Source organism: Haemaphysalis longicornis, unplaced genomic scaffold, assembly GCF_048455015.1.
Source record: "Haemaphysalis longicornis isolate Haplotype H1 unplaced genomic scaffold, Haemaphysalis longicornis Haplotype H1 scaffold_9, whole genome shotgun sequence".
Taxonomy (NCBI): domain Eukaryota; kingdom Metazoa; phylum Arthropoda; class Arachnida; order Ixodida; family Ixodidae; genus Haemaphysalis; species Haemaphysalis longicornis.
In genome coordinates, this window is record NW_027526460.1 from 55,310,988 (window position 1) to 55,381,744 (window position 70,757).

Below are 70,757 nucleotides of genomic sequence, written 5' to 3' on the forward strand. Positions count from 1 at the left end.
ACCTTAGAAGAAGCGTTTTCTGTAATGTGGTCTGGCTGTTTAAATATGAGGTTAGTGTCTTGCTGCAACTAGACCTCCATGCAGCGAAGTTGCTTGGCGAACTTGGCGCGGCGGACGCCGCGGTTTAACGCGCCGCTCAGTTTTCGTCCACCCCAACTGCCCCAACCTCCATGCAACGTGATGCGGCGAACGCCGCCGATGGAAGACAGGACAGGAAGTACAAGGCTGTGATTGGCTGCATCTTCAAAATGCAGTTTGCCGCTTCCGGTCGCGTTCGCCGCCGCGCGTTCGGCATGTAGCTCACATAGATCGCCGGCGAACAGCCGTATTTTCGACACCGGCGGTGGAGCGGCCGCCGCCAGGCGACGTTCGCCGCCTTTTCGTCGACATTTCGCTGCATGGAGGTCGGCCTTTATTGGCAAGTCTGGCAGGGGAAAAACTGCATCATTAGGGAACCAGTGAGGAATCTTATGCACCAACCCCCATTAAGAACGTTTAGCCTGTAAGCCTGGAAGTTTCTGCTTCAGGAAGCACCACCATGCAGAGATTGTTGCATGTTGAATGGTGGGAAAAATGGCAGACACCCCACCTCACATTTCAACTCCTGAGGGTTACCCTTCTGTCTCAACTTAGAATTTCTTGCAAGCCTGGCGAATGTGAGCGAACATTTGTATATAGTACTTTTTTTTATGATTCAGCTCTAAAATTTCTCACTGATGAACTCACCTTGAACAAAATGCATAGCACTGTCCACACATGAGCTTCTTCATTCTTCATGCTGAAGTATAAAGCTTCTTTTTTAGGGGGTGTAATTAAAGTCCCGCAGCGTTTGCGACTTAATTCAGGCTGTATGTTATGCTGCACAGTCCGCAGCCTTGACCCTTTGATGCCCAAAACTTTACTATTTTGGTTAAGCGTGTGAGACTTTTTTTATGATCTAAAAGACTTCCAACATCACAAATATGAAGTCAGCAAAAAATTTGGTTCATTAGGACGGGCACTGGGAAATACTGGACATTGGCTGCCCATATATCACTTGAACAAGAGCGCTACCTTGATCACCATGATTTATGGCTCAAGTGAAGGCAATAACGTAAAGTTTGTATGGCTATCATTTTTAATAGCGACAAAATAGCACAACTTCGGTTACCTGTCACTATCCCATTGAGCCACCCGGGCTTGATGTGAGTGGACACGCGTAAACAATATTTTTTTCTAGCGCACGGAAGTACGTTCTGAACTGTCTTCTTTAATTTTTGAAGGTCCGGGGCCCTTTGTTTGTCAATAGATGGTGTTAATGTAAAAAAAACCACAAAGTGCGAAAGAAAAAAAAGTATTGTTTGATTCGTTTCTCCCGAGCAACACTGGGCATTAAAGGGTTAACTGGAGCAATGCTTTACCCACTTATCGTCTCCTCCTGCTTTGGTGTGAGGGAATTTAGTCACAACTGCTGCATTTCTTTCAAGTTTAAGGGGCACTTCAGTCTTCCAATTTGTTTGAACAGTTTTTCGTTGGAATTTTTTAATTATTCCACGCTAAAGTCAAATTTGATGTTTTGGCTAAGCCTGTACAGGTCTGTACTCACGGCATTTCATTCAAATGAACCAAAAATGGTTTGCGAATGTGTCCACCCTTTACCACCGCATTCGAATGGGCCCCGCAGTTCACCACTTCTTCCTCCTTACGTTGTCCAGTTGGTCGCCTGAAGGTGCTCAAGGAAGCACCCTCGTTCGAGACGATGGAGAAGGAGTTCCCGCTGATAATGCCAGGCGGCCGGTTCAAGCCCAAGGACTGCACGGCCCGGCACCGGGTGGCCATCCTGATTCCGTATCGGGACCGCGAGGAGCACTTGCGCGTGTTCCTCTACAACATGCACCAGATGCTGCCCCGGCAGCAGGTCGACTACACCATCTTCGTCATTGAGCAGGCAGGTGCACGATATGCTTGCCTGGGAAGCATTGGTTTTCAGGTTGGGGCTTGTTCAGCTGCACAAGCACTGGCAGTGAAACACTGGGGCTCTTCGATTATCAGTCCCAGGCTTGCCACAAACTTTGCGAGAGGGAATACGGCGTTTTTGAAGTTCTGCCCGCAAATTTTTTTATACAGTGGACTATACTCGGGAACAAGTTAAGAACGGTAATGGCTGATGTATGGTATCACTCCGCCAAAGCGACGGACCCGGATGTTAACAAGCGTGCACGTTTGCTGTGAATGCGTGATATCGCCTGCCTTTTCTCGCGTAGTTTATTTGTCGTCACTGCAGTGGCTTATAAGCATTTCAATCCATAAAATGAAGGAAACGGCTCGTACCATGTTCAAAATACTCACAGTAACGCTCTACTTGCACCGTGCGGAGTAACATCCGGCTGCGGTAATGAGGCACAGCGGCAACTTCCGTTGCCGGTCTTAAGTTGTAACCAAGTATATTCAAAGGACGGACCAAAGCTACTACTCAAGCAACATTACGCATTTGTTTAGGCAAAAGAACTTGCTTAGCTGACTGTGTAACTAGATGACTTGCTGCATACATTTTTTTCAGGTTGGTATACTGTTGAGCTGTGTGTGTAAAATAAGCACTGTCAATGTGATTGCAGTGGCTTGGTCGCTATTACTGCTGTAGGGGCATCATGGCCCAATGTGCGTTGTGGCAAAGCTGCACCAAAGGAAATACCTCATATAATCCGCACCACTACTTCACCCCTAAAATCGTTGCATTTTTGGTGCGGGTTATACATGTGAAAATACGGTATCTGCAGTGCGTCTGAGGTTGTAAATTGGAGAACTCCACTGAAGCGAAGAAGTTTATTGGAAACAAAAAAAAAAATAGAGTGCATGGTTAACTCTTATGTGCTTTGTGCCAGGTTCCTCAGTGGCAGTGTAGTGGAACTTTTCGGTGCTTTCTTTAGAGGTTTGAAAAGAAAGTACATGTACGCGGGTTGGTAAAACGTATGGCTCAAACTCAGCGGAAATCACGATGGGATTGAACTGCCGACATGCAGCCAGCAGAAGGACAAAATGAGAGGCATTCTAATGGAGTTTTTCGTTGTGCAGGTTGAGTAGTGGGGAGATTTGCAAGGAGCACATATCACAGATAAGTTATGGGTGCTCAACATGTTCCCATTGCAGGGCTGTTCCTCTATGTTTCTCCTGGTGCTGTCGGAATTATGGAAGTTCTTGTTTTGTTTGGGCACGCGTACTGATAAGTGCGCAGTTAAACATCACTGTAACACAGCAAGTTATAACGAAGTAATTGCCGTAACCAAGAAGCTTTTATTTTCCTTTGCAGTGTTGGGGATGGACAACAGTTGTAATAGTAATCGCAGGTCCATTTTAACTTCGTTACAACAAAGTTTCTCTTTGTTATGATGTGAGGACAGTGGCGTTAACAACACACCTAAGTAACTTACGTTAGTTTACGGAGTAAATGTGCTTTTCTTCTTGTGTGTGTGTGTTGTTTTTTTCTTTCTTTCCGTGGCTGTTTTGACACGAACGCATTTTGTTCCCAGGAAAAGATGTCACCTGCTCTGAGAATTTCTTATACGTATTGAACCGAAACTATTACATTAGGCAATTGTCCAGAAAGACTGACTGAAATGTATCTGGCTATGCTCCGGAAAGATCAACACGTGATGAAGAGGTTGACCAAAGGACGAGTGAACTTAAAAGGAGGTAGACAACGAAGATGCACAGTGACGATGCTTGCTCTCAATTGTGCTAGCCTGAGCCACCGGAAGGACATCTGGCCACTTTCCCTGCGTTGCAAATATCATGTAAATATGCACCTATTTTCAAAGCAGTATTGTTGCCTTTGCTTTTTCTCTGACGTGCGGGGGGGGCGATGTAATTGCCTGCAGGCGGGGCAGGGAAAGTTCAATCGGGCCAAGCTGTTCAACGTGGGCTACCTAGAGGCACTGGCACTGTACGACTACCAGTGCTTCATCTTCCATGATGTGGACCTCATCCCGGAGGACGACCGGAACCTGTACACGTGCCCGGAGCAGCCGCGACACATGTCCGTCGCCATCGACACCATGAAGTACAGGTGAGGGGAGGCGGCGCTAGAGCTTTTCCAAGCGTGGCTCAAAATTGTGAGATGCTGCTTTTCCAACTACACCCTCCCCCCACCCCCTTTTTACAGCAAATCTGTATATGGCTGCCCCGGCAAATGTTCTGCTTTTGTGCGTGTACACCATTGCATCGACAAAAAAAAAAAAGCAAAAGTGTTTACTCGCTCGTTCGTTCCTGCGGGAGACTTTTAGAAGGGGGGTGTGGTGCAGAGAAGAGGATAGGGGAAATAGTAGGGGCGTGTTCCACCAGAAAATGTGCATGTTCACTGTGCATTCTTGGCAAAAAAAAAAAAAAAAGCTATCACTAGACACGCTTTGGCTTCACTCAGCACTTAGCGCGTTCACTGCTCAATCGAGCCGGTGGCGCCAAGCAGCGTCTGTGTGTTGCCTATGTTGCAATTGTGGGTGCAGTAGTTGCTGCTATGGCCCAAGCTCATTAACGATTGGCTTTAGCAGATTCGTGCCGATGGCGCGCCCATGCTTGGTATGGCTATGCATATATATAGTTTCGTCATTTACAGCATAACAGCTTCGCTGGTCGTCCTTCACAAAGTTGAAGGGCCAATAAATGTGGTTTTTTTTTTCTTTTCTTTTTCCAAATCTCACTTTCACCTCTGCTGTACTCTTGGGTAGGACTATTAATGCAGCCTCTCCCCCAAACCACAACCCAGAGAGTAAACGTCCATGATCATGACAATGACATTTTGTAATTGAAATGATCTGCTCACGGTGATAGGTCACTGGTGTCTTTTCCCACACTGCATTAGCGGTGATGGGGTGCGGGTGTGGCTCACTATCCCTGGTTTTCTGCCTCCACTTAGCGAACAAGGATTCTCATATCCTGTTTTTCCCATCAGTGTACTCTTGACCTGGCTCTAAAAGCAGGCATTGCAGGTGAGAGCTGAATAAACGAGATGGGCAACACGTTTTCCTATCCCTTACCTGTTCGTGGTGGAAATGTAGATGTGGTCGAGCTAGTGGGCGTTTTCTTGTGCTTGATAAATACGTGTGCCCTTGTGTTACCTGCCTATTCTTGTTACGTCCTTGCTGTTTGTGCTGTACTTATTGAGAGTTGTGTAAAGCACGCACTGTTAAGGAAAGGTCACTGTCGGTGTGGGAACAGCCCTTGCATTATAAGTTCTGCTTTCCTGCTCTTGAAAGCACAGCACAAATGACCCTGAAGCTGAAATTACATACAGTTAAGGGGTGTCTGCTGATTGCGAGCAGTTTTAACTCTTATCTGGGCAAACAAACATTTCGCGATATCACTTGCAAACACAGCATCTGCTATCTTGCCACCTGTGACAGGGCACTACTTGACCTTTAAACGGCAAGAGTGCTTGCTTGCTTTGATCGAAGGCACATAACTCTGCAAATGTGAAAATTTGGCGTTGTAGTAAAAAAACTCTATTGCCTTTTTTTTTTTTTTTCCGCTTTGGTTTTAATGTGCAACTTGTAACGAACTCTGTAGTTGTGACAGGTTTACGTCTAATGGGGCACTTTCTGTGGCTAGGTTGGGCTCTGGTGGCAGCAATACAGTGTAGTCCATTTATAACAATATTCAAACGCCAAGGAAATTCGATCGTTACACCAATAATTGCTATAAGCAGATTGCGAAAAAAAAAAGACAAAACAGAGATGAAAACATTTTATTCCCATGCAAGCAAGTTCGTACTACTACTTATTTGCAGAAAAGATGCCACAGTCGGTGGGCTTTGTTTGCTTCACGCGAAGCTGGCGCACATCTTTTCGAAGAGCATCTATAAGTGCTTCACCTAGCTGAGCGAAAGGTCCTTGGCGGAAACGAAGTCCCTGAGGGACTGTATCATGCGTTCGGCCTCCTGCAAAGACACTACCCAAGTAGTGTAACAAGACACTACCCAGGCTCAACCGTGTCTTCAGAGTATCGCTGTCACTGTTGTGCACAGCACGTATCCGCGCAATGATCGCCTTTTCAGTGAGGCACTCGGACGTGTCCGAAACATCTGCCCTGATGTTCCTTTCACGGAAAAATGGAGGCAGTTGAAGAGGCACCCAGTCAGATTCAAAGCGGTGCGCACGTGACACAACAGGCAAACGTAGGTGAATGCGCGAATGAGCGGCGCGAGTTTGCGAGTGGGCGCGGGAATGATGCGAAAGCAGTGGCACCGGGAGGGGGGTTCGGAAGTGAAACTGCCCGGAAGTAAAACTACAGAAGCTTGTAGGCTTGTTTCACATGTAATGCCTGCATAGCCTCAATTATGGCGTTTTTAGATAGGAGGCACTTGATGGGTCAGCACAGTCTTCCTCTGTTGAAACAAAAAGGCGCTTTTCGGGAAAAGTTTTAAGTGCAATCATTGTGTGTAGAAAAAGCATTTTTGGGGTCCCATGCATGGTGTGATCATCATGTGAGTGTGATTGTTACACGAGCAAATATGATGTACACAAAAAATTTAAGTGGGTATTTTTACTCTTTAGTATTAAAGGGTTTGACGACACCCTCCGATCACAAAGGCCGAGGGTTTGTTGTCCGTGCTTTATTTCGGTCGCACGAAGATGTGCAGTACTGTGCAGATCAGTGTAATGATCCTTTCGTCTTGTCTTGCTCCCTTTTTAGGCTTCCATACGCCCTGATCTTTGGTGGTGTCAGCGCTCTCCGAAAAGAGCACATGCAACTCGTCAATGGTTTCTCAAACGAGTACTGGGGATGGGGTGGCGAAGATGACGACATGTCGTATAGGTGAGTGCCTCACGTCTTCCACTGCTCGTAGCAGCGGTGTTGATCTTAGGGTTCCAGCACTTGTTCTGTGGTGGAAAGGTTTTGTCTGGCTAGTCGTTTTTTGTGTATTTTGATAGATGCCTCTGGAATGACTAAACATTATGTGTCTTTAACAGTTTAGTGACGTCCCGTGTAGACTACGGAAATGTAGTATATGGGTCTGCCTCAAAAACTGCTTTAAACATTCTAGACCCAATGTTGTATCTAGGGCGCTCCCCCTTGCGTCTGGGGCTTTCTGGATAAGCCCCATTGAAAGCCTGTATGTTGAAACTGATCAGTGGTGCTTAGATCCACTGTTTCTAAGCTGTCCGTCACTTTCTCCGCCTTATTCTCTCCTAGTGAGAGCGGAGGTGGAGGAACTTGGGATAATCTCATCTGAATCCGACAAAACTGACCTTACAGAGTTCATTCCACGTTGGCATCTGCTACCTGGTTTTTGCTACAGGTATTTCAAGGAAATTGACAAAAGACGTGCACTCAGGAAACTCATTCGACAGCACTTCCTACACTTACAGCACTTGCATACACTGCTTTTTACACGGATAACTCCAAGTCTGCCACTACTGTGGCATGTCCTGCACAGGGTCTCCGCTTTGCCTGCACCAGGACACTAAACAGAAACACAAGTATATTTACAATTGAGGCATATGCTATAATAATTACAGTAGAACACATAAAGCAAACAAATGCACAACAACCCATGATATTCATAGACTCCTTGAGTGTTGTGACAGCGTTACGTCCAGGAAAATCAAGTAGGAACATTGTGTTGAACAAGTTAGAGATAATGGCAGCCTATGCTATAAAGCAGACCATAGTTTTTTTATGTGTTCATTCTTGGCAACAAGCTCGCTGATTAGAGTGCCGCTGCGGCAGCACTCCACTGTGGCGCCACTCTTCCATAGCTGCCCTATTTTAGTTTGAAACCATTCACATGAATGGCACTCTGACAACGCTGGCAGCTGAAAGTGGGACATAGACACACAATAAACTCCACATTATAAAGCCCCAATCAGGCAGCTATTACACAGAAAAACACAACGGAATAGCGGAAGTATACATGTGCTGATTACAAATAGGCCATGCATATGCTTTCCACTGGAACCTTTTAAATGGAGCTCGCCACCTCCATGATGCAACAGATGCGGACACTGCATTTGTCACGCATATTGTGGTTGAGTGTGGGTACTTTCACAAAGCAAGAAAGAAGCACTTTCGGGAACTCGCACGATACCGCTTCACCCCTTGTTTTTAGGGGATCAACCTTTAATTGCAAGTACATGTGTTTTGGCATACCTGGGAGACATTGGGTTTTCTAAACCACATTTCATACCGCCTATGATCCCAGGGCCCCTCAGAGAGGGTGGAAAGCTCTGAGTGTCTCTTCATTCCTTATACTTTAACACCCCCATCACCGTTTGTCTAATTTCCATGTTCGTGTTTTAAAGGGGCTCTACACACCCCCACACTAACCAGTTTTAAACCCATCGCATCCATAACACCATTTTGCTAAAAACACCATTCACCATTCAAAATGACTAAACCATTGTGTTGGCGCTCTTTGGCTTTCGTTTCCCCTTGCGCCACAAAGAAAACACATGCATATGTAGTACGACTGAGCACCTTGCAGCCCACTCAGTGTTGGTACGCCAAATTTTTATGCTGAAAGTCAAAAACGAATGGCGGGTTGTTGAAGGTTGAATTTCAAACGACCGCACCCAGTGCGATGGCCGAGTAGCTAAGGTGTTTTCATCCACAAATGGGAACAGTGGACTGAAGAAGCTAAAGCACCTTCCGTTAAGTCCTGCCTTTTAAGACGAAAAGCTGCTGGAGAAATTCCACGCATAATCTGTGCTGCAGGATTTCGTGCAGTGATTCGCATTGCAACGTCGCCGATGCAGTGCCATTAGATGAGCACTAAATGGGAACCCCGGGCCAGTCTGTGTACACCATGAGCAGCAGCACAGTGTGCACTGCTGTGTATTGTTATTCATTGTTCATTTCTGTTTCTGTATTGTCAGTAATGTGCTGGCAAGGCCTCCATTAAAACCCGGTCGCATTCATTTCTGCAGGCTGCAGCACTATCACTTAAAAATTTCGAGGTATCCTGCCAGCATTGCGAGGTACACCATGCTGAGGCACGCCAAGGACACACCGAGCCCAGATAGGTGAGCACTGCTTTTGTGCACTCCTCCTCCTCTTCCTCCTCCTTATCATCTTTATCATCATCATCATCCACTTCACGTGGTCTGCTGTAATGTAATGGCCTTTCCCCATATTGTTGCGGTGTTTTTGTTGAGAAGTTGGTACCATGCAAGGCTGATGTGCAGTTTTCGAATTGACCAAGTGACCAGGAACTGGCCGGAGCTGCACACCATGTGCAAAGAATGCTGGCTTGCCGGCTTACTTCACATCACATCAGCCGGCAAGCCTGTCTCACGAGGCAAAAAACTTGTGTGCCTAGAACAATGAGCAATCCTCCGGCTTTTACACAGACCGGTGGCATTGAAATGCTTATCAGTCACTCTGGGTTTCAATGAGGTATTTTTTTGTTAAGTCAGCGCACTTGCAAAAAGCACAGCCGTGCTGTTCCTAAAAGTATTCCGTTTTTTTCTCTCTCTCTTTTCCAGGTACAAGCTTCTATACAAAGGGAAGCTACGATACCGGAAGGACGGCATCAACAGTGTAAATTACGAGCGGTTGGACATAGTGTTTAAGAAACTCTACACGTGGATTCTAGTGGACCTGAAGGGCAAGAAATGACCCCGCCGAGTGTCAGCATAGGCCTTTCAAAAGACTCCTTCCACGCCCCACACCTGTTCCGCAATCACTCTCTCCAAGCTTGCCACCACGCCCCTTGTGCAAACCACGACGAGTGTAACGTCGTGCTTGGTTACGGTTTCTACCAGTGCTGTGATCGTCACACAGAAAAGCGCTGCTCCAAGCATCACCAGATGGTTCAAGCAAGAGGGTGAAACGCTCCGGAGCGCTCACTGGAATGAACAATGCAGCGAGCCCATAACGCAGACAGTGTGTGTGTGTGCGTGTGAATGTGCGGGTGCGTTGTGTTTTCGTTTATTCTTTTCGCGCCAGAAACTGCGTACACCTGCGTGTGCGTGCGCGAGACTCCAGTGGCCGATATGCAAACACATAGGACTGTTTTTCACAATCCGCGATACGGTGTCCATCCATGCAAACTCTTTTTTTTTTTTTTTTTTTTGTTTTGCGTAGGTCATCTTGTTTTACGGAGAACACAAATCAGAGTGCTGCCTTTGTTGTCACATGCGTCACAAAGCGCTTACTTGCTTCGCTTTCGTCCAGCTTTTTAGTTTCTTAGAATGATGCTGCGTATTTTTAGAATTTTCGTCTCTCGTCGCGTTGCGCGGGGGACGACGGTAGTGCCGTTTTGCCCCGCACAAGTTTTCGTAGCACTTGCGACAACTGTGTGCTGTCCTCACAGAAGTGGTCGCTTGCGCCCGTGCCATCTGAACAAGAGATAGTAACTTTTATTTTATTTCAACCGCTTGTTTTGTTGTTGCCACCGCAATCGTTTGTTTCCGGTTAATTGTGCATACTTACACAAGTTCGCGAGGGCTTCTGCTGGATGTTTCTTGCAACTTTTTATGGATGTCTCGTTTAGTATATGTTGAACGAAACTGCGGAACAGTGTTAAGAAATGCGGCAGAGACACGGAGTGGCAAGTATTGTATACCGTTCGTTGTGCCGCTTGTCAGCTTTGTATTGTTTCTGCCTTGTTTTTTAACCGTAGTCCCGCCATTTTGAGTGAAGTGTTACAGTCGTTACGTCGTGTGCTTATTTACCGAGCCGCCGCGAACAGCGCAGCAAGTTTTTAATTTTTCCTGCCCCGCAAAGTTGATGTCGCTGTTTTCCTTTCGCTCCGAACAATGAAGGAATCTAAGGAAGGAAAGCCTCGCGTGCTGTGATTTTTGTTCCTCGTGGTCCCAAGATCACCTCGTTGGCACGATTCCAATGTTAGTGCCAGTATCGCTTTTTTTTTTTCTTTTCATTTTCGAAAATATGCAAAAGTTACGATCCGCACCAGATAGACTATATTTTGTTCTCTGCCTTGTACAAGGTCCCTGCGAGTTCGAGCCACTTTCCAGAAGAAACAAAGACGTTGTACGTGCGAGCTTGTTGTTGAGCCTGCCTATTGACTAGCTCCGTTAGCTGCCGTGTTTTGCCGTCGTATATGTTTGTGGGGTGAAAGTGTGGCCCACTGCCCCACTTATTCTAGTATTGTTTCTGTCTTGCCTTGTTGTTGTTCGTTGTCAGCGACATTCTCTCGGCAACGCCATTTGTTTGAGTGTCTGTTACGTCGCCCCCTTTTTTTTTTTTGCAAGACTTTTTTTTGAGTTGGGAAAATCTTTTCTTTTTTACGCGAATTTCGTTGTTCCATTCGCGCCATTGCCGCTGTCACATGTGCACACTTTGTGCGTGTTCTCTCCAGGCATTTTTTTAGATATTTTACATTTCCAGATGATGTGACAAGCAAGTATTTTGATTGCTGCTGTGTATTTATTGCTTTCGTGGAACGAGGAAAACAAATTATTTGCATGATGAGCCTGTTTTCATGCTGGCCAATCGTTACCACATTTCACAAATAAAGTGAGCCTGGAATAAGGTCTACGTGCATCACTCTTCTGGACGAAAGAGTGGGTTAACTACCGTATTTGTTTGATTATAAGGCGGTCACCATTATTAGGTGAGGGTGCAGTTTAGAGTAAAAAAATTGCCACGCACACTAGCACGCATGCACATATACAGTAGAATCTCGATAAACGGAAATCGCTTAAACGGAATTGCCACTTAAACGGAACAGATGCCTGTAAGTTGGTTGGTTTTCTATTGAAATAATGTAAAAAAAAAACTGTAATCTAGACTCAAATTTCCGCGTTGCTGTGTAAACGGAACCAGAAATGGAACTTCTCGTGAAACCCATTGGCATGAGAATCAGCTTTTTACGGTTCCGGCTGTTTCGTTTTTTTTTCTTCATACATATTTTTTTAGCCTCGTTGGCCTCGTCAGCCTTGCCTCATTAGTGGTCAGCCATGTTAGCATAATGAATGCAACGTCGCTCTTCTTGTTTCAGTCGTCCAGTCGCGATTCAAGACGCTGAGGTTACAGGGCTCAGCTCCTGCCGCCTCGTTCATGCCATAAGGTACTATTCGTGCTTCATTACTGCGTTGCCGTCTTCTAAATTCGGTGGCTCGTAAGAATTCGCGAAGTTGAGGCCTCTAGCCTCCATGAATATGCAGTTGCAAGGACTCAAACATAATTGATGCATTTTGTAGTGCACAGCGAGTCATTGTTGCCGAATCAACTTTGTGAATGCTGTGCCTAAACCTCTTGTAGTTTTTTTTTTGCTGTCTGAAAAACTATCAGCTGCATTCGCCTTCTAGTGCTTAGGGTTCCATGAAATGGTGTTAAGAGTGTGTACGCACATAAATTTGCACCTCCACACATCTATCCCAGTAGACGGAACTCCTGTTCAACAGAACTAATTTTTTCGGTCTTTTGAAGTTCCGTTTATCGAGAGTCTACTGTACTGAGCTTAGAATATAAGGCGGGTATGACTTTGAGACTACGGATTTTGGGAAAAGAAATCTCGCTTTATATTCGAATAAATACGGTACTTTTTTATAAGTCGACCGCATATCTGCTTCACATGCCTCAAACGATGCCACCGATACACTCCAGGTGGCGCACTCGTAATTCATATATCGTAGGGCCAGTGACATTTTGTGCCATCTAGGGCCATGTTTGACCACTGAAACTTATCTGAAGCTGATAAATACTTCAACAGAAATAACAGGAAAAACCGACTGAAAATGGACAAAACAGCCCCAATAAAAAAACAATCTCACACATAGGCTTACCACAGCAGGCCTTTGCTGAGCTAGCCACAGCTCATCCAGAACCAATCTAAAGAAGGCAAAACCACCCAATTGGTCGCAGCGGCCGCTTTTCTGATGGAGGCGAAAAGCAAAAACGCCCGTGTGTACGAGATTTCGGCGCACGTTAAAGACCCCCAGGTGGTCAAAATTAATCCGGAGCTCTCCACTACACCGTGCCTCATAGCCTGCGTTGCGTCGGCACGTTAGACCCTACAATCAATCAAAACCACCGAATTAAAATGAAATTTCTCAGTCTAACTGATGTAAGAGACCAAACCACTAACGCGTAATAAACTAGCTAAATCTAATCTAAACGGAACAAAACTACTGGAAATTTAATTTAGAATGCAGAAAAGTGTCAGAAACTGACAAAACGTGTGATAAGAAGAAATTTTCCGGGTAAAATTTGACAATTAACCACACCAATAGGATTTCAACCTGGCTTTAGAAAATGACTACCTACACAGAAGTGGAACTTTTATGCCACGAGATCAGCCATAAAAGCTTGAATGGGAGTATAAAAAGCGCATGGATGTATGTTCTAACGTGCTTCCATATGGTGCAAAATGTCACTGGCCCCTGATAACGGAATGCAAATGTGCTGCCAGGTGACCCTTTATCACCATTAGGGCTGGTGATTCGAACAGTGCAAGAAGTGAAATTGATCGCTGATGCCACATACCTTGCTGTGCGTCTGCAAATATTCTGGATCCAAAAGCTGACGCTATACCCTCCAAGCTAGCCAATGAAGACAATTGCCTGTGAATAAAAGAAGCCGACTTTTTTTTAAAGTGAAGCCGCGAGGGTAAATTACTGTGTTTGTTGTAAAGAATCATTTTGATGCTCTTTGATCTTGAGAGATTGCATGTCAATGAAACAGGCATACCAAACTGTGAAACATGGTTAAGTAGCGCGGTAAGGACGGGACAAAAGTAGAGACCACACAGGACTAGCGCTAGGCATCAACTGGTTGATGTCTTAGTGCTAGTCCTGTGTGGTCTCTACTTCTGTCCCATCCTTACCGCGCTACTTAACCATGTTTCACAGTTCGAACCAACTAGCCCACATTTACGCGTTGACAGGCATACCAAAGTTGCGAAGGCAGTTTAGTCACAAGCCAGAAGTGGCAAGGTTGTTAATTAGTAGTGGAGCTCTTCACAGCGGAGCTGTTTAAGACTGAGCTTTGTCCATTCAGATCGCTGCCAGAAAACTCTGCTCGGCGAAGTGGAGAGGGGGCAATGTTAGGCCAAGTAGTATGAGGGAAAGTGGCCGGGAGGCAGGAACTCTCAAGCAGGTGTAGGAAGTGCACGCCTCAAGAAGAATATCCCGGGCCATCTCCACTAACGTGAAACCTGCGGAGAGGCGAAGCATGCCATGTATAAGTGTATTCTTGACGCTTTGGCGTTTTTGCCAATGGAGATGAAACCGTTTCGGTGTAGAGGTATACAGCTTTGCTGTAAAAGTTTGTCTTTGAAGCACGAAGCTCTGTGGCGCGAGGCGTAAACCACTGTCCTGGTGTTTTCTAGTACATGTTACGAAGCACTCCAGCGCAAGACGTAGACGAGTGTCCCGGTGTTTTTTCTGGTACGCGTTGTGTCCTACCACGAGGTGTAAATGAGTTTCCCGGTGTTTTAGTACCGTGACTAGATGAAACGATGATTACAATGACGACCGACGGCAGGAGATTCCAACAGCCCCAGCCCCTAAAAAGCTTCGCCCCTAAAAAATTTCTCCCATGGTCTGAATCGTACCCGGGTCATTCACATTATGAAACCAGCATCTATCCGATTGCACTATCATCGCATTCGGGGCACACAGAATTTGGGTTTGTAGCGTGGCTTTCGACTTTGGCTGTGGACTTTGGCAGTTTGACTTCAGGAAGGGGGATTGTGGAATTCGATTTTACTCAGTTTGCATGGAGAAAGCTTCACTTTTTTGACCATCTTTCTCTTAAGAAAGCGGCAAATCTAAGAAAAGCCAAGTAAAAGCTAGTGAAGACCAGTCATGGGCATGTTACCAGTAAAAAGTAACAGTGTTACAGCTAGTTACCAAATCCAAAAAAGTAACTCTGTTACAGTTACTGTGAAAAAGTAACGCCGTTACTTTTCTGTCATTGTGTGAAACTTAGTAATAGATGACAAACCAAATTATAGAGTTTATTTAATAGGGACGAATGAAGGTATGCAGGTAGTTGTAAGAGCACATGGTAAAATCCTAAACGAAGGGAACCTAAAAGGGGCCACACTCAATAGCAAACAAGAGAGCATCAACTTTTTTGTTAATGCTCCCCTGGTGCCCCCCACCCCCTTCTCGGTGGGTCCCTCTGCGGTGGTCTTTCTTTACAAGGGTAGCCCAGCTTCCTCCTCGACAGATGTATAATTGCCAGTTTCTGTCTCTTTTTTTGTTGTTGTTTCCACTCGACTCAAGACAAAGGCAAATTTTTAAGAAATAACCTTAAAGACCAATGTCCAACCTCAGTCTTCTGTAGGTAAGATACTCCTATTAGCGATCGCCCACCTTGTTCTTTTTCATGGTCCATCTGGGATGCTCCTACCGATAATCAGTAGGCCACCCTGTGTGCCAACCAAGGGTTATGGAATGCGATACTTTGTTATAACGAGGCTTGACAGTACTAATTTTATCACAAACTTCAAACAAATAATGAAGATATTAAAGAAAACAGATGAAGCGGTGCTGACTTCTCAGCAACTTTCCACTTAATAAGTCTCTGCAACACAGAAACTTGTTTTGCAATTAATGGCCGCCAACCAAAGCCACTGCCAAGAAACGACCGGGTGATTGCAGTGGGGCCTCTAGTTCCATTTGATCATATCACCAGAATGCTAACATAAAGTTAATGTTAGAAAACTGTTGTTAGTTGTTGTTAGTTCTCGCCTCTACTACACCATTGTACATAATGTGTCACTGTAAGGCAAGACTTGAAAGCTTTTTAATATTTCTTGCGTTTTTTCAGTTAAAAAACATTTGATTGATTGATTGATTGATTGATTGATTGTGGGGTTTAACGCGCCGACGCAACGCAGGCGATGAGGCGCGCCGTAGTGGAGTGCTCCGGATTAATTTTGACCACCTGGGGATCTTTAACGTGCGCCGAAATCTCGTACACACGGGCGTTTTTGCTTGTTAAAAAACATTTCATGGCTTGAATGGAGCTAAACGAGTTACCAAGACTCGTTCTTTCAAACTGAACAGAGTTGAATTAACTTGTAACACTTTACAGCCCAAGTGTAGCTCCCGAATTTCAACTTTTGATTACGGCTCAGTGCGTAGGAACTACAGCGTAGAGCCTGCTGTGGTGATCCAGTGCATTGTGGATCCAGTGGTGATCCACAGCATTGCTAAACTGTAGAAGCTGTCTTGACACCTTGGAGTACCACAAGGTGTGCTTTCATTTCAACCTTCCGGTTTAGCCTGTAAAGAATGTAAGAGCGAACTTCTGGCTCATCACAGCAGCACTGCAACGTTTCGAATTGGAGCATTTATTGCAGCACCAACACTCTACGCCCCAAGATAACAAGCACATACACGTAAAGCACATTCCACCCACCAGTACCGAGACATTCACAGTGATGAAAGCCCTGAAACTGAACATTCTTCAGAGGAGGCTGAGAGGCGGAACAACCAAAGAAAGACGCGGCCCATTGAGGTAACTTCGCACAACTGAAACCAAGTACAAAATGTTGACAATGAGTTGGCTCACTTCTAAACCAGCGCAGCAAAGAGTTGGATGTGCGTGAAGAGGCACGTGATTTATGACGAGCAAAGAACATTTTGGAAATGGTATTTTCGAGCAACCGATTCTTTAATGCCTTCAAACACTTCACTAAATTTGAATATCTGCCATGAGATAGATTTCTGCATAAAATTATCCAATGTAGGTGCACTAAGTGTATCCATTTTTCCGTTTTCTTTTTAAGAAAAAATATTTTAATGTTTTAAGATGTAAATTTGACTTTCCACTACAAAATATAAATTCTTATAAGTGGCGAGAGTAGACACACAGCAAGTGCTTTTATTTTTCCCGCAAACATTGTTGATATCTCCGGCAGAATTCAACATCAATGAATCACGTTATTTTATTACAAGTTTCATAATTTTGAGGAGTACTCTAGTAGCGCACTACAAAGCTGCACTCAGTATGAACGACACAATGGCTTACACCTCAGATGCATCCGTCAAGCAAGACTGCAAATCTGCCACCCACTACAGCGCAACCATAGTCGATCTAATTACTCAACATCGGTACACGGACGCAGCCACTCCGTACGACATTCTTTTCGATTCAGCTACCAGAGTTGGAAAATGTTAAAGTTTTCTAAGTCACAAGTTTCTGGAGGTTCCGCACCATACAGAGGAAGCACCCATCTCTGGCAAAGCGCCATTACTACGCTCCAAGATTTACAAATCCATCCCAGGTATCGGCAGGCCTTTCCCTTAAAGGTACAACAGACAATTTGTTAACCTTACGCCACAGCACCACCTTGCTCAAAAAGCATGAGCAAGGGAGATGTTCTCAACCTTGCTGATGGCAACTGCCACCAGTGACGCTGGGAGTGTCGTTTTTGTTTGTCACAAGAATAAAAAAATTCCAAGCAGTGTTATCTGTTATCAGGAGTGCTGAACAACCCGCTGCAAGGAATCGGCTAGCAGCACACCAGGCACTCTTACACCACCTCAAAAACTGAAGTCACTGATTGGCACAGCCCGCTAAGAAAAACAGGAGCATCATATCCGGGCACTCAAAATCGACACAAATGAATCCTAAAGTTGAGCTCCAAACGTGGCACTTTCAGACAGCTTAATTACAACAAGCAGAGAGTGAAGCAGAAATTAAGAGGTGGTGCGCTGACATCTTTTGTGCCACTTGGGCTGTCAAAATAGCCATGTCTCTCTACACCTGTATTCTGGTAGAAACAGGTGCGGGTGCTTCCTCAGTATTTTAAGGTCCATGATTTCACACCACTGCGAATAGTATAACGGTTCAGAATGAAAGCACCTGCATTCAGCAACAAAAACATGCAGAACGCCTTGGAACAGAACAGCATGCCACATCTCGCAAGGCCCAAGCACTGTACTTAAGTATAAGTTTGACTAGCAAACTTGCTGCAGACAAAGCTCACAGCCAAAGACCACAACAGCATTGATCCGCCCTCCTACTCATGCACTGCTCAAAAACACGGCAAACCAAAGTTGCAGCTTGCTGATGGCAAGAGGAGTATTACATAAGGTAAAAAAATCAATGCAGGAGCTCCAAATTGCCCTTTGTACACACAGCTATCACTCCAGTTTCGGACACAGTCTTTAAAATATTGCTATTCATTGTGCGCATTAAATTGCAGGCTGGTTGACCTACTCAGCCAGTCTTTAACACTTCAAAAATAAATGCAGCGATTGAAGAGCAGCGCTCAGTACGCGGCAGCATGCATACACACTCGTCAACAATACAACAAGAACAATATTCATGTCTCGTCTCTCACACTGCAATGATTTCCCACCACACAAACAAAAGGAGAGGCCAGTGATGGCTACCGTAAAAAACGCATTACACTGAAATAATTCCTCGAGATCTAACATAATAGAGTTGAATAAAATAGTAATAAGCTCTTGAATTTTCCGAGACACCATGAGCTAAGCACTGTCCTGGCTTGTTTCGCCCTAAAAAAATTAATTAAACCACTTAAGTAACGTGTCCACTCGCACATTACATTCCAAAGCCACCAATGAAAGAAGTACGCCAATCTTTGGTATCGTTTTCTACGCCACCACCACGCCCCCAAACCAAAGTCAGCGAGGAGAGACAGAAACATGTAGCTACCCGCATTCCCAAAGTTGCACTCAGATCGCCTGCACAGCAAAACCCTCAGAGATCATCGCTGTCGCCACGTTGACATCCTCCCTGTTGTTAGTGTCGACCAGCTCCACAGAGTACTTGAATCCCGGAAATCCATCCTCCCTCGGGGTCTTGCTAACAACTTTTGCCATCATGACCCTCCACTGGGCAGCATGGGTGAGGTCGTCGAAACGGTCGCAAGCGGCCTCTGTCCACTCGCCATCGCGTGGCCGAACACCGGCCAGCGAGCACTCCATGGCCTGCAGCGGCAGGTAGTTGTACTCCTCGCGAAGGCTGCACAGTTCGGACAGCTTGAAGGTGCCAGTCTCACCAAAGTCGACATAGTGGACCCGGTACAAGGTCTCGCTGTCCGAGTAGTCACTCTCGACGACAGCGTGCACACGGGCGCGGTACCAACTGTCGTCCTGGTGAAAGCGGGCAGCGACCAGGTCACCGACGGCGGCCGAGGTGAGAGCGTGGGCCTTCTGGTTGGGCGGGTGCGAGTAGTAGTTTGTCATGTCGGCGACGAGCTTGTCTAGGGTCACAGAGTGCGTTCCGATCATTTGCACATGGAAGGTGGAGGGGTCGTCCATTGACGAGATGTACACCTCGATGAAGCCGTCAGCCGAGGTGGCAACCAGCTCTTCCTGGATGTAGTCCACGGCTGCTGTGCCATCCTGAAAGGATGACAGAAGAAAGGTTGGTGCACTGGCAACAAATCAAGACGTAACAAACGGGTGTCGCCTTGACATAGAAGCCCATACGTTGCCTCTAGCAGACATCAAACCCGTTCTTTGGCACGCCCCAACCGTATTGTACGGAAGCTTAGTATTCGGCAAATGTGTGCTACAAAATGAGCAAATGGGTGTGTAAGAAACTAATGAACAGACAAACAACAAACAAACAACGGGTAAATCGAAGCAAAGAAGGAAGATAGAGTTTACAGGTGTAACATGTGCTCGATTGAATCATTCGCCCCCTTTTTTTTTATTCTGAGCACATGCCTGGTTTCTTCTGTGCTGCTACAAAGCGGCGAGAAGAAGCCACCTACGACGCACATGTCTCATGAAAAATTGAGAGATTACGGACATCGGTGGAGGGGCTGCCCTCTGAGATGACTGGGAACCTCGCATGCTTGGGATGCCCCTTCACCGACTTTAAAGCGACGTCGAAGGCGGCTGTGAAGATTTTTAATCAGCTTAGCAGCTATATGGGGCCATGAAAGGTTCAGTTCATTACAAAAACTGCAATCGTACCAATTTTACTGTAAACTTCACACAAATAATGGAGACATTTAGAAAACTGACAAAGTAGAAGGCCTCTATATGTCGCGGAATCTTGTTTGTGCAGTTGACCAAAGCCCCCGCCAAAAAATATGACTGGGAAATTGTAGTGGGACCACGGGTTCTGCTTCATCGCATCACCTGAATGCTAATGGGCAGTTAATACACCGGTAACTATGGTTCCAGTGCTGTCCCTTGTTACGTCAACCCTGCCCATATCAAGTTTATGTAGCACGAAATTGGGAAGCTTTAAAAATTGATTGCGTTTGTTCGATTAAAACAAACGCCTTTCATGGCTGGCATGAAGCAGAGTTATTTACCGAAGGCTAGTCCTTTCAAATCGAACAGTTGTATTTGTCTAAGTGGCCCCCTTAAAGGGGCCATGCAGACAAAAACACGTTTGGTTCATTCAAAATATGGCCTCGTTAGAATCATACTGACACCACTTTTAACACACACCTCGCTCAAATAAGCTATACAATTAGGAAAAAAAAGGGAATGGCCATGTGACCCACTAGCTCATTTCCTGCAACAGAACCTATGATTCATATGCCCAGCTGTGCGATTGGCTGACGCCAGCAAAGGCAAGCGCAAATTTAGGCAGGCCTTATAAGCTTGCCGAACAAGCTATACGCATTGAAACGTGATGCATATTCATTTTACAGCAGTAAGAATGGTGGAGCAAACAACAAAAGCTACAAAAATACACGGAAACATAGAAGTCCTGATGCGCACTGCTGTTGGTACTGGGCGCACTACGCTTGTTTTAGCTGCACAGCAGTCTGCCGCTTTGGAGTTGTCTTACACGACACTGGCCGATTGGCGTAAGCAACATTGTCTTACGTGACCCTATTTGTCGAGCATACCCTTAGTTTCACGAAACGATTACTTTCTACAGTAACAAAAACAAGCCAGGTGCAAATACGGTCAAAAACAAAGCAACGGCGGACAACGGTCCGCGGCTCAGTATGGTAGTGCCACCTGGGGGGAGTGACGGTAAGCAAGGCTGCAGAGCTTAATGACGCACTGGAAGTTCGTTTGAATACCCCCTTGCGACTTCATGGCAGACGTCACGAAAACACATAATTTGGCAAGATCAAAATTGATTAATTTCTCAGTGAACAAAGCATCATTTGCCACTGGACAAGCACTATAAAACAAAATCTTTTGAATAAAACAAACTAATTTTGTCTGCATGGCCCCTTTAAAGTTTGAATATCTGACCATTTTGCGGAATGTTCATATTTTTGCAAAGAAAGTGTAAAAAATGCTCCTTTGCTAGCATTATCCCCTTAGTGAAGCCGGCTGTAACGGCTGTTACTACCTTGTCAAGCTGCTCGGGCCCACCCTTGATGGCCATGGGGCGGGTGCGATAGAGAGCCGCCTTGCCAGCCGAAGCCGCGGCCATTTTCTCCTGGAAGGCCTGTTCCTCAGCCAGCTTCTCATCGATCATCGAGATGGCCATCTTGATCTGCTCCTTGGTGCCCGTGATGCTGACCGACTTGAGGTTGGTATTGTCGCGCTCATTACCGATCCGGTCGACAAGGATCTTGGCGCCCGAGACGCGACACATGCCCCTGAAAAATTGGAAAAGAAATGAAGAGAGGACAACAAACTAATTACGGCATCAGAACGAATGGATGCTGTGTAAAGGAAAAGCTTCTGTTGCACAACAGTGATGTTTGATGGAGTGTACGAAAGGCAGGGTTTGCAATGATGAAAGCTGGGCGAACTAATGGCCAACTGCACTCAAATTTCCTCTCAGCCAAATTTAGAGTAAGTGTACAGTACGTACTGCTAAACCAGCTGGGACGTTACTGGTAGCCCCGTGAAATGTGTTGTTAAGAAGTTATAAACGTTCAAAACAGCTCCATCGCAGTAGATGCTGCGCCTTCTGGTGAAATGCGCTAACAGCCATTAAGCGGAAGTGACAATGCAGCCAGCTGGGTGTTTTTTCCTTTGGCCAGCGAGGAGAACCGGTTGAGCTCCGATGGGCGCTTTTCTCCAAAGGCCTGCTGCTGCGAGGGGGAAGCGTTGCGCACAGGTTTCCTACAGCAGGCCGGCCGCTCTCAGTCGCCGGCTGGGCCGGCCGCAACGTCACTTCAGCTTGGCCGTAATGGCTGTGCTCTTTTCAGTTTCTGTTTCAAATCGCCGATTTATGATGGCCGTTTGCGCTGTAGATACGTGTATTTCAGCTTTCATATTTTGTATCCTGGAGTCTTTATAGGCAGACTATACAAAAATAAGGTTTTCAGGAGGTCGAAATTTTCTGTGCAGTTGGCCTTTAATAGCATGACATAATGTAACGTGCAGTGTTGAATTACATGAGAAGAGGTAACAGCAATCAAAAAAGATTGCACGTGAAGATTGCTTGAGGCTTTCATGAGTGCTTACTATTTAATAACACGCATCAGCCCTTCCCTTTCAGTATGATGGGCAGTGACTAACATATGGGCAGTGGAGGAACTTGAGAGAAAACAAAAATCTAGCAGCACGACAATGACAGTTGGGGTTTCTGCCGCGCATTCATGCTGTGACTTGATAGTCCTCCTTGCAGAGGTGGCCGGCATAATTCAAAAATGTTCCTTCCGGACCCAGGGATTGCATGCATTTTCATATAATTCATGCTCTTGCTGGCTAATCTCTGAAGTGAGTGATCACAAAATGCTTATTAAAGGTGTCAAATGAACTTTCTTGCCAAAGTAAGTATGTAATCAGGGCGTTAGAGCATAAATTTGAAGACATAATCCCTTCTGCAGCAAAATTAACGAAGAAATCCAAAAGGAAGGCGTTAGGTGCTGCTGGCTTTTACATTTCTTTCTCTCGCGCGCGAACGCAGGCCGAGTACAAGCGACCATGTTGACGCTGCAAGCGCGGAATGCTTCGCAACTTACCGAATCGTATCTCCATTCCTTCCGATGATTCGACCGCACGCTTTACCAGGTACGAACACAGTCTCGGTAATAACGCTCATCTGCTCTTCTATGCACTGCTTCATGAGCTCTTCGGCCACCTTCACGTCACTCGGCGTCCCACGAATCGTGCATACCCTGTCGCACTCCTCGGCGGTGGCTGCGAGTGAGGGAAAGGTCGCCAGTTCATACGTGAGCGAAAGTAACGGGTTCTTCACGCGTGACAAATAATTCTATCGAATAATGAGGCTGACAAACTACCCGACGAAACAAGCGGCGCTTGTCATTTGAGACGCACCACGTGTTTCACCGCGACACGGAAAAGCAGATTCAATAAAACAGGCCATTGCGAATGCAATTGCTTTGTCAGCGGCCCGTAACATCAGTAAAAAATGAGGTGAATAGGACACAAGCTTGCGAACCGACTTAGTTTTTACCTGGCCGGTCAAAGTTGATCTTGGTGCTGGTTTTTTCTTGAAGTTGCTTGATGTTGCCGCCCTGTCGCCCGATAACGCCGCCAACTGCCGCTCTGGGGACTGTGACTTTAATTACGACGTGGTCAGTCGTTTCTGTCTTCCGCCGTTTTACTTCGTACTCTTCCTCTTGCCGTAGCAGCAAGTAAAACAGGATCGAGGACACTGTCACGCCGGCCCCCAACCCGGCCCATAACGCAATTGTCTTCAGTTTAGAGTCCATGTCGTTGAGATGCTTAAGTAAATGATGATTACACGTTAAATAATCCTTTCATTATCGCTACCAGCTACCTTTTTCTCGCCTCGTGCCCCGTGACCGCCGTGACCACCGTGGTAACCGCGTCGGCCGCGTTTCCCGACTGAAACTAAAGCTGACGCTGATGATGATGCTGGCCGTTTAAAAATCACCGTGGTTGTGAAATGACGAAAATGCGCCAATTTTCTTGCTAACGCCAAACAAATGTTTAAAGGATTTAATAAGCCAATAATTACCAACGTGATGCTTTACATGGTGTACAAAAACTTCGCCGTTGTCCTGGTTTTTCAAGCTACTTCTTTGGCGGCAAGTATAAAAAAATGGTCCTTTGCTCGTGCGGAAATATTAGCCATATATCACATTAAAAGCAGTCATAGCACAAGCTGTACAGATACAGCATTTCTCGTTTACGTAGGGAGGTGGTGTGTCACTCACGTAGTCGCCTTTATCCTTTTTGTATGGTCCCTAGAAATATTCTTTTTGGTTCTTCATCGCTGAAGTAAAGTGCGCGGAGCACTGGCGTTAGTTCGTTTTGCAGGAGTTGATGTGCAGAACCGTTCACTATCTCAAATAAAATAGGGATGTGGTCTCTACAAGAGGCGTGGTTCATTTTAGATCACAAAAAGGTAATTACTATGTTAGAAAAAGTTATTTCCAGAACTGAAATAGCCTGCCAACGAAAAAAGAATGTAGCGCCAGCCGCAACACTGTCTGTCACAGAAATCTGTGTGGAGACCCCTCGAGATATGGTGTGGATTGATTTAAATGGCAGATGAGATTTATGGAAAAATATGAGGCGATACCATATATGAAAATGCTCCTCAGGAATTTAGTTGTTCAATCTAAGAGGGATATTCGATAATGGTCACCCCGGAGCTAGCCAAGTGTTTCCTCTGGCAAAATCATCTGACATACTTGTAAGTAAGGCAGGGATTTCTACACCCCCCCCCCCCCCCAACACCCCTTTAACACACCCCCAGAAGAATTTCTACACCCCGCCTCCCAAAAAAACAGAATGATTCCACAACCATGAGAACCCAGTCCAAGAATTTATACTCCCCCCCCCCCCCCCCCCCCCCCATCGAAATTCTGGATAAACCCTAAATTGAGGTTTGTAAGGAATGAAAATACAGAACGACAATTCAATTCTAAGACCCGCAGATACATTTAGGGGAAGTAATCGTCGCTACCACCGTCCCCAAATATCGTTTTGTGTGCGTGCGCGCGCGTGAGTGCGTGCGTGCGTGAACGGCTTGGCTTTTGTCTTGGACAAGAATTCGGTGAAACCACAATCGAACTATTGAGCTTGTAATGTCTTGGATGATAGGCACATTGCTTCGCAGGGAGTTTCATTCGTATAGATGTGCAGCTTGGAAGGCCCAGGCAAATGCGTAGAATTTGAGCCTGTGCACTCTCTAGCATTCTGAAGTTCGTCTTGGACAAACTAATCAGGGCCGGGGAAATGTACCGCGGAAGACCTAGAAGAGGTGCGTTATAAAGCCGCAGGCGTTCTTTGAGGCAACGTATATAAGTGGCCCAAGAAACGGATCTATCTAACGTCAGTGCAAGAAATTTATGGTTGTGAACGTGCGGAATTTACGTGTGATTTACGACTAGAGGACAACGGGATACATCACGCCTGGTAAAAGTCACTGCGGCACACTTGGCGGTATTGTAGCAACCCGAAGATGCTGAGGTACTTTTGAATTGCAAAAAAAAAAAAGTGTTCTTTATATTGGATTGTATACTTCTGCGGTTTTTGCCCAGATACATATGTCATCGGCATATATAGATATGTTGGCACAGTTGGGGCAGCACTGTGACGCGGATGAGGCAGATGCTTAACGGACAGGACTTAATACGCCGCCTATATAGGGACGCCCTGTGTGATCTCATGCCGCCTCGTGTCGCCTCCATTGGTGGTCATGTAGACATGACGATTCTGTAAGTATAGTCACGGAGTCAAGTGTGCATGCGCGCTCGCAGCCCTACAAACGTTATTTCCCTTTTGAATAGCTCTACAAGCAACGCTGTCAAAAGTCGTCTTGATGTCAAGGAAAACAGCTACTGTGGTACTTTTTGCGGCCTTTCGCCGATGAATGGTCCCGCACCAAAGTTATTACGTTGTCGATGCTATACGTTGTCCTTCTCTGAAACCTGACATCTCTGGGGAATACACTTCACGGCCCTCGAGATCCCAGACGAGTCGCTGCAGCACCATTTTCTCCATTACCTTTCCTATATACATGCAGCTTGGAAAAGCGATAGGGCAGTAGGAGTTAATTTCCTTTGGCGATTTTCCGGGTTTGAGGACCGCTATTATAGGCGAGCAACTTTCCAGTTATAGCTTCAACGCGGCCTGTCCGCCACGACTTGTGGTAAACAGTTTCCGGAGGGCGTTACTGTCGAAATGCCGCAAAGCTGAATACGTAACATCATCGGTGCCCGGCGAAGAAAGCGGGTTTACGGACTGTAACGCTGTGATCAGTTCATGGACCGTGAATAATTCATCCATGAGTATAGCGTTTGTAGTGGAGGGCCAATCAGTCAGGACTTCTGAAATCACTTCAGAGCTCCGGGGAGCTTAATCTTGGCGCGAAATTCGTCAGCTACGTCCACTTCACTGACGCCTCGCTGGAGAGCTATCGAGAAGAACGGACGAGCCAAACTTGCCAAATGGGAGTCACGGGTTGGCGGGCACCAAGTTTGCAACAAAATTGGCTCCAACGCTGCCTTGCGAGCTTATTCGTGTGCTTCTGAATGTGGTTCTGCGCATGCCTGAAAGCTCGAATGTTATCTGGTAATAACGTTTTTCTCGCATAGCGCCATGCTCCTGCGAATCGCGCGAAGGCGTTCATATTCCCCGTCCACTGGTGACCACCCTTTTGTAACCAAACTACGCCGTGTTGACTATGACTCGGCCCTGGCAAGAGCATCCGCCGGCTCTTCATTCGTAGACAGTGCATCACCGTTATCCTCCAGCATGTCTCTGAAAGCCGTCCAGTTTACAGTCGACGGTGGCCGCTTGATGGTACCGCCGCGGACTCGTAGTGTATGTCGGGATGTGGTCGCTGCTGAAGCTTTCAATATCCGGACACCAGGATGCGGCAGGCAGCAGAGAGGTGGACGCCATAGCCACATCTAATACACTTGAAGTCCTGCCCCCCAAAAACTTGGGGCACCCACTTTTGAGCACTGTTAGTCCTGCTTGGCTGCCATGGAGCTGGCGGCTTCCCCTTGGTGTCGTCTTAACACTGCCTCAAGCTTGATGGTGCGCGCTAAAGTCCCCTGCAAGCAAGTGCGGCGGTAGTGTCGTGGCCAAAAGGGCTTGCAGGCGCTTAACTTTGACCTTCGCTTAGGTGCACCAGTAATTACAGTGAAAGTTACCTGATGGTGCTTCACCGTTGCAGCAACATACCCATTCGAGTCATCTGGCTCCACATTCTGCGCTAGAAGTCATTACGAATTGCAAGGAGCACTCTGCTGCTGTCTGAGCTCGTCAAAGACCGATGCAGGGAGCATCCCGAAATACGGACGAAATACGAACGACGCACTCTCGTTTCTGAAATGGTGATGACTGGGAACCTGTGCTTATTGATGAGTTGCCTGAAGTCGGACGAACGGGATGATAGCCCGCAAGCGCTCCTCTGGAATACCGTTGCCTGATTCCGAAGAGTTTGCATCGACATTGTCGAAGCGCCACTCCCAGGAGAGGTTACAGCCAGTTTCGAAAGAAGGGCGAAATGGTGTCAAGTAAGAATAGCACGAGCCACAGGAGTCGGGAAAGATGCGAGAGCTGATCGTGCGGCGTCAATGAGTAAGAATAATGATGAGCCGGAATTCATGGATGGTTGCACGTTCTGCCGACTCATGCGGTCTTGGTTGGCACGTGTCCAGGCACGCTACCGTGGGGCAGCAGGCGCAGGCACAGTGGCACGAACCTGAGGAAGTTGATCACGTGTCTGCGGTGGTAGCGCCGGGAACTCGGCAAAGTCAGTTTCGATGTCCTGACTTTGCCTCTTTGTGTGTGTGTGTGTGGGGGGGGGGGGGGGGGGTCGCGATGCGTGGAACGTATCCTGGTCGAGACCGCCGCCTTCGCAGCCTTGTAATCCATTTTGTTTTGGCTCTTGTACGTGTAGATGCTTCTCTCGTCGAAACGTTAGACAATAGTTGAAGTCAGCCTCATGAGTCCTTCCACAGTTTGAACAGCGCTTCTCAGTTGACTTACAGGCCTTCAGCTATGGGTCGTCTCCACAGCGCTGGCAGCGAAACTTGCGTTTGCACGTTCCATCGATATGACCGAAACGCTGACATCGGGTGCACTGCGCCGGTTTTTCTTCGTAGACGTACACGTGTATCCCAGTATGACACATTCAGATCTCACTCCAGTCCGGGACTGGGACTACTGAGACAATGGATGTACACGCAGATTGCTTGGTGAGTGCTAGCTGAACGCTCGAAGGTCAGCAGACAGGAGGCCGCAGAGACAAACTGTATGGGAGATTGAGCGAGAATTGAGCGAGAAGTGATCCAACTGGCGGTTTCAGCCAGTTGGATCGCTTTGAACAGCTGCACAATTAGCAACGCAGGCACAGGCTCCACAATGGCTGTTCGATATTTGTCAAAAGCTCAGTCATGACATACATATAAGTCCATAATTTTAGTCTGGCTTATTTGAATGGCAGGGGTGATGACTAGAGGCTGGAACATTAGGCAAAATTCCGATTTTTCCCTTGAGTTCGTATCAAGCCTATCTGAGATATATAAGCATGAACTAAAGGAAATGAAACACGTTAAGCAATACTTTATTGTGCCTATAAGTGCCTATTTCGAGTTCCGTGCCTATATGGGCTTTTTAGCTCCTAAAAATGCCTTTTTGAGGTTTATGTGTTTTTTTGGGGGTTTTCACGCCTATGATGCGCTAAAACTGTCCTCGCTTCAGAAGCCCGCAACTCGGTGCTTGTCCCACGCTGTTTGCGAGGAGAATCCACTCGCTGCACCACGCACGGCGAGACACGGAAACCGAGACGCGGAAACCCATGCTCGAGCCGCTGTCACTTCGCCCTGAGTTTACCCCGAACAACTAAACTCGGCCGCAGCCACAGGCCCGAAGGCGGCGATACAGCAATCAACGTCGCCGCCGGGTGTCAGCATGAATTGACTTTTTGTTCTATGTTATTATGTCGCACTGTGTCCGGATACCAATGGCGAAAACTATTGCCGACATGACCTGTGCACGGCTAACACAATACAAAACACGCAAAGAAGGGAATGAACGTGACACAACCGCGCATGTGCCGCTCAAGGTCGAAGCTGCCGACCAAGAAAAACTACGTGAACGACTGGCACACGAAAGTTGCAAGGTGACGTCGCAAACAAATGCACAACCAGCAGACGATCACGGGGACATCGCCAGCCGTCAAGACGCAGCACGTACAGCAAAAAAGGAGGAACGGGAGAAAGAGGTTGCAGAACGACAATCTCACCACATCTTTGTCGCAACAGCCGTCATCTGCCGGGCCGGTTAACTTTCAAGGGCGTTTGCAATCTAGCTCTAACGGATAGTTGAAGATAATTTTGCGTGCTGTTTAATGTTGTTAATCGGTATAAAGAGCATAGCTTCTGAGTGGCATTATACTCCAAGCAGCTTCGCTATAGGCATCCAATTCTGGAGGATAGAATGACTAAATTTTTTATTCGAAGTTATTGTGTTATCCATGGGATTCATCGGTGTTGTCGTCAAGAAGTTACCGGTTGTGCCTCTTCCACCAGAGCCTGTTGTTTGCCCCTGGGAACGCGGCTAAGGTTGCAAGACTTTTACAACAAACACTTCTGGGTTATTTGCAGCTTTCCAGCAGACAAGAGCGTCTCAGCCTAAACAATTTTATACCACGCTTCACTTGAGCGTGACTTGGCACATTCGTGTGCTTATTTTACATTCGGAGCATAAAGCATTTACTAGCGGAATCCTTGGACACGTACCACTCTAAATCAGATGATGCTGAGCTCACATCGAAGGTATACGGACGGGAGAGGTCCGCCATCCCCGAAGGACTGGTTACTGACAGAGCCATCCTGAATCTTAAATCTGTCTCGGACCTCACATTAGGTTCCTGGATGCTCTGTGCTGTGACAACTTCCAAAGGTTCTGAGCGGGAAACATTGATATTCCAGATGGAATTCAAACATGGAGCGTTCCAAAGTACATGCATGCTCCGCCAACTTGAGTGGAGGTTAATTTTTTTTCTTTTTTCTTTTGCCCACAAATGTCGACTGAAAGGAAATACAACATCAGTCGTAAAACAATGTCGCGGCTGGATTTGTATTTAAGCCGTTTTTCTTTAGTGCCGAATCACCCAAATTTCACGTAAATCTCTCAAAATGGCGTCCCTTGTAGGGCGCATTTTCATGAAGAAAATGAGATTACTTTGCCATAGCACAAGATTTGTCCGCTATTTCTGTTCCTAGTGAAGTGAAGAATTGTTCTAATTGATTGATTGATAGGGTTTAACGCACCGACGCAGCGCAGGCGATGAGGCGCGCAGTAGTGGAGGGCTCCGGATTAATTTTGACCACCTGGGGATCTTTAACGTGCGCCGAAATCTCGTACACACGGGCATTTTTGCTTTTCGCCTCCATCAGAAAAGCGGCCGCCTGAAGAATTGTTCTAAAATACGCTGCTGAAGTAAATAAGAATTGTGGCGCATATGCCTAAACTGGAGTTTTTGACGCCTATACCTAAATAACACTTTTCAGTGTCTATTATAGGCGCCTAAAATCTTGATTTTTCGTGCCTAAAGTTCTGGTCTCTAGATGGCAGTAGCAAGATATGTACGCACAGAAGAGTAGCCACGGGCAAATACTGAGTCGTCACCACCCTGTTGTTGTTGTTGTTGTTGCGCCTTTAGGTATACACGGCCGGACTGTAGGAGCGGCGAACGCGCAGTGCGCGCCCGCCGCTCCTCCAGCCCGGCCGTGAGGTATGGCACATACCCAAACAGGGGATTTGCCAATCAACAGAAGACCGTGAAGACAGAACTAGCCTGATTACTATCATCTCATCGTAATCAGTTCCGTCATGACCGTCGTCACTAGGCCAACCCCGCCACTAGTAGCATTATCATCATCATCGTCGTCGTCGTCGATGTCGCCCATCGTCGTCAATCGGCAGTGCCCGGCCCGCCCTTCTCGTGCGATTCGGAGAACTCCATTCTGCTGACAGAAATGTTCACCATCTGCTTGGCCCTTGGAACCATCGTTGCTGCCTTTTTGGAGCCTATGGTCTCATCCCTCCCGCATCCCGAAGGCATCAGGTGAGAGAGAATTGGCGAACCACCTGGAAAACCTACGTGCATATATTATAGGTGGGACATACACAGTCAGTCTATTTTTACGCATCGCTGCAGAAAGATCAGGTGGCCTTTATAGTCCATTATACTGCTAGCGCTTTTTCAAAACAGCCTTCTCCACTGAATCACAACATAAAAAAAGGTTTACAGGTCGTCGGCACTCCTTTTTGCCATTGTTTATATGCCGCTGAAGTCATTTAGATGCCGATGATGTCATTAGATGCCGCTGATGCCGCTGATGTTTAGATGTCATTTGAAACTAGCTTCTTTTATAAAGCACAGTCTAACGCAATTGTCTAGAAGAGAGCTCAAATATAGTAAAAAAAGAAGTTGGACTGAGCACATAATGCGGAGTACCAACAGATGGTCAGACCTGGTAATGGAATGAGGACCAAGGTACCGTGCAAGAAGTGGTTGAAGCACTGGCGTACAAGGGGGGGGGGGGGGCGAAATTTTCGATCCAAGGGAGGGGAATGAAGCAGATGATATCACAAACTCTGCTTATCATCATATAATTTCGATAATTATTTTGACGTCGCAAGCTCTACGCACCAACCTTCCGCCTCTGCTTGCGCCGCCACGATTGGCCATTTTCACTTCTTGTGGCCTGTGGCATATTGAAGATGAACAGTTCTAACGGAAACAGGACCTCTTGAGAAGACAGGAGTCCCACTCCCCCCCCCCCCCCCCGAGAAGAGTTATTCTGCCCAAACAAAGCTCTCTATCTCTCTCTCTGCACGATGCGTGCTATTTTTGGGCCAAACGTCAGGGAAGTTTTAAAAGGAAGCAAATGGGGATGGGATAAGACGTGGGATTCGGCAAGCGCTTTGGCTGTTTCTTCGGCATTAGATGACTTTACCGGATGACTGGTGCAAGCCGGAGTAAATATCACATCAACTCTCGCCAGATTCACAGCTTGAATCTGGCGAGAGACGCCGTGGCGAGAGGTGGCGAGAGGTCCCCGTTATACCATGCAGGCTTCGCAAAGCAGTTCTTCAGTGTTTCCAAACCTCCTCAATCAGCTGAATCTAAATCTCCAAGTCCGGTGTCAGTGTTCGTACTTGTCAACATTGTTAAACAAGAACAACGCATTACGCAAATGCAAGGCAGGAAATCAATAAAGAAGTGATATTTACCGTGTTTCTTTATTAAAAAAATTTACGGATGCTTGGTTTTTGCAATAGCAAATGAAATAATACAACTGCAGAAAAAAATTCACTCCGTAGCCTGCTGATCACCCGCGCCACTATATCTTCTGACGGAATTTTAAGAAACCGAACGGCAACAGTAACAAAAGGTTCCACTGGATAGGTTCCACATTCCGCTTGGAACGCTCGTGCAGTAGGGCATCGTGGTTCTATAAATGTTGTAGTAGGGTGCCTCAATTCACGCGCGTCTCCGCCGTACAGCAGCGCTGGCATCGAGACACCCGACTTGGAGCAGTAGAACGCGGCAAATTTAAATGGACTTGAGCAAACCTCTAGCGTGTTATCTTGGGAGCAACGAGGCGGGAAAGGAACACCGTGAGAGGGGAGCCGAAAAGAGAAGGGAGGCCTTTACTTGGCAGGGGGCGCCAGTCGACTGTCGTCTTTCAGCGACATTTGTAACGAAAGGAGCAGACACGCTGCCATTTTTATAACCTTGTTTCCCTTGCAACCACAACCAAATCCTACGACATATGACCTCAAAATTTCAACTACTTTTGAGATTGCCGCAGAGTATAACCACTTTGGGCAATATTTGTGTTGTCCTTTTCTCTTTCTGTTGTCCGTTTATTAAAACGAAAGTGTTTTATTCCCGGATACACAAACATTTGAGTAACGTCATATCCGCCACGAAAGTGGCGCCAGTACAACGAAGCAAGCGGCCTGTAAAGGGTGCACCCCTGCACACAGGGTCTTTTGCGGGGAAGCAACCTTTAGAACAAAAAGCACGTCATACTTAGGGTTGTTCGTTTTCTGCTTTTATATTTTAACACGAACTTGTTTTATGACGGGACACACCAAGATATCACTGACTCCATATCCGTCACGGAAATGACGCCAGTACAGCTTTGCCGAAGCGACCCGCCAGCAGGACTTCGCTCGCCAAGCACACCCACAAGACAGCCGGCGACACGCGAATCATGCTCAGCTGCAGATATCACTGCACATTTCGCTTTCGTGTTTTACCGATTCCTATGACAGAGGAATGAACCACCATTTTTTTCCTTTTTTTTTTGTTCCCTCACGCTTTTAGTTTATAACATCTTTTATTGTGCAGGTTAGAAAAGGAGCCAAAACGACACCAAAAAACTTCCACAGCGTCTACTACAGAGTCCGCTGTAATATTCCACGATGAAATCATGGAGGCGACCAAGAGGATGAAGAACGGTAAGTTAATTAATATCATCAATAAAATCCATGCGTCAGCCGGTTATTGCGATGCCTTCTTTATCGATCTTGTCTAGTGTATTGGCCGCGAGGCCCACCACTGGAGAGGCCGGCGCTGCGATCGTTTTGACGTCACTTGTAGGATCACTGTTCCTATCTTGCTGCGTAGTTGGCTTGCAGCGCGTGACACTTCGCTTAGGAAGCGCGTTCTAAAAGTATTTTCGTGTTAATTTCCTTCGTTTGAAGTGAATTCTCAGTGCGTCAAGCGCAGTTCGACCTCATGGGGACTTTATAACCGTATCAACTGTGGTAGATTATCCGCAACCGCCATGAGCGTGGTGGTGTACTACGTATGCGACCGAACCGTAAGCAGCGGCTTGTTTCCCCGATCAACAATTTGGACTACGGCGATCGCCGAGTGAAGTTTCTAGATTTCTCTTGTTTGCAAGAAATGTATAAAACAGGAAATCGTGAAGCGTTAACTGCTCGCAGAAAGCACACGCTCCCGCCGTGCCTGCCCGCACGGCCGACGGTGCGGCTCGAACCGACGCAGCTCGCGGCAGCAACAACAAAGAAGTTACAGATTGGTGAAAGTGGATGGTAGTGTGATGAAAAATTCTGATAGGTAGTGTCATTAGCTGTGGTTTTCAAAGCGTTGCTCAAATACCTGCCGCGATTTACGCCTACCGGCCGCGGAGGTCTGTCCCGGCAGCGCCGGCCCGTTCACGCCAGTGAGGCGAGCGGCCGAAGGATGGCTATGCTTGCGCGCAAGAATCGGCCGAGGCCGTGCAGGTATCTTGATCGTCGATCGCTTCAACGGAAATCACCCCGCTTACAGAGTTTCCAGCGCGGTGGAACGTTCTGTTAGGGGCTGTCACTCGCAACTCTAACGGCGATGAAATATATTCTGCGACGCCAAGCCTAAAGTATCCGATTACGTGCATCCGAAGCCGGCTGCGAGCTGTTGGAGAAGGCCCTCCCGTCGCGCACGCGCGTGTTGCGTTTGGGTTCCTCTAACTTCTTGGGGGCCCCCAACGCTCGGTTCTCCATTCTAAATCTCCCCAATTACCCGAAATCATTAACGACGTGTTTCGCCTCGTACGCAGGCTCGCCTTCTGTGAACAGTCGTGAGTTTTGAAATTGATGCTTGAGAAAGGCCGGCTCACTTTAAACATACAAAACACGCTGCAATTATAAATTACCACGCCGAACACCTAACGAAAACTAAATATAGCCTTGTTCAGACCCGCGCGGAGGCGTTAAAAACTCGCGTTCATACCGTTCATACATTGCGGACAAGTCGCGAAAGTAAACATCAGCCGTGCAGAGTACACGCTACGGCAGTAATCGTTAATCAAATCCGGGCATGACTATAAAAACATCGTAGGGGAAATAGACACTGATTAAGGCAAACTACAGACCATAACAATACTTTTAAGCATGTGCGGCGAAGCAATCTGATCACCGTTCTCGCGTAGTCATTCATTTACCAGGCAATACGAGCAGTTCGCGTGGCGAGATCATAATTGAGCGACGCGTTTCCGTCGCTGTTACAAGGTGTTTCCTTGCACACACATGTGCCGACACAAGTATTTCATAATGAATTTACAGCGTACTTTTCTCGGCCTCAGTTGCATCGTCCTTGGCGTTAGCTGGCTGCGTAGCTGTGGGTCGCGATGGTACCTAAACGCGGCGGTGTCGCCGGGAACAAGATAGTTGCTGATTGCTTGCTCGAATTATTTGGTTTACAGACAACTTTTTTGGTAATTTGTATCAAATCCACAAGGAGGGGGCGAGACGGTGGCCACAACAAAAAAACACGCTTCCGCATACGCACGGGAAATGTGTTGTAGCAGACGACAACACGATTCGGCGTCCTACAAGTGACGTCACTCATAGGTGGCGCCACGGTGTGTCCTCGAGGCCAATATTGTCGTCGTTGCAATAAATAATTTGGTTGACAGTAGCGCCTACGTTGTGTTTCCGTTTCGCTGTTCCCGATTTCGCGCTTTTTTCATCCAGTCATGAGCCAACTAGCCCAAACCCGCGCTCTGTCGAAGCGGTACCTCATCCCGGTCTGAAGCGTATTTCACAGAACGCGTTGGCTGCGGAATAGATGAGCGTGTTGGCAAAATTTCGCGCCGTCGATCCACGGACAGAGCGAGAGAGCAAGTGCGGAGAGGGAGGCGGCAAGCCGAGCCCCGAGCCGGCTGCGGCAGTGGCTGCGGTGGCGCTACGTTTGCATAGCTGCATATGCTTGACGCACCCGTCGCCCGGCTTGGCGACGTGTCCCACTAACGGTTGTATGAGGTGTAAAAGTGAGTGTGCAGCAAGTGGAAAGGAGGGTGTAATTGGTAATATGACCGAGACGTAATACCGATACTGGGGAACAATAAAATGAGCAACAGGCAACCAATGCCGCCGCTAGCGAACGGCTCCACTGAGACGGTCGGAACAAAAACGGGCCATCTCCACTAACGTGAAAACTGCGGAGGAGCGAATCATGCAGTGCATTAATAAGTGTATTCAAAGATTGTAAGCTATCTCTTGCCACACGGCGTACGCTGATTGGGCGCCGGAGAAGCGCCGGTGGGAGGAGCAATCGCGCGCTTGCTGAGGCGGTGGCGCCCCCTCATGCGTTGAACCCGATTTAAGCAATTAGCATGCCCCATGCCCCAGTTTGGGCTAGTGGTGGTAGTGGCAGGGGTCAACGTGAGCGCAGTGCAGTGCTCGCGCCTCGCCCTGGGGGCTCGTCCTCGCTGATCAACGAGGCCCGCGGCGCCAGGTAAGTATGCCTTGCTTCGATTGACCACCCTACCCGATCAGGCCTAGCGTCAGAGCCCGTGGGTACCTGAGTGTAACACAAATTATAACCCGTCTACAAACAGCTTGTGCTTGTGCTTATGCTTGGCGATTGCTGAAGCGGACAGAAAGCATTCGACGAACCTTTAAACCATGTTAGTTTATTTTTATCCGATGCACTTTTCTTTTAGTATGCGTTACATTTTAGCGCGAGGCGTTGGAGAAGGAGTGTCCCTGTGTTTTAGTACCGTGACCACAGGAGACGACGACAGGAGACGCCGACAGCCCGAGGCCCTAAGGTGCTTCGCCCTAAAAGCCTGGTTGGCACGGTGTACGAGGGACGTGCGAGAAATGCTGTGTTGAGGACTTCTAAAGCCGGAGCGAAACGTGCATGCGCATCAAGGTTCCAAGGGAGAGGGTTGAGGTTTTCACGCATTCTTTAGAAGGATATGAAGACAAAATACGAGTTTGGTTCACAGAAAAGACTGCTTTGTGCCGATATTAATAATACCAATAGTACCGACTACTCAGATACTTTCCGTGGACGTGTCTATGACCAGGGGTTTATGCAGAATTTTGATTTTGGGGAGGTGTCGGTGCGATGTTTGGGGGGGGGGGGGAGGGGGGTTGTATAAATCCCTAGGCAGGGTGCTTGTGGTTGTGGAATCCTTTTGGGGGGGTGTCGAAGTCCTGCCGGGGGGTGTTGGGGGGTGTTAGGGGGGTGTGTATAAATCCCTGTCTATGACGTCACAGAACCTTGTTTGTAAGATTGGCGGCCGCCGAGCCAAGCAACTGCCAAGAAATATGACTGGGGCGATTGTAGTGGGTCCTGTAGTTGCATTTGATCGTATCGTTTGAAGCAGTTAACACTCGAATAACTATGTTTGAATGCGGGCCTATATTACGTCACTCCTGCCCATATTACGTCAGTGTAGCGCTAAATTGGAGTCTTTCAATATTTCCAGCGTTTTGTAGCGTAAGCTACACTGGCCGAGGTTGAGCAGTTTCGCGTGTGCAGTGAAGGGCCGTTCTGCGCAAGCGCGAGGGACATTGGCTTGGATTGGATTGGATTAGATTTGGATTAAAGTGGATTGTGTTGGATTGTGTTGCGTCATAGCCGCGGCAGACGCACTGGCGCCGGCGCGTGCCCAGGTGTGCGCCTCAATTGCGCAGTAGCCAAGTCTGACGCTGCAGCGGAGCCGCTTGATAGCCGTTTTGCGTGACTCGTGAAGAGCCGTGCTGAGCATGCGCGAGGAGCAGTGACTGGACAGGACTGGACTGGACTGGACTGGATTAGACTGAATTGGACTGGACTGGACTGGACTGGAGTGGACTGGATTGCCGAACCTTAGCTCACGCTACGTATATCCTGGCATATCAGAGCTAAGCCACCACTAATTTTTTTTGCTTCTAGGTTAAAACGTCTTTCGTGGCTGGAATTGTGCTGAGTGAGCTGTGTTTTGTCTTTATGGACCCCCTTAAGATCCACCAATGAATCTTCAATTAATTATATCCCCTTGTGTCGCGCAGGGACGCCTCCGTCAGGGCCGGGTCGGCCGTGCTTCCGGCGGTCCCAGTGCTCGGGCGAACTGGTGTGCCTGCCATCCGAAACCTGCGGCTGCCCACAGTCTGCTCCCGTAATGGTCCTCGACATAAACAGGTTCATCTGCTTACTTCGTAGGTGTCACTGCCCTTGTTCTTGACGCTTTCGCAACAGATAATCTGTTACATACTTGCGGTGCTTGGTCCACGAAGCTTCAAGCTTCTTAATATCGTCACAAAACTTGCAATGCTCTAGTGCAGTAAAATATGCATTGACGCTGGGGATGGCATTTTCAATTGAAAGAAAAGTTTCTCCTGCCGAGCCAGATTTTCAAGTTTGACAATAAAAAGAAATCCTACCAGACGAAATCCAGATAATAAGAGTGGGTGACAAACCATCCCAAGCAACCACGGACGTCCGTGGGACGTCCGACATACAGCCGAACATCCAATGCCCAGTTTGGACGTCCACTGTACGTCCATGTTTGAATATAAATTTTCGGACGTACAGTGGACATTCAGAAACGGATGTACAAGTCCGAATAACAGCCGCCAGTGGACGTACAAGGTTACTACGAAGCATCAAATAAAAGCTTAAATTCAATTAAAAGCAAAAACGAAAAAAACTATTTTGCTTTTCAATTAAAAATGTTTTGTACATCAACACCCTGACTTGTATATTGCAAGTTTCACCTGGATGTTTCTAAAATCAAGCCTCGTTTTTTTTTTTTTACTTTTTTGAACCACCTCACAGACTCCAACGATGATCTCTTTGGGGGAGGATATATAAGGATTAAGAACCACTAACAAAACATGTGAAGCAAATTTACTGTGTTCATATATGCCTATCCGCCCGGTAGTTCATTGGACTTGTGTAGTCTAGTATTCGTTGTAGGAACATAAGCTTCTCGTTATGTAATTCTGGAAATTTTTACTGAACATCCAAAATATATCCGATTTCGGACGTTCTAGTTAACGTACGGAAGGGCTATATTGATTGATTTATTGTAGGGTTTAACGCGCCGACGCAACGCAGGCGATGAGGCGCGCCGTAGTGGAGGGCTCCGGATTAATTTTGACCACCTGGGGATCTTTATCGTGCGCCGAAATCTCGTACGCACGGGCGTTTTTGCTTTTCGCCTCCATCAGAAAAGCGGCCGCCGCGGCCGGGAATCGAACCCGCGACCTCGTGCTCAGCAGCGCAACGCCTTAGCCACTGAGCCACCGCGGCGGGTACGGAAGGGCTATATCCGGATGTCTTACGGACGCACATGGTACGTCCATCGGCCATAAAACAGACGTCCGTAGCTAGAGCCGGAATGGACGTACGGTGGACGGCCACCGGACGTCCGGTGGTTGCTAGCAGCTGAAAGTAGAATTCATGACATTCTCCCTTTGGGGCAGGTCAATTTGTGGGACAGTGCATTGTCTTGGTGAAATAGCACTTTGTTAAGTAACAGTCTTGTCATTTTTTCTTCGCTTTTTTAAACAGCCCAACAAAATTTTGTTACTTGCCTGTTTTGCTATTTTACGAACGGGCCAAAAAAAAAAACGGTGAGCATCGCCTTCATAGACAACAAAACTGCTTTTGATTAGATTGCTGCTTTGGTATTTGCTTTGAATCGGGTCGAATGAATTTCGCTAACTGAGGACCTCCTTCTGGGGCTTTCCCGCGCTGGCTTCTGTGAGCGAACAATACGTCCTGGTTGACTAAGCCATTTTCGTTCAGCTTTGAAGATTTCATTTCCACTTTTACAGGATGTTCAAGCGCGAATTTTGGAAAGAAAAATGACACCATGGGCTGATATTTAGTGACGTTTTAAAGGCTGAAATGTAAAGCTTTAAAAATTGAGCCTTTAAATTTGAACGCTCAAACGTGATTCAAAATTAACTCAAAAAAAGGTATGCAATACACACTTCTGCGTGTTTGAAGTATTCATCACACATTTCTTGCTTTGTGCACGTCTGGGACACCATGGTCGGCTGACACCCGAGGTCGGTTGCTTGTAGAACATGCATCCGACAAATGCATCCGACATGCATCCGACAAGCATCCGACAAAAAGCGACCTCCATTTTCTCTACTGGCGCGTGCACGAATCCGCAGCGCGGCGGCTGGACGAGCTGTGCCAGGTGGACGAGGAGTGTCGCCACGACAATGAGCACGCCCGGTGCCTGGACTCGGTGTGCCGGTGCCCACCGCTCTTCTACGCCACGAAGGCCACCTCGCTCTGTCTGCCCGGTATTAATCAGTTGCGGATAAAAGGGCGCTGAGTATATGGATGGTTTTGCCCTTCCTTTCGTGACCGCGTAGACGCGTTGCAAGAAGTTTTGCTGCTGTCTCATACCATCTTTATTTCATGTTATCGCTGGGATATAGGCACACCACATTGTTGTCACGCTAAGCTTCCTTTTTAAAGCGAAGCTCTCTGTGCCTCACTGATGGCGCCGTTCGTCGCTCAGAACGTGGCGTGGGGAAGCCAACTTTACACAATGGATTTCACATGATAAGCGAAGGCACATCAAGCGCCTTAAGGAAAAACTATTCCCGTGGTCGGATTTGAGCCTGGGGCCCTCGCTTTATGAAGCCGATGGCTATCCGATCGCGCCATTCCGACACGGTCGGAGCAGTTTGCATTTTGGTGGGTGTGTGTGTGTGCGCGCGTGTGCGCATGCGTGTGTGTGTGTGTGTATGTGTACGTGTGTCGACAGAGAGAGAGAGAGAGAGCTAGGACGTCAAAAAATGTGCGCAGGCTGGGGGGGTGCTGACAGGCCTATTATACAGCCTAAAGGCATCTGGTTCATTTGCAGTGGGGCTTTCCTGCGATCACTGATAATGCACGAACGCATGGGTGGTGTTCCCGACCCAACTAGGACGTTTTTTTTTTTTTTTTCTGAATCAGAAGTGAAACACAACACAGACGTATGTAGGAGAGTACTGCACGCGTTATACAAAGCCAGGGGCATATAACCTAATCAGCAGCCTTCCATTGCTGCGCACGGCTCATACCAGTTTCGGCGCCTTAAGTCTACGTTTGAGACCTGCTGTTGATTTTCAAGTGCTTACAATGCTACGTATACGGCGTGCGCTGTTACTCTACAATTGTGGCTCCTTAAAAATGTGTGCGCATCTCGCGAACTTGATGCGGCCCGATGCGCACGCCTTATTCTGTCTTTAGAAGCCCATAACACAGCTTTTATAGCACGCATGTCCCACACCGTGCCGGTCATGCGTTATAACCGTCTTAGGGGCCACATCTGCTCGGTTTAATGGCAGCATTGGCTACAAGTAGCTCATTTTGTTTTAAGTGCAGAGCACTTTAGGGGCTCGCCTTGTCGTAGCTTGCTCGCTGGACCCAACTAGAGCCACGCGGCGTTCCGTCGTCGCGGCGTAGCCCAGAGGCTTCGAAAGCCAAGCGGTTTATATAGTCATAAGCGTTCAAAACTCGTGAACCGCTGGCGCTTGTCGTACAATATGCAAAACAGTACATGCAATATGCAATATGCAAAACAGTATATCGGGTGCGCCTTCGTCCGCCTGCTGTCAGCCTGACACAGCGCCAGCTGTCCCGGCGCTGAGCTAAATTTACCTCAATTACCCAACAATGTCTCGTTCTTTTTCACACGGACAGTTTTAACTTAGAGCCAAAGTAAGCATGCTGTTTGGTACAAAACGTAAAATGCATATAAGTCAGTTGCTGCTGAGCGGCAGATGTAGTGGAATTAAGTTCCCGCTGAAATTCTGATTCTCTGAACGGCGTTCACGCCCGGAAGGCTACCTAAAGTACACCTGTGTGGAGCTGGCTAACGCCCAAAACCGAACAGGAATCAGCTGCAAAAAGAGAATGCAGGGAACTTTTCAGGGAATTCTTGGGAAACCTGCAGAGGAAAACGTTGAAAATTGATTGATTGATTGATTGATTGATTGATTGATTGATTGATTGATTGATTGATTGATTGATTGATTGATTGATTGATTGATTGATTGATTGATTGATTGATTGATTGATTGATTGATTGATTGATTGATTGTAGGGTTTAACGCGCCGACGCAACGCAGGCGAGAGGCGCACCGTAGTGGATGGCTCCGGATTAATTTTGACCACCTGGGGATCTTTACATGCGCCGAAATCTCGTACAAACGGGCATTTTTACGTTTCTCCTCCATCAGAAAGAAGCCACGGCGGCCGGGAAAGTAGAGAAGAATTTCTAACCGTAGAAATGGGAATTTTCCTCCCAAATACGGAACATCAATGAGTCCATCCGCTTTCGCTGTTACACGGTCCTGCACTCGTTTCGCACTTCCTTATACGCTGGGACGTTAGCTGCTAGCTTTACTCTAAACAGCTCCCGCAGACAGCTAGAGCTGCGCGTCCCTTTTCTGTGCGTCACCCGAAATACATCGCGACGGAAATCCATGCCGTGCAGGAAAGCCCCCTCGACAGCCTTGCCGCGGCCGCCGGCGGCGGTGCGCCCTACATGGACAGCTGAAGCACGGCCGCGGGAGTCCCGTCCGACGGTTGGCTTTTCCGCACCAATTTGTATTACAAAATTGCGGACGGTCGCGCAACTCTAGCTCCCTACAGTGGCTATAGAGAGGACCTCTTCAAGCTGCGTGAAGGCAGCGCTACCACTGTTAGCTTGGCTTTCTTTACGTCACCGCTCTCCGCCTGCACTCTGTCGTGCTCGTTCTGCCGTCCGTGGATGAACAGCGAAATTTTTTTTCCAAAATACGGCCATAAACTGAGAGAAAAGTGGAGAGGAGCGGGGAGACGTAGACGAGGACACTGCACGCGACGAGTGTATGGCGAAGATGTAGGATCAGTACCCGTGTGACTGAACTTTATCCTCATTGCATAGCAAAAGGCAGGCGCCAAATCAATAGCCGCGAAAAGGCATTTAGCCATTTCGTACTTCAAAACTTATCTACTTGTGTTTACGTTCCAAGAGCATGAACAGGAACTACCCGGTTTGACATAAGGGAGAATAAGGCCGAGAGGAGTCTGGGGAGGTGGTTAGCCAAGAGAGAGTCTGGTTGGCTACCCCACTCATGGGGAGTGGGAAAGGAGGGATTTAATGATGATGATGATTGCGGGGTTTAACGCGCCGTCGCAACGCAGGCGATGAGCAGCGCCGTAGTGGAGGGCCCCGGATTAATTTCGACCACCTGGGGATCTTTAGCGTGCGCCGAAATCTCGAACACGCGGTCGTTTTTGCTTTTCGCCTCCATCAGAAAAGCGGCCACCGTGGCCGGGAATCGAACCCGCGACCTCGTGCTCTGTAGCGTGGGATTTAAAGAAAAAGAAAGGGTATATAAAAGACTGGGAGTAGGGCTTGGCGACCGCAAAAGAAAAAGCAGCGGTAACTACAAAAACAAATATATAGGCGACAATAAAGCTTAAAACACATCAGGTAAACTAACCAGATGACGAATGAAAAATGGCACACGGTGTCTCTACGTTCGTTCAGACAAGCCTGTGGACTTTAAAAAGCGAAGTAATGCTTTTTTGGTCTTTGGGACTGCGATGGCCTATGCCTGTGACACAAAACAGTCTGCGCAGTTATCGGCTGGTTGTCGAGCTTTCGGAGTGCGGCTGACAGATTGCAAACCGGGCACAGTGGCACGGGAAGTAATGTTGATGAGTACGCAGGGTTCCTCGCACTGTACAACGAAACGACACCTTCGAAAAACTTCGGTCTACGTAAACATTGAAACAAGGGCTACACCAGCTGAACGCAGCACGGTTCAATCACTTTATCTGCTCACAAGTAGTTCAACTTTCCAATGAAGGGATGCCAACAAAGACTGCGGCCGCAATTACACATAATACCCAGGAATCGAACAGTAGTTTTTAATTTGAGTTGAAATAGTGAATATGTTTTGCACATCTATTCACCCCGACTGTTTTGCCATGGTAAGAAGCAGTCGGGAATAATGCAGCTTAAACCTGGTACACAATGGCTGAAGGGAAATTGTTGTGCGACTAACCTTTCTGCATTCGTGATTTTGGTTGCGACAGAATCCGTCAGGTCGCATCCACTGAGGACTGCCCTCTTGCCACCCGCACTGTTGGTCCTGGGATTCGTCGTCGTCGGCGGGTTCGTCTACCTCAGGTGCGTCCTCCTGTCAACGGCCATGGCCGACCGGTATTGGCACGTGCGCATTTTTTTTAAATCAGATATTCCGAATGTGTCCACCCGGTATGTCCCTCTTGCTCACTCCTGTTCTATACTGCTGCTTTGTTGTTTGTGGAAGATGCGCTAAACATCCCGCTTCGGTACATGCCCGCTGCCGACACATAACTCTACCATCGCTCATCGTGTAAGGACACTTTCAGGAAGCGACTGTACTGCATCTCAATTGCAGTAAATTAAGATCTTCAGTCGTCCAGCGGAAAGTGCAAAGCAATGCAAAACGATTCTTAATTGGGGGGGGGGGGGGGGGGGGGGGGGTTACGGCGGAATATGTACCCGACCACACCTAAAAATCTGTCCTTTCGTACCAAGTCCTTCCCACCACAACCCCATCCTGCTCTTTACTTTCTCCGTGGCGGCGTTCACGCTGAGGCGCCGAACAGCATTGACGACTCTTGAGGAGTCGTGCTGCCTGCACAGTTTCTTACGAATCTTGCTCACGAAGCATGTTCTTAAAGGGACCCTGCAACACTCTTTTCAACTTTTTTGAAATCGTAAATGCTTGCAGAACGTAGTCACCCAACACACGTAGTACTTGGATTAGAGGGTTGCAAAGTACCTCAGCCAAAAATTACTGCTCTATGCCCATCAGATAACTTAGAAACTCGCTCAAAAGATTTTTCTCTCTTTCCCGGTATTGACGTTCTTCGACCCCTCGAATTACGTCACTAAGGCCATGTAGCGGCTGTTGGCCGGTTTTCCTTCAGTTGCAGCAATGAACGCTTTTCGATAGCAACTTTAAAAATAAAGCCACAAAAGCAAAGCAGAAACGGAAGGCGTATCTGGTGAGACGAGCAAATCACTCAGTGCCGGTCCATGCTGGCGATAATTATTGCTTTTGCAATGCTTCCAGACGCAAAGAAAGAGTGTAAGCGTTTATCTAAAGGGCAGAAGTGTTGCAGGGTTCTTTTAAGGAGGGGGATCTTTTCCTCCAAACATCCTAAATCTTGGATGGAACCAGCTCAGACAATACGGGATGCAGAGAAGAGCACACAGGACAGGCGCTGGTGCCGACCAGTGCCTGTCCTATGTGCTCTTCTCTGCGTCCCGTATTGTCGGCGCTGGTTCCATCCAAGATGCATTTCCGGCTTGCCCAACTTGCAACACTACTGCATTCCGAATGCTTGGATTCAATTCGAAATTTTAGGCGCACGTGCACATGCCGCAATGCAATGTCGCGACGTCATGGTCTCTTTCTCGGTAGCCTATAGTGATAACCCGTTCTTCACTAACGTTAGCACGCGGAATGAGGAGTGGTATCAAGGTCCCGTTCTTAAAGGAGCCATGAAGACAAAATACAAGTTGGATTTTTTAGAAAGACTGCTTAGTCCCGATAACAATGATACCAATATCATCGCAATCTTCGAACAAACAACTGAGATATTAAAGAAAACGTGTGAAGCAGTCGCGACCCCCTAGACGATTTCCCGCAACTTTTCTATGACGTCACGGAACCTTGTTTGTGCGATTGGCGGCCGCCTAAGAGACCTGTCGCGACGACACATGACTGGACGTCTGTAATGGGGCCTCTAGTTCCATTTGACTGCATCACGTGAATGCTAACGGGCAGTTAACGCACTGAAAATTGTGTTTTATTGTTGGCCCGTATGACGTCATTCTTGCTCATAACACATCACTGTGGCGCAAAATTTGAAAGTTTTTAAATACTTCTTGCTTTTTTTTTCGTTAAAAAATATCTTTTGTGGCTCTAATGGAGCTGAGTCAGATACTGAATCCTCGTTCTTTCAAATTAAACGAAGTTGTATTTTCTCTTCATGGCTCCTTTAAGTAGCAGCTTTGGGTCATCCTGCGCCTCACAAACGTGGAGGAAGAACTACGTCCCTCCGCATGGGGGACGGTGCAGTGTCAACCGATTCTCACTTGCGGGTGCAGTGTGTGCTTGTGTGTGCGCGCGTGCTTGTGCGTGCGCACGTGTGCGTGTGCACGTGTGCGTGTGTGCTTGTGTGTTTGTGTGCGTGAGCGTGTGCGCACTCGCGCGCTCACAAATGCACCTGGCACTGTTCATGCACAGGTATACCAACGTCATTACGAAGGCATATGTCGGTAAAAATACGTTGCCACGCACAAGGGCAATGCAGAACAGAGTCACGCTGTAAAAAGGCACTTCGTACGGGCGCTTTCATGGAATAGAAAACGATGCTGAACACGGGGAAATACATTGTTGGCGGGTGGCAAGGAACGATTAAGCAAGGAACTATTCAGCAATTAAGCATTTAGCACAGGATCGATCAATAGAAAGGTACGTTTCTTTCAAATTTTGGAGCACCAAGAACAGGAGATTAGATGGCCACATTCCAGCAGTTCCAAAGATGTATCATTTCTCGTTTGAATTCAACTCAATTCAAAGATCGCAAAAGGTCGTTTTGTTTACCTTAGATGTTTCTTCATTCAGTAAAAAAGCAATCGAAGCAGATAGTCTCGCTGCCTCAGTTCTCATTCTGCACTCTAGCAGCAAAGAATTACGTAAATAAATAAATACAAAAGGTGAACCCTAATTTTATACCGTACCTCTTTGAACCGGCGGTCTAATAGAGGAACTGTGCATGAAGTTTTCCATCATGCCGCATACTCGTACCTGTAGGAACCGGCAGTATGTACCGCGGCTTGTAGGAATGATGCACAGTTAGTTGTTCATTATGTCGCATTTATGGCCTCGTCTTTCGTCGCAGGTTTGTTAGGCCCCGGAAAAGCAATGAATGGCAGGAGAGCACATTTCAGGACTCCAGTGACCTCCGCTACGAACGCTTTTGCAAATTTTTTGAAGGCGAACCTTGCCAGACACGACGCTTTGACGCAGTCACAACATTCCAGTTTAGTCCCGGCTTCCTCCGCGCTTCTGATCTTGAAGTAGACTGGAAGGTTAGGAGTGTCAAGCCACGCCTGATCAGAGCGCGGCCTCGTCAAAGGTCATCTCACCCTGAAGTCGCAGAGGACAGGCATGTTGCTGGCGAAGAAGACTCGTCAGGCATCACAGCGTCGCCTTGTCAAAGGTCATCACAAGCTGACGTCATTAAGGACGAGAGTACAAATGGTAGAGCAGAATCGCCAGGCACCAGAACACCGGCTTGTCAAACGTCATCTCACGATGACATTACAAAGGAGGATATAGAGAACAAAACAGAATCTTCAAGCATCACAGCGCCGCCTCGTCAAAGGTCATCTCACCCTGAAGTCGCAGAGAACAGGCATGTTGCTGGCGAAGAAGACTCGTCAGACATCACAGCGTCGCCTTGTCATAGGTCATCACAAGCTGACGTCATTAAGGACGAGAGTACAAATGGTAGAGCAGAATCGCCAGGCACCAGAACACCGTCTTGTCAAACGTCATCTCACGCTGACATCACAAGGGAGGATACAGAGGACAAAACAGAATCTTCAAGCATCACAGCACCGCCTCGTCAAAGATCATCTTGCGCTGGCGTCATTGAGGAGGAGAGTATTTATGGTAAAGAAGAATCGTCAAGCATCAGAGCACCGCATTGTCAAAGATCATCTGACGCTGATGTCACAGAGAACGGGGGCATAGATATCAAAGAAGTATCGTCAATGCTCCAGACAGGGGTTGGCAGTACTGAGACCGATCCAAGCGCCACCTCGCTCTCGACTATTTCCCGAACCACTAATGTGACACCCACCAAACAGGATGCTTCTGGAGACGGCAGGGCAGCAAAGATGGCGTCACCGGTAGATAGTGAGCCAGTTCATTCTGCGCCAACGCCAGCGGGGAGGAACGGCAAACCCGTTGCCAAGCCAAGAACAAAACTTCCCACTCTTTCTGCATCGGTGCCGAAGCCGAAACCAAGGTGCCGAAGCCTCACAAGTAGGCGCGCAAATGTAAATTCGCTTTCGGGCTTGCCGACGGTCGCTACGACGCTAACTACCGCCACCACCAGGGCTCCCTACCACCGGAGTGCCCTCTTCTGCTCGCTAAAGCCGATCGAAGAGGTTACATCTTCCGAGCCCATCGATAATTCGATGCCTTCCCCAAAGCCGCGCGCAGTTATACCGTTCACCGTGGACGAGATTCATCCAGGTCCACCCAAGAACGTCAAGTCTGAGAGGCCGCCAACGCCAAGTCCTCGGAAGCTGCGTCGTGCCATGTCCGATCCGCGCGATTTGCCGGCGGCTGTAGTGAATGACCATTCGGCGGAGTGCTCCACCCAATACGACTCTTCGACCTCACCGACTCCGGGTTCTTACGGAGAGGAGTCTAGCTCCTCCGGCTGTCACGCGGGGTCTTGGATCGGGCAACAACAGTACGGGAAAGGTCGGTCAACCGTCGACTCCAGCCAGCCTCCCTGGCCTTGGAAAGACTCATCCTGGAAAGACGTGGAAGTTATGCCCAAGGCCCTTCCCCGATTTGTCAACGTGACACCGGCTTCCACTCCTACCGTGGTGGCGATGCTTTATAAGGCGCTGTGGACGCCCCAGCCTAGCCATACCCGGCGGCCCCGTAGCGCGGAAGAGCGGCGGCGGCGGCGACCAGGAGGTCTTGCCCGCAGCATACTGTCACGCGGAGTGTCGGCGGTTACCTCCACGCGAGCCCCAGCGCCCGCTGCTCCATCTAGAGCGCCCTCCAGCCGATGCGGCCGCAGCATGAGTGAGCCGCGTCACCGAGTTCCTCCGTTCTCCCGCAAAGTGACCACGACGCGGCGGTGCCGGAGCGCTCCGGAAGTAGTGCGACTAACACGCCTACATCGCTTTGACCGCGGTGCCCGGACCCTGGACTCTGCACTCGCAGAAGCGGCGCTTAGGGCCGAACTCAGCCGCAGCGGGAGCTCGTTCTACTCGTTTCCACTGACGCGCTCCGATTGTTCAAACTTGCCGCTCAGTGTGAGCGCCTGCTTGCCGAGCGACGGCGCCGGACTCTCCTGGCCTTCGCGAATCAAGCAGTGAATGATGAGTCTACAGCGTGAACCTCTCTGGCTTTCTTGATTTTGTAGAGGAAGCAGCCAGCGTGATCCTGATAATCTGCCCTGCCGGTGTGTTGCATGAACGGGTGTGTGAAATATGGTATAACTTCTCAGGCTATCGTAGGACGGATACTCTCACGCAACAACAAATCTTACAAATAAACGGAACCAAAACACTCTGAGCCGAAAGTATAAGACAAAAGAACAAATTTGAACTTTTATCGCCTATTTCATGGTTTCAACGCTTCCCTCTTGTGTAGTAACAGCTGTATTTGAACCTTCTTTCTCTCTCTCATGTGACCCAGCGACGGGAATGCACAATTAAGGTGACGTCTTGTATATAAAACAGCTGCTCTATATTCTTCGAGCGCTGCCGGTAGGGGCTAGTAATTTCAGGGACCTAGGCGCGCCACTGAAATTCCCCCCTAGCGGCCGGTTTCGAAAGAAGCCGCGGGGCGCTCGCGACTAAGATTTACCGTTTGTATGCGTTCAAAATACTTATTAGTAAAGGGCAGTCACTCTGTTCGCAAATGTGGTCTATTTACGTGAGTGTAAACATTTCTGACGCGATCTTGGTACATTCGGTGCGTATGTGCGCCAGGTGTGCGTCGCAGACCAGCGTCGCGAAGCCGGCATATGTATGGATGCGATTGTAATTCCGTAGCCCTGAAATTTACTAACAGTGTCTCCGTAAGCAGCTTTTACTCAGATGATCATACTACGGCTATACACTGTAATGTAAATCTGTTTTGTGCGCTAGCGGAGCCCTCATACCTGACAGCGCGCCAGTTGCGCTTGCTCATACCTCGGATATTGATCACTACCGTTGACAAACCAATGTGGCGTAAATTTCGCGAACATTCGGCGAAAGAATTACAGTGGATGATAGAAAATTATACCCGGGGATCTGCACACGATAAAAAATTTAATGCTGGATCGTCTTGCCCTGAGGTGAGCGCCCGCAAACAATCTGCCATGTATATCCTCGGCGAGCATCGCTTCGACGAGCTTATAGGGTAAGCCGCGTCCGTTACTAAACGCTTTAACGGAAGGTCACCGTATGACACAGGTAGCCTGCAGAAACTAGCAAAAACTAAAATCAGAGGGCCTTATCAGATACCACACTCTTCCAACGACACTTTTATCGCTTGTGAATGCCTACCCTGTACACTTAAAAAAATGCGTCCGCCGAGTGATCAGGTGTTCGCTGAAGTCAAAAAAGAAAGGGATAGCGAACGCACTGCTTGTGTGTGGGACTACTGAAAAGTTCATTCTTTGATTTCGTTCCGCATTCGGACACAACATAAAATAAGCGTTCCCCCTCTCTCCCCCCCCCCCCCCCCCCCTCCCACCCCACGCACACTTATTCTGCGAAATAACAGTGCAGACCTACCAGGTTTAAGTTTACACGAACGTCTACAGCATTTGCGAAGCTGCACTGCGTCTTTTTTTTTTTTTTTTTCGTTCCCGTGCGTTCATTCCTTCTGTTCCCGACTTGCAGACCATTCACTATTCTGTGGTTTCATTAACTTTCATTGGTTCCTGCTATACGGTGTAAGTAGGCACATATAAAACGAAGAATAGCCTCGAACAATGCTTAATATTTTTGCGTGGCTTATATTTCCATAAAAGGCACCAATGGCTGTCAGGTAATCACATCCGCGAAACATTTTTTTTTCTTCGACGTATATATTCGAAACGAAGCCGCATTCGTTGTTCGCGCTGCAAGACGAAACCAACTTCTCACTGTGCCAGTATCAGGTTTAAACGAGGCGACAATAGAATTAATTTATGCTGGACGTCGGGTTCGGAAAGGACAGTTGTGACATGCATGCTGCCATCACCGACGCTCGGAAGAGCTGACAAGAAGCGCGCAGAACCGCTTGTCAGTATAGCTTTTGTTGGCGTTCGAGCACTCTAGTAAATCGCAGTGGTTTATTGAAGTACCCTAAACGCACTAATTTCTTACAGAACATCTCAGGGGGAAAAACAGCGCAGAGACGGGGACTAACGGACGAAAAGACAGTACAAGCGCTGACTAACAACTGGGGGTGCTTTATTGCGTTCTGCAATTTATACACGAGGAAAAAGTGACGTCACAACCGAAAGGAAAAAAAAACACGCTGAAATGATTTGCACTGTGAGCGAACAAAGAGTTTTTCAGAACCTGACAAGCGTGCCATACAGAAGCGTGCCATAACAGGTTGTCTAGGGCGCAGAAAGGAAAAAAAGAAGCGAAAGAGAACCAAAACACTGCATGGGCCCCTACCTGCCTCGTCAACAACGCAGCGCTCGTCCCGTAGACGCCGCGGAGAAGCGGCGGCGCGCAGGCGACGCAGCCATCGCAAAGTTCGGGGCGTATAGTGTATGTTCCTGTGAGTTTGTAGTTTGAACGTATGTGCAAGGCTTCGCGGGTTTTTAATGCGAAAGTGCCATAAATGCCCCATTACCCGAATAGCCGACGTGCAGCGTGACCGAACGATAGTTGCAAAAATTGATGAAGGCGAAATGAGAACGAATGTGAAGACAAGAAAACAGGGTGAATTTACATCTGGGATTCGAACCAGGGGCCAGCAGAATGCGAGTGTATTCTACAACACGGCAAACTCGAAGGTCCACCTTTAGTTCAAACAGAGTGGCGCTCGACATTGAACCGTGTGTAAATACACGCACTCAGGCCTACAGGAGTAGTTTTAGCTCCCTATATAATTGCAGAAGTAGCGAAGCAGTGTTTATGTAGGATTAACTAGGATAAATAGGCAAACGAGACTGAAACGAGGAAACGGGAAATCATAATTGCCACTATAGGTAGAGAAAGGGCTTTTGCTGATCTTCAACAAGTTGGGAAACTAAAGTTTGCTTCAAGAACAAAGTCAGAGAAAGACCCCCGCACTGTTTTGCTGCAAACATGTGCTCGCACCTTGCTGGATTCATTGTTAGATCAAGCTCAATTGTACGTCCAGGACATAGGCGCCTCTATTATTATTTTCGAGTTTTATAGACGAGGATATGTCCGCCATCAGCAAGGCGCCGTAAGTTCTAAAAAGGGCAAATAATGACGGGGGTTGAAAGTGAGGAATGTCAGGAGGATCGATGCGCCTTGGAGGATAGGGGCAGTGGCAGATGATGATGGTGGGGGTGGTGCCAGAATATACGACTCATACCCGCTCAGGGGGATTGGCCAGGAAAAAGGTGCTCGGTATTTAAAGAAATGCACGTAACGAATGCACTTAAAGTATAGGCGGTTATGGGAAAATATCAGCAAAAAATAAAAACAAACTGCCCGAATATGAGATCTAGCACGAGAAAGTGTTGAAACCGATATAAAAATCAAAACTTATAAAAAGTGAAGAAGAGAAAAAAAAACATGAAGAGTATGTAAAGAAATAAAACAAGAAAGAAGGTGGTGAAGGAGAGGCAGTCAGTGGGGAGGCAATGATAGCAATGGTAATAGACGCTGGCACGTTTTGGAGGGAAGCCCGGCGTGGCATCTGGTGGCTAGCACGGGAGACGGCCAGACTCCGAAATGAATAAGTGTACGGCGCAGCAAAGATTGCCGCGGCTAAAACATAGCACCTTCGCCACGAATGAGAAGGTTAGAGGAACAGCCAGCGGGATCGAGCTGGGACCAATTGATTAAACCTGTTTTACAAGTATATCTTTTTACAAAGTATACAAGTATCTTTTTAGTATAGAGTACTACCGTCGCCGGGAGGGGAAAAAATTATATTGTCTCTAATTCGTTACCAAATGCGCAGATGATGACAATGACAAAACAAACTCCTTAACCTTCCAGCCTCCCCAATTGGGCACAAGCCGTCAGCTCCCGGCTGACTGACCACCCGGTGCCATCTTCCCCCAAGCATACCGAACCACTTTTGTTTACGGGAATAAAAGGCTACAAGTACTGATAAAGAAAATTTATACATAAAATTGCATTTTTCAACTCAACGCAAAAAAATGTGCGTCAGCGGGGCTCAAAAAAGAAAAAAAAAAAGGCGAACTGGCTCTCGTGAAAGGAAGGTCACGCGATCGCGAGCCTCGAACATTCTGCAGCGCGCTGTTTCACCCCGTCGGTTTACTCTCCGGCGACAGTCCCTCGAGTCCCAGCTGTCTTTCAAAGCCACCATGGACTCGTCTTTCCAGCGCCCGCAGGCTATCGCGGAGGCAGCGAAGTGGGGGAAATCCAAAAGGAGGAAAAGCACCTTCAGCGTCAGCGGGGAAATCATGGCGGCCGAAGAGCTGCCTTCCGCTGCTCCAGAGGCGTCCATCGGAAACGTCACAGCCGCCCCTGGTCGTGAGACGCTTGAGGAGTGGTGGCCCCAGCGGCCAAGCTCCCACTTCCAGACGGGCTTGGTTTCAGGCCCCGGCCGCCTTGCTGCCTTGGCTGCTCCCGAGCTGCTGACAGCCAGCACTGCGCAGTCTCCTGCCTTGAGCTCAGACCCCAGCGGTCGGAGCCGCCTCCCCGATAAGGCGCCTCCCGCCTCGCACTGCCTCTGCATCGGAGCCACCGGTTCACCGACCCCCGATCTGAGGCGACCAGCTCCCCGTAAGTGTGCTCTTTTCTGGACGGCTGTAGTATTGTTCTTTCTAGCGTTGTCGCTGGGGTTTCGTCACAAGGCATCTTGCGTTTACAACGGGAGAAATTTAGGGGAAATAAACAGTTTTGGTTTAAGGGATTCCCGGTACACTTGAACCTCGTTATAACGAACACTGATATAGCGAATTATCGGCAAGAGCGAACTGCAGTCAAACCCGATTATAACGAACCCGGATAGAGCGAATTATGCTACCGAACAAAAAAAGATCAGTTACCAAAATACACGCGAAACGTATCCCTTATCTGATATATCGAACTCGGCGCGCCTAGAATTGCCGCCAAAATGCATGGTCTCGGAGCGGCGATCGAGATGTTGATTGGCTGCGTTGGAGATGTTGAGCCTCCCATGGAGCGACGTCACTCCCGGCATTTTCCGTAACTGTTAACGACGCAACTGACTCACGATTAAACCCTCCCAGTCAGCGAGTCCTGACCAAGATGGAAGCATCGGCGAACTGTGGGAAGAGACCGCCAACTTTCCCGATGTTGTGCTGAAAGGAGTGCCCTTCGAGGATTGCCCGAGTGTCGACGACGACGTTGCCTTCACTGAGCTCCTCGGACGCCGACACCGTCGCCGATGTCATGGCTGCTGGCGCTGCTGGAAGCACCGAAGAGGCGGGGGATGTCGCGAGAGGAAACCGTCCGATGCTTAATGAAGTGCTTTCGGCAGTCAATGTACTTCAGCAATATTGCTTGGATATTGAAGGACACGGACTGCAACTGATGCAGATGATGTCTCATGTAGAGAATTCTGCGCTAGTTGACGCCGCCAAAACGAAAGTGAAAACAAGAATCACCGCTTTTAGGAAAGTAGGTAGTTACAGCGGAAAGTAGTTTATTGCTTGCAATATAGTTTTCTGTATGGTAGTGGCATACTTTATTATGTTCGTTTCTGCATGCGGGGATGGCAGGAGGAGGGGGGGGGGGGGGGTGGTCCCGCGTATTGCGAACTCGTAACAAAAAGCTCGTTATGGGCGGTTTCGGCTATTTCGAACTATTGGATATATCGAACTAATCGTGGCGCATATTGCAGTTCGCTGTAACCGGGTTTGACTGCAAATACAAACTTTGGTTGTTCCCGCTTTATTTCAATGGCACTTAGTCTTTTATAACGAAACTAAAACTGTGATAGCTGCGCGCGACATCGGGTATAACGAAGAAATATTTGACCAGGAGTGTTAGAAGCTACTTGAAAAAAAAAAACCGTCGTCCGAAACTGCAGAAGTATAAAGGCCCTTTTGTTCGTAGACACTGTGGAAAACTTCATCCTGCTGAGTGCTGTGAGTAGCCACCAGACGAAGATCACACCCTTCATCAAAGAAGTAAGGACGCACGCCTGGTTTGTCAAGTGAACTTTGTTCTGTTGTAATTTCACGTTCCGCTTCATTGAGGTTGAAATGCAGCCAAGAGCAAGTAAAGGGTTAACTTGTTCAGAGTGGATTCGAAGCCTTAAAAAAATGCATTTTTGTATCAAGTATTTTTGCGCAAGCCAGATTTTCAATTTTTTAGAGCCTATTTTTACCTCTACTGTTGAAACGAATATCGGATATAACGAGCTAATTTGCTGTCCTGATACTATACTTCGTTATAGCGAGGTTCGACTGTATGAGGATGGTGTCTTTACATCGAAATCCGGGCTGCCGTCTGCCGCGTAACATTGTAAGAACTTTTCAATGAGAAGCATTCTTCAGCTGCCTTCATCTTGATCTGCCTGGCATCGTAACAAAACGAGCTAAATTAACACTACACTTCTATGGAGGGCAATATCGCACTCCTTCATGCTATGAAGCAAGCAAAACTAGTTAACGCCGAGCTGCGCTGCTGTCCTGCTGATGTCAGTCATTTCGTTCTGAACCTTTCACAAAGGCGTAAGTCCAGCAATTTACTACGAGGGTTGCAACGCTGACAGCATGCATTGGTACAGCGACGCAGCCCGGGTGCATCTCCTCATGGGGTCCTGTCGCTTCTGCGCGTGGCGCCGGCGGCGACGCTGCGGGGTTCGACTGCGAGCGGTGGGCCGTGCAGTGCTGCAGGTTCCCGAGGGAGAACCGTCGCCACAACGCAGTTCCTGCTGTAGGCGATCCCATGGATGTCTTCATGGGAATCTCTATGGGAGGTTCCCCATCGGGTTTTGGCATACAACCAAAGGAAGTAGAGGGCCCGTCGAAACCCCGAGGACTTGGACAGAGCGATGCAGGCGAGGAAAATCCAGAGGAAGACTCTCCGCAAGCCCACTCTGGGACGAGGGAACTATCCATGCAGACAGAAATAAAGAATGTTGCATACACGATGCTCTTGCACATCGTAGAAAAGAAAACCGGCGTAGTACGTGTTCCCTATCTTTTATGATCGCCTACGAAACGTTTAGCAACTATTTGCTTCGTTTCAATGGTCTTGACTTCCTTTTGGGTATGTTGGGCTGGTTAGAAGAGGGCTCATTAGTCTTGTTTAAATCAATTTGTACTGGAGGCAAATGGAGTGAGATACTGCTCGAAACCACCAGTTAGTCCGTTTGCTCAGATTTTATTCTCCACTTTTAATGTAACACTCCTCATCAAGAATGTGCGCCTTGCAGCCTTCCAGAGCATTCATAACACCATGCGTAGCCCATCTACCTTCAAGAGAGAGAGAGAAAACTTTATTCTTTAAACAGCCCTAGTCCGGGCCGTCGTGCCACATAGGAGACGGCTGGTCCGTAGAACTCCCAGAGGTCCGCACTAACACGAAGGCAGTGGGCCGCCAGAAGTTCTTGCGTCGATTTGACATCTACGCCAGGACCCGGGTTCAACCAGTCCTCCCAGGAAGCGATGCGGGAACGCAGGTGTGGTGGTAGCTAGTCTGGCGGATGGCACTCCCAGTAAAGGTGTAGGAAGGGTAGGGTAGGAAGGGCAGTCGGGTGGGAAGGGCAGGAAGGGCAGTCGGGTGTAGAGCAAGTGGGAAGCGAGAGGATGCCATGAATGTAGTGGATACGGGACGGAGTGATAAGAGATGAGTTCTGTGCTTTCCGGACCACAGATGCGGCTTCACGGGAGAGGGCGAGGTGGGAGCGTGAGTCCTGACTCCTCAGACTAATTTATGTTGAACCTCATACCTCTGACACCCTCAACTGCGCCCTCCGCGCCCATCCTCCCCACAAGATAACGCTGGTATGGGTCCCCGGCCACGCCAACTTGGACGGCAATGCTCGAGCACACGAGCTTACCCGAGTACTCTCCCCGGGTCCGCCCATGTTGTGGCCCCATGTGTACCACCCTGGCACTCAATATCCACACTGCCTGCTTGCGCGTAGCGCGCAGAGATGCTGTCGGCGTGCCTGATGTTCTGAAATCTTTTGAGTGCCAGGGTGGTACACATGGGGCCACAACATGGGCGGACCCGGGGAGAGTACTCGGGTAAGCTCGTGTGCTCGAGCATTGCCGTCCAAGTTGGCGTGGCCGGGGACCCATACCAGCGTTATCTTGTGGGGAGGATGGGCGCGGAGGGCGCAGTTGAGGGTGTCAGAGGTATGAGGTTCAACATAAATTAGTCTGAGGAGTCAGGACTCACGCTTTGACGCATATATCTGTGGATACTATCACACACGACGGGTGAATTTGGCTGTCATATTCTGACAACCGAAATGTGTTTTATATCTTAGTTTTGTCACAGCGCAAGCCGATCATCTGTTTATCGAGTTTGTTATGGAGGAATTATTCTATCGTGTATTTACTGATCTATCGATCGGTTTATCATCGGACCTAGTGAAAAAGGATTATTTTACTGCCCCATTTTACCACTGTGCATAAGAAACGTGAAGAGGCTATAAACAAACTAGTTGATCTAGGTACGAAACGGGAAGAAAGGAAAGAAAAAGCGACAGGATGCGGGCGGCTTCATGCGCTACAGAAAACTTGAGTCCAGTTTCGGAAATGAAGTCCAGCAGTTTCTTGTAAAGGGGGCCATGAGTCCACCGATGAAAACAGGAAGGGCGGCCTGGGCGATGTCCTGTGGCCTCCATGTGTCGGGTTCGGGCTTGTTAAAGCCCTGCACACGCCCCTAGGAAGTGATACAACGACGCCTCCGCAAAAGGAGCAGGGCAGTAGGGACAGGACGAAGAGGGGACTGCAAGGCTAGAAGTCCATGTCGCTCAGACAGCAGGCGTCAGGGCGATGACGAGGCAGAATCTCAGAAGCGCGAATTCCCCTCTGCCGGTCAAGCCGCAAGGGGGGTCAGACCCACGCGGAAGGAGAAGGGCACGCGCGGAGCGCTGAAGTAGTGGTAGTAGTGGAAAACGTTTACTGGACCAGAAGGGAAAGGGAAAAGGGTGGTGGTGAAGCGTCCCTAGTCCAGGATGCCTCTTGACCGGTCCGACTCAATGGCCCGAGAAACCAAGGCCCTCTAGCGGGCCGGGTTCGGGCTGGTCAGCTCAGTCTCCCACTGTTGCGGCGGGGTGGGGAAGAGGGATGGATTTGGGGAGTGGGGACAGGAGTATACGAGGTGGAATGTGGTGAGTGGGGTTTCACAGTGTTGGCATTGACGGGGGTAGATAGTGGGTGCGATCTGGTGGAGGATGACGTGATTGTAAAACGTACCGGTCTGAAGGCGACGATAGATTATGGCTTGCTTGTTGGTTATGGAGTGGTGTGGAGGGGGCTAGACCCGGCGGGTAAATGTGTAGTGGGACAGAAGGGCATTGTACGTATTATCAATAGGAATTTGGAGGAGGTCGTGGTCGTTCGTGCGGGGTAGTGAGATCACTTGACCATCGGTGGAGAATGCCTGGAAGTGCAGAGCACGGGAGGCGGCGTGGGTCGCTTCCGGGAGTCCAGACGATCGTAATGGTGGTCTCGTCAGGTAGACGCTGGAGGATTGGAATGGCCTGGGGTGGGACTAGATCTGCCTGGTAGAGGCGGCATGCCTGCTGTGAGTCGGAGACTAAAGTTATGTGCGGATGCTTGGCGTGGGTGGTGGCTGCGAAGGCGATTGCCAGAGCTTCTGCCGTGTGTATTTTGCTGGTGTGCATGGTGGCAGCCGTGGAGAATAATATCCTTTTTGATTAGAAGGATTTCTACGGATGGGCGCTGCAGCAGGTGGCGCGTGCCATCCGCACCGCCGACATGCCGCCGCCGGGACACGACCAGAACAGCGTCCAACACGCTGCGGCCGCGTACCGGAGCTGCAGGGGCTTGCTCACAACGATATCGAGCAACTCAAGACCCGGAAAGCTCTGGCGATTAAGGGCATCACTTGACCTTGAGATGTTGTCGTGCCCGACCTGGTGTTCACCCTCTTCCAAGGGCGTCCGCAGAACTTTTTGCAAGGGGGTGGGGGGTGTACGGTTGGATAGCACCAAAAAGGCGCTATTTGTGGTTACAAAAAGTACAAACAGCGAATTAGAACCAGACTTGGAGGATATACATTGGATTTTATTATCGAACAAAGAAATAAAGTTAATAAAGAAAATGCGAACAGTTACTGTCACTTTGTAAAGAGTGGCCAGTCTCGCTGCGTGAGAGTTCTCGACTCACGCCAACTGATCACCAGCACGCAGTACAATACATTCACATACATAGAACTGCACTCCGTCAACCTTCCTTGAATAGCAGCTGCAGACGCCTCGGGTTTTTCTGGGCAAATTGCGAGATGACAGGTGTGATGAAGTCTTTTGAAATGGCTCACGCAATAAAGACACTACTGGCTTCCCTGGCTTTCAATGCAGTACAGGCGTACAAGCGTTTTGAGGGGCTGATTTCTGCGTTTTGTTTCGGGGCTTGGGTGGTGCCGACATTTCGCAATTTCGAAGGAAAGGGTGTACAAGGTTATGGGACGGCACGGGAGGATGTTACACTCTCCCTACTAGGTGTAGCGGTGAAGATGTTTTGCTAGATATAGCTGCAACTTTGTCCGAAAACTGAAGTTCTTGCGGTAAGACGGCATAAATCTAGAGTTTAGAAAAAAAAAAAAAAAAACGTCAAACCTTTCAGAATTGTTCGCTATCTTCAAGAGCCAGCACAGGCAGTCTGTTTCAGTGCCGTGACATGACCGGCAATGTTTGTCAGTGTTTAACGTGAAATGTTGACCGCAGTCCTGAAGGGCGTTTCATACGGATACGCAGGACCTGAGTGTGCTGTTCACAGCGTGGATTGTTGGGCTAGTTGGTTCACTTACATAATTAAAAAAAAACTTTGCGCTAAAGAACGGGACAAAGGAGAGAACGTCGGTGTCGTTCTCTCCTCCCTTCCGTCCTTCAGGGCAAAGTTATTTTAATTATGGGCCAACCAAGCTGTGCAGCTTTGTTGTAGTGCATAAAAATATCCGAATTTCTAAGGGGGGGGGGGGGGGCGGTTGCCCCCACTTGCCCCCCCTTCCGGACACCCATGCCCTCTTCTACACCGCGCTCAAGCTCGGCTGAGTCGCCACTGTGAGAGTTACGGTGCACGTGTCCGAGCAGAAGACCACCCTGGTCATCGATCCTGGCCAGGCCTTCCACTACGTCATTCAAGTGCCGCACGCCAATGACACCGGCTTGCGGCGTAACTTTCACGTGCTCAGGTACAGCTTCGCGATCGCGTTGGGGCGGGCGCGGAGACCCAGACCGCGGCGAGCGTCTCATTGTGAGAGCCGAAGGAGCCGTATTTCAAGCGCTGATGGACGCGTACGCGGTTCGCGTTCGCCAGCGCCCAGAGGCGATGCCCGACGGATAGTATCTGGAACTAGGCATTAGTCGGTGGAAGTTCAATCTGATTAAACTCATTCCGACGCTCGGCGAATCGATGGAACTCGTCATGGCGGGAAGGAAATTTCCAGAGGTGTTTCTAGATTTCTGGGACCAGCGCGGTGAAATAGTGGCGCACATCTTCGCACGGTTCAGGTGGCTATATACCTTAATTTACGCGAGCGAGCACTTCATCGTGAACTACAACAGCAGCAGCTTCACCAGGGCGCGGTATATCACGAGGTCTTCTGCCTCACTAGAGTGTACGTCTCCTCCTCTCGCGCCGCCTTCCATTGCTACAGCCCTTGGCGGCCTCAGCCGAACCCTCGCCGAGCGCATGGCGAAATTCATTGGTGACTGCTTCCTGCGGCGTCTTTCCCGAATGCCACATTATCAGGCAAGCATCGAGAGCTAGAATCACCAATTTGCACACCATGTCGACCGCGTTTCGGCGCTTCAACATCACGACCCGCAATCACGATCTCGTCGGCTACTACATGAACGACTAGCTCGTCGAAAACTGGGCCACGTCCACCTTGCTCCCAAGAAGCGCGGATGACCTTATCCTCATGACTGCCATCATCGACTCTCTCCAACTGTTCGCTTTGTTCCTCTCGGAGAAAGGACGGCGACAATTCCAGATCATGCTCTCCGCCGAGTCATTTCCTTTCTTCGACGCTGGACTCGCGAGCGCCATCAACTACGGCGGCCTGGGCTCGCAAGTGGCCTCGGCGCTTGGCCGCTTCTTGACCGCTCCGACGACCAGCTCGCCGCTTCCATCAAGGGCCTGACGGCCTGCATAACCAACGGGCCGCGCGCAGAGCCCGTGGAGGCTATCGTGGACGTCGCCCTCACGGCCAGCATTCTCGTGGATGCATTCGAGTCCGATGTCCAAGTCAACCGGCCTGAGGATCGTGCACCTGAGACGCGTCACACCCTCAGCTCCTGTTGGTAGCGCTCTGCTTTTTCCACTGCTTAAGGGAAACATTCGCAGTGTCTGCGATTGGTCGCTGAAGCACGCCAACGCATTTTCGGAAGCTTTCAATTACTCGCGTGTTTCGCCGATGAATCCAACTAATCGGTGCGACGTTCCATGAGGTGCTTCTTGCGGTCTTCTGGATTCCCTTAGTTCGAACAGCGACGTTTCTTCTTATAACGGGCGGCCAGGGACAAAACTTGAGGTTGATATCTGTATTTTTTGAGTTACGGTTGAGTCAATGCTCGTCTGACGAATACTGAGCGTGTTTCAGGTTATTAACGCCTGTGTTTTCAACAGGAGCTATTTCGAGTATCCATGGACGTGTTTTCCGACGTGCGCAACGGGCAGGTCGAGGTGTTATTCATTTTCCCGCTGGTTGCCCACACTGTTTGCTACTACATAAGTTTCTTATAAAATAACAATTTAAATTCGTTACTCCTATAACGAAGCGTCGTGCTTGCAGCCCCCAAACGTCTCAGTGCTAATCTTTATAATTGTATGTGGCGATTTCAATGTTATTTCTACCTCGCCCATTTCCTGTTGCTGGACCAAGTACCTTTACGGAGTTACAGGCGGACCTGTTCCTGACGTTGTCTTTAAGATGACGCAATAAAGCCTTTTTGTCATTGAATTCAAGTGTTATGACTTCAGCAAAACCGAAAAGCAGTGAGCCCAGACGAAGCAGACACTAGCGCCCGAGGATGGCAATTTGAGTAGTGCATATAGCTACTCGAACATGGGACGGAATTCCGAGTTTTGTGCGTGTTTCAAAAAAATTATTTCACTAGGGCAGCTGCAGGTAGCTCCAAGCAGAGGACTCGACCGGGGGAGCGGGAACCGCTGGTAACTCGTTATTAAAGCCGTTTAGCAAATCGTTATTTTGCATGTCCGCCGTTAAAAATATCAAGAAAATGCCGAGCGCACGTGATCGCAGGCCTCGCGGCGACCGCCTAGCGTCCCCGGCGCACGTTTGTCAAGCCAAGCATACCCCCTTAGGGAGATTGGCCACGATTGGCAAAAAAAAAAAAAAAAACAAAAGACTCCAGCGTTCGCCGCAATCGTGGCAACACTTGCTCGGACCGAGAAAAACACGTCATGCGTACGCCTTTCCAAAGTGATGTCCAGTGCTTATCACTTACAAAAAAAAAAAATGAAGGAAGCTCCCTTGCGGCAGCGAAGAAGAAACGAATTGGCCGCAATCGTGGACTTAAACCATCGTGATGGTCGTGAAAGTTGCGCACAGCTTCGCTACCTTCAAGTCTCACACGCGTCAGTGTGAGCATCCTTCATTTTTCTTTCCTAATTTTTTAAAGTTCATCTACCCTTGAGGGCCAACGGATGCCCATTAAGGTAGGCGTCGTCTATCGCTGCTGGTCAGCTCAATGACAGTGACGCGCTACATTGTCGTAATTTGGGCAGAAGTGACTCAATAGAGACTGCACGCTAGCAATCGCACTGTCACGTTTTCTGGCGGTGGCTTTTGTCGGCGGTTGTCAGTTGCAAAAGCAAGAATCTGTGACGTCATAGAAACGTCACCGGAATATGACAGTTGCCACTGCGTCTATTCTCGTTGAGGTTTATCGGGATAAAACAGTCGTTTTGATCAACCAAACTTGTGTTTTGCCTTCATGGCCCTTTTAAACGTAGTGTGTCATCGTCTGTGACTTTGCCTCGTGTGCTGAATAAAAAGTCACGTTCCACAGTCGGATACCAATGTTTGCGCATTATCCACACCTCGGAGACGGTGTTCTTCCGTCTCCGTGTTTTTTTAAATGCGAATGCATTTATTAGCCGGGGGTTGTCTTGCTCCGTTGGCCAGCGTGCGCCTGCATTCCTCCAGCGCGAGCGCACGTGAGCGCGCGCCTCGTAGTTCTGCCTTGGTCGTCGTCATCGTCGTAAATGCGAATGCATTTCTTAGTCGGGGGTTGTCGTGCTCCGTCGGTGTGCGCCCGCAGGTGTTATCTCTCGGCGCTCCTCCTCGCCCCTAGCAACAGCTGTGGCGCGCCTAGCAACCGGAGCAGGTAGTAGCTCTGGCGGGAGTAGTGGAGGGCAAGGGGAGAGGAGGACCGCGCTCGGGCGTGTGAGGGCGCTCGCATCGCGGAGCTCGGCGGGAGAGAGAGCTCGCGCGCTGGGCGGGCGTGTTGCGCGGGTCTCTCTCCTCTCCGCGTACCCTCTCTCCGCTCGCTGCGCTCGGAAAATGTATATAAATGCAGTGGAGCGCACGCCTCTCTCCGTTACTGCTTGCCGCAGCGCACTCATCGGTGCACCCAATGCATTCGCATTTCCGCACGATTCCCTTCGGGGAGGTGGGGGGAGTTTTTTTTCTTCGTTGTCAGCAGCGTGCTGACCAGCGAGGACGAGCAGGGACAACATACGGGCTCTGGTACAGCGAGTCAACCTGCAGGCGGGACAAACCAGCGTCCCTACCACCAGCAACAGGGGCACACAAGCACGCTGTGAGAGAGCAACGCACATAATAAAATTTACCCAATTCATTTCCACGATTCCCAGCTGGAACCTACTTTTAAACACGATTTTGTAGACAGAACAGAACTAAACAGAATTGTGCGTGTTTCAGGTGGCATACGTTTGCCGTTACTTATTGCTAAGTTCGAAACTGAATATTTGTGGTATTCTTTTTCTGGCAAAGTATAGTTTAGCCAAATTTTAAAGCTGAGTTCAGGGGTGGGGGGGATATCTGTTGACATCGAGTTTTACTAGAAAATGAGAACCTCGTTTGTCGCAAATCCGAGCTGTTTCGGTATGGGTTGGCGCACGAGCGAGCGCGTACGTGAAAGCATAGAGCCCATTCTGTGCCCATATGCCACATTGATGAAGTTTTCTATCTGCTATCACCGTCTCTAACCTTGCGAGATAGCTTACAAGTACGGGAACGACTACGGCAGATTTCTCCGCTGCGTTTTCCCCACAACATTTCCAGATCTCCTCACGAGAACAGTTACTAACCGCGTCACCCTTGGAATTCCGTGTCCGGAATCCGGAGCCAAGCCCAGTCCATCCGGCCGACCAGCCGGTGCACCCAAACAGCTTCTGGCCTTCGGGTGCACTGGGTCCACTTGAGACAGCTTGAGATATGTGCGCGCCCATGTCAAGTTGCTCTGTTCGTGAGGACAAGAGCTTCGTAAGGACATTTCAGACGTGATGACGGGAACGACATTCAGGCTGCTCATTTGCAGCATCCGGGCCACAAGCTTCGACTGCCTTGCATCACGCATTTTATGCGCGTCGACAACTGCCTTATCATTTCGAAAGTTATAACGTGACCAAAGGTGAGCAGGCTGTTCGCACTTCGTGTAGCCGTTGACATGCCGTCATGTATTTACAGCACGCGCAGTAACCTGCGAAGGCAGTAACACAACCTGAAGTAGCGGAAGCTTCGATCTGTCTGTAGAGTTGACATATTACTGCAAGCTGTAGCCAAGAGTTGCGGAGGGCTGTTGCTGGTGTACTAGATTACTCATCGATTTCCACTGTTGGTCAATCGGAGTTTTCGTTAGCGTGGCTGAGCAGCGCCAAGCGCTTGAAGAAATTCGTTTAGTTTGTCGAACATGCGTGCCATTCTGGAGGAAATCAGGTCGTCCACACAACTTCTCACTATCGCTCAGCTGTGCGAGTGTAAGCACATTGGTATGCCCTGAAGCATCAGGTAGTTGCATAAAACTTTTATTTTTCATCCTTAATTTAACTTCGTGACGGACGTAAGCGTCGTGATCTTTTGCATATACTTATAAATATCTGCGTATTATTGCGAAACTTCTTTATGTATGAGGAATACCAAGACGTCTTAATCTGAATGGAAATAAAGTCTTTCTCTCATTCTATGTATATGGAAACTGAACCGCGAAGGGCAAGGCTTCAGTGAAGTGATAAACTTTGATGTCTTCCGCGGCGTCTACATGGCTGTAAAATCTTATGCCTCTCAAGTCAAGTGCATTTCAGACAGTGAACCTTCCGAATGAGCGTCTATTCACATTTTAATTCAATGCAAAGCACTTTACGCAACACGACGCCAACTCTTTCCAGAACTCTACAGACAGCGCATACAACTACACCAGTCATTCCCTTACTTGACGATCCCATGATTCCTTTGAAACGCATTTCTAAGTACTTGTTGGACATAATAATTATACAGAATATACAGCTCATATCATATCGTGCATAATCACAAACTAGCCTTATAAACCTGCCTTCTCTATTTTTTTGTTCCATTCATTTCACGTATTTTTGCTAATCGAGTTAAGTAGTAACCATGATGTGGTGCTCTTTGCCCTGGATGGCCTTGCGCCATAAAACCCTATAATCATCATCATCTAAATCAGAGCAAATGAATTCTGCGCATCATCGGATTACTCGATCGCATTCAAGATACATACTTGCACACACGCTAGCGCACAAAGGCAAACCTGTGCTACCTTTTATTATTAATTTTTGACTAGTTGCTTGATGCAATGTCAGGTGGAACGTAGTTTGTGGCTATCCAAAATAATGACCAGTGTTACACATAGATGAGAAGTACCGTATTTTCCGGTCTATAAGTCGCACTTTTGTAAAAGTCGCACCCCCCTCAAAACGAGTTTTTCAGAAAAAAAAAAAACATATATAAGTCGCACCGGTGTACAAAACACACTTGTTAATCAGGTAAACTCATAGAGGATCAGTTCATTAGAAAGTGCGGCAAAAGTACATGGTTGCAGCAGCCACCACCTCTCAACGCATCCCCCGGTAAGCAGTGCTAGACACGTGCATCAACCATCCTAAGCCTAGACAGAATTAACTCCTCAAAAATGGTTTCTTGATACGCACAGATGGCATGTACTTACAGATGACGTTTAGGCGATACCATTGAAGCCTTCTTCGTCCGACTCGCTAACAAATAATTCATTCATTTACACCATAGAGCTGTGTCTCTTAACGTGCGCTGACATCACGCAGCAGACAGGCACCTTTTCGAGCACGGACCACGCGCGGCCACCACGTACGTATTGGATTTATTCTATACAGTCGTACTAGTGGACAAGGCGCACCAACGAAATTTCAGAAAAAACCGCGACTTATACACCGGAAAATGCGGTACATGTATTGGATAAGAGAACCTACTCATGCAAAAGTCATTCTAGAACTAGGATTGTAGTTGAGCAAGCCATGTAAACATGCGGGGTCCTCATGATCAAGCAACTGAACAGACACTGATGGATGGGGTGAAATAAAAAATTTAGTAGCGAATGACAGATGCAGCTAGTGAAGGATATGAGTAGCTGGGAGGCAGCAGAAGAGATCTTGATCTCGCAGTGACCACCGACTGTATGGACGGGTAAAGATGGTTATGGTGATTACTATTACAGTTGAACCTTGTTATAACGAAGTAGTATCGGGGCAGCAAATTAGTTCGTTATATCTGATAGTCGTCGTAACAGTAGAGGTAAAAATCAGCTCTAATAAATCACAAATCTGGCTCGCACAAAAACAATACAAAAATGCATTTTTTTAGGCTTCGAATCCACTATAAACACGGTAACCCTTACCTTTCTCCTTGTTGCATTTCAACCTCAATGAACCGGAGCATGAGTACATGAAATTACAACAGAACAAAGTTCACTTGACAAAACAGGCCTGTGTCCTTGTTTATTTGATGAAGGATGTTATTTTGCTCTGGTGGCTGCTCACAGCACTGAGTAGGATGAAGTTTTTCACAGTGTTCACGAGCAAAAGGGCCTTTATACTACTGATGTTTCAGACGACGCGGGTTTTTTCATGTAGCTTTTCAGATTCAGGTCAAATATTTCTTCGTTATATCCGATGTCGAGCGTGGCTGTCACGGTTTCTGTTTCATCATAGAAGAATAAGTGTCATTGAAATAAAGCGTGACCAACCAAAGTCGGTATTCAATTCGCTATAGCGAATAATTCGCTATATCTGTGTTTGTTATTATGAGGCTCAACTGTATACCTATTATTACGACGCACCCTAACTGTTGATACTTTTTGCCCCAGCAGGTGGACAAGCAACCATGAGGAGTAGGAGCAACTCCGGCGTCCGGCTGGACTACTACCAGCGGCTACTCTACCAAACAATCCTCAACTTCCAGGACCCGGTGACAGGGTTGATTCCCTCCGAGAAGTACGACCAGCATGCCTGGGTGCGTGACAACGTCTACTGCGTCCTCTCGGTCTGGGGACTCTCCATGGCGTACAAGAAGAACGCCGAGCTGGACGAAGATCGCGCTAAGACGTATGAGCTCGAACAGAGCTGCGTCAAATTGATGCGTGGTCTGCTCATGGCCATGATGAAGCAGAAGGACAAGGTCGAGCGCTTCAAGGAAAGCCAGAGTCCTGCGGACAGCCTCCACGCCAAGTACAGCTCCGTTACGGGCAGCACCTGTGTCGGTGACAGCGAATGGGGCCACCTCCAAATAGATGCCACATCCCTGTACCTCTTAGTTCTGGCGCAGATGACGGCATCTGGCCTGCAGATTGTTTTCAGCCTCGACGAGGTGGCCTTTGTGCAGAACCTCGTGTTTTACATAGAGAACGCCTACTGCATTCCGGACTACGGCATTTGGGAGCGCGGTGACAAGACCAACCACGGTCTGCCTGAGCTCAACATCAGCTCCGTGGGACTCGCCAAGGCTGCCCTGGAGGCCTTGAACGAGCTGGACTTGTTTGGCGGGAGAGGCGGACCACCTTCGGTCATCCACGTTCTTCCAGACGAGGCCCAGAAGTGCGATGCCGTGCTCAATTCGATGCTGCCACGCGAGTCCAACTCCAAGGAAGTGGGCGCTGCTCTGCTGTCCATCATTGGGTTTCCTGCATTTTCGGTCACTGACCCGGCATTGATAGAGACAACACGTGCGACAGTTGTTGAGAAGCTTCAAGGCCACTACGGCTGCAAGCGGTTCCTCCGCGATGGCTTTAAGACGGCTAAGGAGGACCCTCGAAGGCTGCACTACGAACCCTGGGAGCTGCAGGCCTTCGAGCACATTGAGTGCGAATGGCCCCTGTTCTTCTGCTACATGATCATCGACGCCTGCTTCCGTGGTGACGCAAACATGGTTGACGAGTACTCTGAACGGCTAGAGCGAGTGATGGTGAAAACGGAGGAAGGCCTGAGGCTTGTGCCCGAGATGTATGGTGTGCCAGCCGATAAAGTGCATTTGGAATACCAGGAACCTCACAGTCAAATCCGGGTGCCTGTTGGTCAAGTTCCTTACATGTGGGCCCAGTCTTTGTTCATACTGGGGCGCCTTTTGCAAGAAGGGTTTCTTGCGCCCGGCGAGCTCGACCCTTTAAACCGCCGTCTGTGTTCCCTCAAGCGGCCGGACGTTGTTGTTCAGGTTGTGCTGTTGGCTGAAGACTCGTACATCAAGGAGAAACTTGCAGCGTTCTGCCCTGATGTCGAAACGGTCAGCGAAGTGTGCCCTTTCGAGGTGCAGCCAGCACGGGTTTTGGGAGAGCTGTACTCCCACTTGGGCCAGAACCGAAAGTTAGGCCTTATGGGCCGACCGACCAAAGATGTGGGCCTGCTGGCCACCAGCAAACTTTACTTGCTACAGGACCGCCTGTTTGTTTTCTCGCCCCAAAACTTGGATAGCGAGGAGTTTCACCTGGTGAACGACGTGGACCTCTTTGCGGACACCCTCTGCTCGGACATATCGGTCCTTCGCTCGCACTGGAACATCCTGGGGCGCCCAACGATGGTCGTCACCCTCCAGCAAAGACAGCTGCTCAACGGGAAGGTCCCCCTCAGCTTGCGCCAGACGATCAAAAAGCTGTCCAGTGGCTACCTGAATGGCACCCGCGTGAGCCTGGGCAAGCTCAGTGACTTCATCAGCACCTCCTGCATCGCCAGCCTCGACTTTCTGAGGAACTACGAAGACGGGAACCCGGAAAGCCTGCCAACCCAGGTGCGAGACTACTTGGACCGGGAGATGAGGCGCACGTGGCTCAACAGGCCCGAGGGCGCTGTGCATGCGCCACTGCGGATGGGCATTCCGGGCGCACGGTCCCGAAAGTCGGGTGTGGCCGGTCTCGTCAAACGGTCTAGGTCTATCACTGGACGGGAGAGCTTTGACTTCGATTTTGGAACATTCACGGCTTTCCCAACGACGGCCGTGCCTTCATCACAGCCCCGCCGCAGCTCCGTTGAAGAAGAGATCCCTCTCAGGGCAATGTCAGAGCTTCAACTCGACCACGTCGCTGAGTGGGAGCTTCTGACGACGTTGCGAGAAACCGACTCCTTGGAAGAGCAAGGAGACATCCTCCACTACCTGTCCATCCACAAGGGTCTCAACTGGGACACGGGGCTCGGGCAGCCGTACTCAGTGATCACTGTCAAAGACCTCTTCCAGGACTTCTACGAACGGACCTGCCAGGAGCACAAGTGGGGTTTGGTGCGGCACTTTGCCAACTGTCTTGGGAAGAGGGTCGAGGACTTGGCCAAGTCCGTCACGGACCTTTTGGTGCGACAGAAGCAGGTGACAGTTGGCATGCCGCCACACAACGAGGAAGTCATCACGAGGCCGCTGTCGACGAAGGAGCTAAGGGTCATCATAGCGCGAGCACACAAGGGTGACCAGAGCACAGCCATGCTGACCCAGGAGCTGCTGGCCTACCTGGCCATGTTCATCCGCACTGACCCGCACCTCTTCCACGAGATGCTGCGGCTGCGGGTCGGACTCATCATTCAGGTCATGGCGGCGGAACTGGCGCGAGCCTCCAAGTGTTCGGCGCAGGACACGGCTGAGCTACTGCTTGGTCTGAGCCCGTTCGAGATGAAGTCCCTCTTGCTGAACATACTCAGCGGTAGGGAACTGGCAGCCGTCAAAAGCATGTCAGCCGTCAGTCCGGGCAGCTTTGCGGCCAAACGGAGCATTGTAGACACCTTTGTGCATGGCGATGCTGAAGATGACTCGCAGGTGAGAGTTTCATAACAAAAAAATTGGCTAAGCTTGCACTAAGTCGCACAAGGCTTGAATCATAGCAGAGCGGGAGGATTTCTTCCTATGTAAGCACTGAAGGACACATCACCGCGCATTGCATTAGGTGTGAAATCATTTATTTACATGTTCCGTCGTCGCTTTTTCACTGTGGTAGTAGTAGTCAATGTCATATCCATCAATATTGTCGTCTTCCTCGTGCATGACTGGCGGGCCCGGATCATTTTGTCCACAGGCTTTAGCATTTCTCCTCCCAAAGTGGAACGCAACAGCCCGCCTTGGAACCGACAACAACCGGCTTCACGAACTGGGCGTCTGTAGTGCGAGCTGTCCTGTGCTCCCCGTTTGAGGCACAGACGCATGTGAACTGTTTTCTTGGTATTTTTTTTTTAAAGTGCCACGCGCGAGCCTGAACAATGCCGGGCGCTCCTCGTAAAACGCATGCGGCAAATGGTAAGAGTAACTATGACTCAGGATTTTTTGGTGACGGCACACACATTACGGCTAGCAACAACAACTCTGCTGTAAAAAGGCTTGATACACTTTCTTAGGCACTGACTGGGAGTTTTGTGCAGCATTTAACAACAAACGAGGGCTGTAAAATGAAACCAGTGAGTGTCACAGGAAACATCAGAACGGTGAAGGCTGTCAGTGATGTACAGCCCACAGCACTCTCCGGTTTGGCCCACAGCACATCACATCGGTATGGCTTGTGGAGAGGTGCACTGTACTAAATGAGGGCTGGACAGACAGGATACACAAAATCTGAATAAACTCCTTGTAAAATGGTTCAGTATGGTACCAATGATAGCCACTTAAGGTG

At 48.5% G+C, this 70,757-nt stretch overlaps 4 protein-coding genes across 5 annotated transcripts in view; 3 read left to right on the forward strand and 1 right to left on the reverse strand.

Annotated features, from left to right (window-relative positions):
* The window catches only part of LOC144151329 (beta-1,4-N-acetylgalactosaminyltransferase bre-4-like), a 15,445-nt gene extending 3,977 nt beyond the window's left edge, over nucleotides 1–11,468 (forward strand). Inside the window, exons 3-7 of the mRNA XM_077682338.1 lie at nucleotides 1,695–1,927; nucleotides 3,855–4,042; nucleotides 6,664–6,786; nucleotides 8,898–8,993; nucleotides 9,456–11,468. Coding sequence (XP_077538464.1) covers nucleotides 1,695–1,927; nucleotides 3,855–4,042; nucleotides 6,664–6,786; nucleotides 8,898–8,993; nucleotides 9,456–9,588 — 773 coding nt within the window. The 3' untranslated portion in view covers nucleotides 9,589–11,468. The remainder of the gene's footprint in view (nucleotides 1–1,694; nucleotides 1,928–3,854; nucleotides 4,043–6,663; nucleotides 6,787–8,897; nucleotides 8,994–9,455) is intronic.
* Nucleotides 11,469–16,224: 4,756 nt separating this feature from the next.
* Nucleotides 16,225–23,638, reverse strand: LOC144152993 (tudor and KH domain-containing protein homolog). The gene is made up of 4 exons (XM_077684611.1): nucleotides 23,224–23,638; nucleotides 22,769–22,946; nucleotides 21,199–21,451; nucleotides 16,225–19,268 (listed from the first exon to the last, which is right to left on the reverse strand). The coding sequence occupies exons 1-4, from the start codon at nucleotides 23,480–23,482 to the stop codon at nucleotides 18,597–18,599; spliced, it is 1,362 nt and encodes a 453-aa protein (XP_077540737.1). The 5' UTR covers nucleotides 23,483–23,638; the 3' UTR covers nucleotides 16,225–18,596.
* A 9,570-nt stretch (nucleotides 23,639–33,208) lies between these two features.
* Nucleotides 33,209–39,853, forward strand: LOC144152375 (uncharacterized). The gene is made up of 3 exons (XM_077683643.1): nucleotides 33,209–33,236; nucleotides 37,569–37,715; nucleotides 39,687–39,853. The coding sequence occupies exons 1-3, from the start codon at nucleotides 33,209–33,211 to the stop codon at nucleotides 39,851–39,853; spliced, it is 342 nt and encodes a 113-aa protein (XP_077539769.1).
* A 24,156-nt stretch (nucleotides 39,854–64,009) lies between these two features.
* The window catches only part of LOC144152424 (putative phosphorylase b kinase regulatory subunit alpha), a 15,761-nt gene continuing 9,013 nt past the window's right edge, over nucleotides 64,010–70,757 (forward strand). Inside the window, exons 1-2 of one of the 2 annotated variants that reach the window (XM_077683691.1) lie at nucleotides 64,010–64,271; nucleotides 66,993–69,913. In XM_077683691.1, the coding sequence (XP_077539817.1) occupies nucleotides 67,010–69,913 (2,904 nt within the window). In that variant the 5' untranslated portion in view covers nucleotides 64,010–64,271; nucleotides 66,993–67,009. The remainder of the gene's footprint in view (nucleotides 64,272–66,992; nucleotides 69,914–70,757) is intronic. The other variant, XM_077683693.1, reaches the window with a different exon arrangement.

Excerpts from the sequence above, each read along its gene's own strand:
- LOC144152375 (XM_077683643.1), top strand. The coding sequence starts at position 33,209 with ATGGAGGCGACCAAGAGGATGAAGAACG. Across the intron at positions 33,237-37,568 it reads GACCAAGAGGATGAAGAACG|GGACGCCTCCGTCAGGGCCG; the intron begins GTAAGTTAATTA and ends TGTGTCGCGCAG. Across the intron at positions 37,716-39,686 it reads CAGGTTCATCTGCTTACTTC|CGCGGCGGCTGGACGAGCTG; the intron begins GTAGGTGTCACT and ends ACGAATCCGCAG.
- LOC144152993 (XM_077684611.1), bottom strand. The coding sequence starts at position 23,482 with ATGGACTCTAAACTGAAGACAATTGCGTTATGGGCCGGGTTGGGGGCC. Across the intron at positions 22,947-23,223 it reads GATCAACTTTGACCGGCCAG|CCACCGCCGAGGAGTGCGAC; the intron begins GTAAAAACTAAG and ends CCTCACTCGCAG. Across the intron at positions 19,269-21,198 it reads GGCCCGAGCAGCTTGACAAG|GATGGCACAGCAGCCGTGGA; the intron begins GTAGTAACAGCC and ends TCATCCTTTCAG.